This window comes from Centruroides sculpturatus, unplaced genomic scaffold (genome assembly GCF_000671375.1).
Source record: "Centruroides sculpturatus isolate CEXI.00-Female unplaced genomic scaffold, Cexi_2.0 scaffold286, whole genome shotgun sequence".
Taxonomy (NCBI): domain Eukaryota; kingdom Metazoa; phylum Arthropoda; class Arachnida; order Scorpiones; family Buthidae; genus Centruroides; species Centruroides sculpturatus.
The window spans coordinates 479,063-536,689 of NW_019384581.1; the positions used below are offsets into that span (position 1 = coordinate 479,063).

Here is a 57,627-nt window from a genome sequence, read left to right on the forward strand (position 1 = left end):
CTTATCTGTGCTTGTCGACATACACTGGCGATTGTTTGAATTTATAATAATATAACCAAATATTCAGTCTTTCACTGACGTATTTTCCATGTGTCGACATTCATAAGAGAATATCGACATTCTCTAATTTTGGTCTTTCACACAGTAACATATATATATTCAATGATAGAACATTCAACATCTGAGAGATTGGAAACAAATGTACCAGTACAGTAATTGTAAAAGTCTTACTGTCCTTTTTAATTCTAATATTATTTTTAATTGTCTACTTGGACTTAATTTATTAATAGGACATAAGCTGGTGTTTAAAGATTGACACAGCAATGAGAGTTAGTTCAGGAAAGAACAAAATTTCTTTATTATATCACCTGTAGTAATAGTTTCTGGCCGTATCGCCCGTGCCTCTCCCGTCGGCTAGCGTCCCGACTGAATCCCCCCGCCTTTCGAAAGTCGAAAGGCGGGGGGATTCAGTCGGGACGCTAGCCGACGGGAGAGGCACGGGCGATACGGCCAGAAACTATTACTACAGGTGATATAATAAAGAAATTTTGTTCTTTCCTGAACTAACTCTCATTGCTGTGTCAATCTTTAAACACCAGTATTTCAGAAACTATTACTACAGGTGATATAATAAAGAAATTTTGTTCTTTCCTGAACTAACTCTCATTGCTGTGTCAATCTTTAAACACCAGCTTATGTCCTATTAATAAATTAAGTCCAAGTAGACAATTAAAAATAATATTAGAATTAAAAAGGACAGTAAGGCTTTTACAACAACTATTTATATTCATTTTGTAAAGAGTGTTAATAAGATTAAATAGTGATAGTTTAGAATTATATAAAAGTACAATTAATAAGGATTTGTTTGTATTAAGCATGTTATATTAATAATTAGTATGCTTATATAATTAAAATAAGGACTTCTAACTAATTAATTTATGACATGAGAAATTAATATTTAGTTACAATATATTGCCATAAATTTAAATTATAAGTTATAAAAACAAATTTAAACAAAATTTATTAAAATTATCTGTAACTTTTTAGGTGGTGCATTTATATATGGTGCCCAAGATTATTCATGGAGTAAGAAGGAACACTATACTCAGTTAGCAAAAGATATTACAAACACATGCCATGAATCATATTCCAGAACAGGTAAAAGAAATGGAAAAATAAAATGTTATTAAAATTATTAACAAAATAATTAACTTTCATGTAATTGCAGCAACTAAACTTGGACCAGAATCATTTAGATTCACGGATAACACAGAAGCAAGGACACTGAAACAAAATGAAAAATATTACATTCAACGTCCAGAAGTGATAGAATCGTACTTTTATCTTTGGCGTTTTACTCATGATCCAAAATATCGAGAGTGGGGATGGGAAGCTGCACAGGTAATAGTTTTTCTCTACATTTAAACATATTATTTGTTAAGTACAGTTATTAAAAATATAAATATATTTTTTTAAGGCTATAGAAAAACACTGTCGGGTTGAAAATGGTTTCACAGGACTCAAAAATGTATACGTTTTGGACAGTCCTAAAGACGATGTTCAGCAGAGTTTCTTTTTGGCCGAGACATTAAAATATCTTTATCTTTTGTTTTCCGAAGACGATTTGATTCCATTAGACAGCTGGGTCTTCAATACAGAAGCTCATCCTTTACCAATCAAAGGAAAAAATGTTGCCTTCAAGGAATCCAGTTGATGAATGTGGCAAAATTTGAAATGTACAGTATCCATAAAAATTTGAGATTTCATATGAAAGGCAGGACCTTGTCTTTTGTACAAATCACATAAACTATTTAAAAACAAAAGTAATTATGCATATATACTACTTTAACTTTATCATATGAAGAAGTAGTATAATTGCATAAGTGGAAAAAGTTATATATATACCGGTATATATTAATTGTACACTTATGTATATAAACTGTACAATTTGTAGAAGAAATATATGTATGGGAACACACAAAAATTGAAGATATCTCAGATAAAAATGTACATTTTGCAAAACTTCATAGAATTATTTAGCAATTGTCAAAATTTTTGCCAGGATAAATAGATATGCAGATAAAGTTTTCATTATCTGCCACTAGTTTAATGAGTTACGTTTATTATAGAAAGTCTCAGATTTTATTATGATTTGGATGTTACTCATTTACTTCCAGGAGAAGGATAGGAATTGAAGATTTTTGGAAGAATTTTATGAAGTGATAATTAAGAAGTGCAACTTTATTTGCACAAATATATATATAAATAAATATATTATATATATATATATATTAAAAACATAATCTATATTCCTGTTGAGAATGGTAAGTTATTCAATTGTCTGAAAGGTACANATATATAATAGGATAATTTTTAATTACTTGTCCCTTTTTCATTTCAGTGGCATAAGCAAAAACTATGCTTGGGCATCCAGTTCTAGTTCAATTTTAGCAGAATTTGGTACTTTGCATTTAGAATTTGTTTATCTAAGTCATATAACTGGAAATCCTGTATATAAGGAAAAAGTTGACAATATTCGTAACATTTTATATAAAATGGATAAACCTCAAGGACTCTATCCTAATTATTTAAATCCCAAAACAGGAAGATGGGGACAGCGTAAGTAATAATTTCATTACACGGGATAAACCAAAAGTTATGATACAAACAAAAAGTTTAACATCAATTTTTAGTTTCACGGATGGTTGTCATAGTTCTCTGGAATGGACTTCAAGGTTTTCAGATCTTGACCACCACAGATAAAAATTTAAAAAGTTACTTGAAAGCTTCACTACACCTGAAAATATTCAAAACATGGATCACTAAAGTTAGGTGCATAACACAAGTTCAGCTTGAGTGAGGGATATTCATACATATGTATTTTAGAAAGAAATGGTCATGATGTCAGTTATATTAGTCTAAAAAGTGTTATAATTTCCTATATATCATAACTTTTGGAACACCCTGTATTTTTATGAAATATGATTGTTAAACTTATGTGAAAATATTTCTTTTAGATCACATGTCTATAGGTGCTTTAGGTGATAGTTTTTATGAATATCTGTTGAAAGCTTGGTTTCAGTCTGGAAATGAAGATTCTCAAGCTCGTGAAATGTATGATACTGCAATTGAGGTAATGATTAAGTTTTAGAAGTTTCTTGAATGTGTTTGAGTAAACAAAAGCAATTAAGATATATCCATAGAAATTTAGTATTAAAAATGATAAGCAAACTGTAAAGATGACAACAAGAAATAAGTTTTTTTAAAAAATTGATTAATTTAAGAAGTTTGTTATATAAAATGTTTTAATACTTTTATTTAACTTTATTTATTTAACTTGTTATATATAAATTAATTTCTAAATATATTTATTACAAATTATTAAATATAATTGCAGGCAATGGAAAGTAAATTACTCCAAACTTCAAAAAGTGGACTAAAATATTTTGCTGATATGAAATATGATAGATTAGAACATAAAATGGATCATTTAGCTTGCTTTGCAGGTATTTATGAATTAATGTAGAAAACTAAATATTCTCATAGATGCATTGTGCAATTTGTCAAATTTCTAGGGGGGATATTTATGCAGTTTACATATAGTAGGCTTATAATAGTATCTCATTTTGCTATTAGGTGGTGGGTGACACAAAGATTATTGTAGTAGAACTAGAAAAGAATAAGAAAAGAATTGCAAATAGCTTACATGTATTGTAACAATTTTTGAATCACTTTAAAACATGCATGAAACACCAAAAGGACACCATTAAGCAACTCACTACTGGGTTTCTAGTTCAGGAAGAGATGATTTAGGTGTGCTTATCATAAGTATCCCTAAACATTGCTGTCCAGCAGTACTGACAGTAGTAGGTAAATAAACAAAGCAAAATAAAATGGCTGATGACAATATGTATCCTTATACAAATTTTTCCAACAGATACTATGATTTAGATGTCACAAATGATGATTAGACAGCTTCACTTATAAATCAACTTTGAGTTTGTATAAAATCAAACTAGATAGTTTTATAAAATTGTAAAATTTTTTACACCTGTGAGTTTTATGGAAAAGGAATTATTCCTTTTTGGAATACTTTCATTTCTTCAGAACTGGAGATACAAAAGGTAAGTGAAAGAAATGCCTCATTCATCTCTTCAAATCATATCCTGCATAGTTGTAATGCCATATATTATTACACAAAAAATATAATAATATATTACACAAAATAAATTATTCGTATGTTATATTGAAAACTTCACAGTTAATTTGTGAAATTTTTGCATCAATATGGTAGAAATCATATTTAAGATCTTCCTGGAATTTGACTTCTGTTTTAATGAAACTTTTTATATCAGTCTTTAATTTTTAGGAATCAGAAATCAGAATTTTCTGTTAAATATTTTTGCCATGCATACTAATGTAATAGAAACTCATCATGTTTGACTTTTAAACTTGTTCATTCAAGCATGTTAGATATGACATTCACATGAAGAGAAATTACATATTCTGAAAATGGACTGAATATTCAGAAATTTGATATATGATCTTTTAAAATTTAAAGACTGGTAGAATTTTCATAGTTATATTTGAGTTTTTTTTAAATAGGAATTTTCTGTTTGAAAAATTTTTGTATGTATATTATTTTAAGAAATATAAATATTTTCTTATTCATGTATTATTCAATTATTGTATATATAGTTTATTGTAAAATTTATATTATTTATTTATAATAAATTAGTATTTATTCATATTTTTTTTAAGTTATTATTTTACATAAACAAAAAATAATTTCTTGATATTAAAGTAATTAGCTCTGGTAATTCTTAAATAAAATTATATATATTATTGTACATTTCATGATTCTTGGACTTCTGTGATATGTAGTAGCAATAATGAGACTGAAAGGGCATAGATTATAATTATGAATTTAAACAATAGTTTTCATAACTTTATTAAGAATTTGTAAAATAAATTTATGTACCTCATTATACTTCTCTTAGAATAAAATACATCCTAATATTTTGATAGTACACAATTATTTCTTAAACAAAACATAAATAAAATAGCACATACCACTAAATAAAATTAAATTTTGATTATTTAATGATTTCATTGTAGTTATAACCATAATGATAATTTATAATGTAATAATAATGATGAAATAAACAGTAAATTTGATTATTTTTAATACCATATTATATTGAAGCAAATGGGTGGAATCCAATACTTTTGGAAGTTGTACTTGAAGATAAGCAATCATATTAATCATCAAATTCCTTTGAAACGGTCTGGCATTCTATTAGGGAGGCACACTTAACAATTTGAGAACAACCTATTTAATAAGATTTGAAGTAAATGTCAGGTTGTCAGTGTGTACTTTCTTTAAATATTTTAGAACCCCATTCAGAATACACAACTCTCAGTCAAAATTCATGAAACAACCTGTATTAATATAATTTTGCCTTAGAATTAAATTGTAAACAATTATATTTATAAATTTGTAACTATTTCCCATTAAAAACTAACAAGAACTCAATATTTTCATTAGAGTTAGAGAACAACAGAGTAAAAATGCTGAATAGATTTGTATTTTTACCTCTTGTATTATTATATAAAGAATCTTTGATAGGGCTGTTTTTTTTAAACAGCCCTATCAAAGATTCTTTATATAATAATACAAGAGGTAAAAATACAAATCTATTCAGCATTTTTACTCTGTTGTTCTCTAACTCTAATGAAAATATTGAGTTCTTGTTAGTTTTTAATGGGAAATAGTTACAAATTTATAAATATAATTGTTTACAATTTAATTCTAAGGCAAAATTATATTAATACAGGTTGTTTCATGAATTTTGACTGAGAGTTGTGTATTCTGAATGGGGTTCTAAAATATTTAAAGAAAGTACACACTGACAACCTGACATTTACTTCAAATCTTATTAAATAGGTTGTTCTCAAATTGTTAAGTGTGCCTCCCTAATAGAATGCCAGACCGTTTCAAAGGAATTTGATGATTAATATGATTGCTTATCTTCAAGTACAACTTCCAAAAGTATTGGATTCCACCCATTTGCTTCAATATAATATGGTATTAAAAATAATCAAATTTACTGTTTATTTCATCATTATTATTACATTATAAATTATCATTATGGTTATAACTACAATGAAATCATTAAATAATCAAAATTTAATTTTATTTAGTGGTATGTGCTATTTTATTTATGTTTTGTTTAAGAAATAATTGTGTACTATCAAAATATTAGGATGTATTTTATTCTAAGAGAAGTATAATGAGGTACATAAATTTATTTTACAAATTCTTAATAAAGTTATGAAAACTATTGTTTAAATTCATAATTATAATCTATGCCCTTTCAGTCTCATTATTGCTACTACATATCACAGAAGTCCAAGAATCATGAAATGTACAATAATATATATAATTTTATTTAAGAATTACCAGAGCTAATTACTTTAATATCAAGAAATTATTTTTTGTTTATGTAAAATAATAACTTAAAAAAAATATGAATAAATACTAATTTATTATAAATAAATAATATAAATTTTACAATAAACTATATATACAATAATTGAATAATACATGAATAAGAAAATATTTATATTTCTTAAAATAATATACATACAAAAATTTTTCAAACAGAAAATTCCTATTTAAAAAAAACTCAAATATAACTATGAAAATTCTACCAGTCTTTAAATTTTAAAAGATCATATATCAAATTTCTGAATATTCAGTCCATTTTCAGAATATGTAATTTCTCTTCATGTGAATGTCATATCTAACATGCTTGAATGAACAAGTTTAAAAGTTAAACATGATGAGTTTCTATTACATTAGTATGCATGGCAAAAATATTTAACAGAAAATTCTGATTTCTGATTCCTAAAAATTAAAGACTGATATAAAAAGTTTCATTAAAACAGAAGTCAAATTCCAGGAAGATCTTAAATATGATTTCTACCATATTGATGCAAAAATTTCACAAATTAACTGTGAAGTTTTCAATATAACATACGAATAATTTATTTTGTGTAATATATTATTATATTTTTTGTGTAATAATATATGGCATTACAACTATGCAGGATATGATTTGAAGAGATGAATGAGGCATTTCTTTCACTTACCTTTTGTATCTCCAGTTCTGAAGAAATGAAAGTATTCCAAAAAGGAATAATTCCTTTTCCATAAAACTCACAGGTGTAAAAAATTTTACAATTTTATAAAACTATCTAGTTTGATTTTATACAAACTCAAAGTTGATTTATAAGTGAAGCTGTCTAATCATCATTTGTGACATCTAAATCATAGTATCTGTTGGAAAAATTTGTATAAGGATACATATTGTCATCAGCCATTTTATTTTGCTTTGTTTATTTACCTACTACTGTCAGTACTGCTGGACAGCAATGTTTAGGGATACTTATGATAAGCACACCTAAATCATCTCTTCCTGAACTAGAAACCCAGTAGTGAGTTGCTTAATGGTGTCCTTTTGGTGTTTCATGCATGTTTTAAAGTGATTCAAAAATTGTTACAATACATGTAAGCTATTTGCAATTCTTTTCTTATTCTTTTCTAGTTCTACTACAATAATCTTTGTGTCACCCACCACCTAATAGCAAAATGAGATACTATTATAAGCCTACTATATGTAAACTGCATAAATATCCCCCCTAGAAATTTGACAAATTGCACAATGCATCTATGAGAATATTTAGTTTTCTACATTAATTCATAAATACCTGCAAAGCAAGCTAAATGATCCATTTTATGTTATAATCTATCATATTTCATATCAGCAAAATATTTTAGTCCACTTTTTGAAGTTTGGAGTAATTTACTTTCCATTGCCTGCAATTATATTTAATAATTTGTAATAAATATATTTAGAAATTAATTTATATATAACAAGTTAAATAAATAAAGTTAAATAAAAGTATTAAAACATTTTATATAACAAACTTCTTAAATTAATCAATTTTTTAAAAAAACTTATTTCTTGTTGTCATCTTTACAGTTTGCTTATCATTTTTAATACTAAATTTCTATGGATATATCTTAATTGCTTTTGTTTACTCAAACACATTCAAGAAACTTCTAAAACTTAATCATTACCTCAATTGCAGTATCATACATTTCACGAGCTTGAGAATCTTCATTTCCAGACTGAAACCAAGCTTTCAACAGATATTCATAAAAACTATCACCTAAAGCACCTATAGACATGTGATCTAAAAGAAATATTTTCACATAAGTTTAACAATCATATTTCATAAAAATACAGGGTGTTCCAAAAGTTATGATATATAGGAAATTATAACACTTTTTAGACTAATATAACTGACATCATGACCATTTCTTTCTAAAATACATATGTATGAATATCCCTCACTCAAGCTGAACTTGTGTTATGCACCTAACTTTAGTGATCCATGTTTTGAATATTTTCAGGTGTAGTGAAGCTTTCAAGTAACTTTTTAAATTTTTATCTGTGGTGGTCAAGATCTGAAAACCTTGAAGTCCATTCCAGAGAACTATGACAACCATCTGTGAAACTAAAAATTGATGTTAAACTTTTTGTTTGTATCATAACTTTTGGTTTATCCCGTGTAATGAAATTATTACTTACGCTGTCCCCATCTTCCTGTTTTGGGATTTAAATAATTAGGATAGAGTCCTTGAGGTTTATCCATTTTATATAAAATGTTACGAATATTGTCAACTTTTTCCTTATATACAGGATTTCCAGTTATATGACTTAGATAAACAAATTCTAAATGCAAAGTACCAAATTCTGCTAAAATTGAACTAGAACTGGATGCCCAAGCATAGTTTTTGCTTATGCCACTGAAATGAAAAAGGGACAAGTAATTAAAAATTATCCTATTATATATATATATATTTAATTGCATAATTTATGAGATATTATGTTCTGCAGATTTACAATGAAAACATCACCACTAACAAGGGAACTGTCGGAGTGGCATCTAATAAATTTTAATAAAATTTAGTTAATAGTTACGTTAAAAGTATACAAACTCTATATTAAATTTGTAGTATTCACTAAAAGAGTTAATCAGAGTTATTAGCAATCAAATGTCGTACTATTTTATATGCGGATTTTTAAAAGTGAAAGGGTCGCGGAGGAAGACGGCGATATTACATTTAGAATAAATTCTGGAATTTTCGAAAATGGGAGAAGAATTAATAACATTTAGTTAATAATTATGTTAAAAGCATGCAATCTCTATATTAAATCTGTAGTACTTACTAAAAGTATTAATCAGGATTAATAACTATTAAATGTCGTACTATTTTATAGTAGTTTAATACGANTAAATGCATATTTTGCATGCAAAGAATTATATTATATATATATATATATTAAAAACATAATCTATATTCCTGTTGAGAATGGTAAGTTATTCAATTGTCTGAAAGGTACATCTTTTTAAATATACTTTTTATCTTATATAATAAAAATATAATTTATGTCAGAATGTCAAAAATTGTACAAAATTACATTTAAGATATAAGTTGATGTGATAATTTTTATAAGTATAAAATGTTATGTAAAATAATCGTTAAATAAAAATAGATCCATTGAATATTTATTATTTTAATTCTGAAAAGTTTGAATAAATGATTTGAAGCATTTTTTAATATACTCACCTTTATAATTTCATTCAGAAAATAAAATTTTACTCATCTAAAGACCTAAAAGTATAGCAGAATGCCAATTAACTGAATCTCTACACTCCAAAGAACGAGCACTTGTGTCTTCGTACATTCCCTTCGTTTGCCAAGACAGTGCAAACAACCATTATTCCTATCCATTCCGGTCTGTTCTCACGCGTCAGTGTTCTGTTTGCTTTTCAAACTCATTCATTCTCACTTTTACGAATGCTAAAATATTTACAGTATCAGGTAAATGAAAATATGTCAAACAAATAAATGGTGGTCAAAAATAAATTTTGTTGAAAATCAGAAGGGAACAGTCTTAGAAGAAAGTTGTCAAAAAAGTTTGTTATTGTAATAGCATTTTACATGGATAGGAATGTTTTTCCCTAATCCAATTATTTAAAATTTTGATTATCTGAACTGATTTTGTCTCAATTTAAATAATCAGAGTACTATATTACCAATAAAATCAAGGATTTTACTATTCTTGAGTGTTTGACTAATGCAAATGAAAATCAGTTTAGCTATTTCTGATTATTAGACAACTTTTGATCACTTTATATTGTTTTTTAATATTAACAAAAATCTAATACGTATGGCACATACTGTAAAATTCTTTTAAAATTAGTATATTATACAGTTTACCCAAAAAGTCACTTGTCAAATGGGGAAAGAAGATATTGCAAATTACAGACAAAAGACACTGTAAATGATTTTAATGATGTTTAGAATAGTGTATGGTGTGTTGTACACTGCAATACTCATCAGTGTCACATTCAAAGTACCCGTACACTCAAATATAGTGTCATACACAATACAATGTGTCATGCTGCAAGAATTGCACATAAAATGTGAAGAATGGTACCAAGTCATTACTGCACCCAAAACAATAAGAACAGCAATTACCTAACTACTTCCATTTGGCAAATGATGTTTTGACCACTGTATTTTTGTCAATATATCATCATCCCATTTTATATGCACGTGAACTCAAAAATTTCACCATGTACATTTTCTTCACTTTATATCTCAAATTTGTTATAACAGTGTGGCAACTAATAACAAAATATGGGAACAAAAAATTCCATTGGGTAACATCTTTAAAATATATGTAGACTGTACTTTTTAAAAATGTTTAAATATATTCCCAGTTTACCATTAAAAAATGTAAATTGTATTTTTAAAAAAAATAAAAATGTAGATTTTAATGATTACTCGTGAACATTTTCATTAGAGAAGCGAACATTATGAAGAATTTCTATCCATCAGTTGGTGTTTTGTTATTATAATCTTTAATGATGATCAAGTAACTCACTACTAACTTATCATTGTAGTTGAATGTTCATATATTGTAAAAAGTAGAAAAATTATAAAGTTTTGCAAACTAAAATGTCATTAAGTTTAAATAATAAATAAATTTTATATTTCTCAATTAATACTCTGCATATGTCTATAAAAAAGGGGGATGGAAGCTGATTGTTGGCCATCTTTTAAAAACTTTGTCTATCCATCAAATGAAATTACAAATGTCTCCACTATCAAATATATATACTGCATATATTTTGATGGGGAACATTTGTATTTCCAAAACTAGGAAATTTTCCTAGTTTTGTGTGTTTTAAACAATTCCAGTTTAAAACACACAACTCTAGGGAATAAAGTTTTCAGATATAATTTTTTTCTTGCATTTCTAATATAACATGGAAATACTGTCAACATGATGTGGAGATAGGGAACTTTAGAGGTGACAGCGGGGAAATTCGGGTTTGAGAGCATCCCGTCCTTGGGTTAAGGTGCAAGCCTACCGCTTTGAGGAACAGGATCGATTAAAACATTCCATGAATTTTTTTTGGGGTGGTCTGTCCTGGATGTGTTGAGTCTCATTCTCACCACTGTAGGCCCGGCCTAGTCCATAGAGTTGCCTAAGACGTTAAGAGCCAAATTGTTAAGTACCTAAATTTTATTGTGCCTTCTACTACAGAGTTAGTTAATTTTATTGAGATAATGAACACAGATTTCAGATAGGTGCTAAAATGATTTAGTAGAGGACACCAAAATCTGTGCATGATTAAAAATAGAGATGTAGAAAATACTATTGTTATCAAAATGTATCAAGAATGATTCGTTTAAATGGCGCCATCATCTTTATTTCATCATTTGGCATACCAAATGATGAAATAATGATGATGGTGCCATTTAACTTATTGACATCTAGCAGCAATCTGTATGTCGTCATCTGATTTTCTTTGCAAATAAATGCATATTTTGCATGCAAAGAATTTTGTGCCAGTGGTTTTTCAATGTTGAGTGTAATCAAGCAAAGAACGCACAGTAAGTTTTGTTTTTGCAACAGAATTATTGCTATAAAAACATAGGAAATGTCACAAAAGCTTTCGGTGATAATGGTTTATCAAAAATCAAGCATTTTTGATTGGTACAAAATGTTCAAGAAAGGCAGAGAAGATAGCCATGCCAACTAATGAACAACACATCACTCGAGTCAGATCTGGTGCTCAATGATCATTGTTTAACAATTAGGGACCTTATCAAGCATGTTCTGACATCATTTAGATCTTGTTGAGTAATTTTAAAAGATTATTTGGGTTTGTGGCAAGTTGCTTCTTGAGTTGTCCCAAAAACATTGAAGTTTTTCCAAAAATAATGTGTTCAAGTGGTCGAGAAAATGCTTTCTACAGACAAATCATTTTTAAAATGCATCATTATGGATGATGAAACACATCTATGCTTTGACACCAAAACAACTCAACAATCGAGTGAATGGCACTTGAAAGGTGAAGCGAGACCAAAAAGACCACATCAAAGTTAGACAAAAATTGAAATCATGTGGACTTTTTTCTGATTGTCATGGTGGTGTGGCCAAACTGTCATCAACAGTTTGACCACAACACCATGGAGTGTTGCATTTTTTGCTTGAAGAAATTCGTAGAAAATGACCCAATCTGTGGTGAGAGAACTCCTGGATTTTGCACTACAATAATGCACTTGCTTGCAATGCTCTTGTTTTTGATGGATTTTTGGCCAAAAATGCAACAAATATGATTCTGCAAGCACTGTATTCAACTAATATGGCATTATGTGACTTTCTTGTTTCCTCAACTGAAATTTCTGCTTTGTGGACACTGTTTTCAGTCGATTGATGCCATAAAACAAAATTTGCTGAGAGTCCTGAAAGGGTTTCACAAAATGACTTTAAAGCATTTTTCAAGAATTGCAAAAAACATTGGCATTAGTGCATTGCAGTGAGAGGGAATTACTTTGAAGGGAACTAATAAATTTTGATGAATAAATTCAAATTGTGCATTTTATTGAACCATACCCAATCCTTTTTGATCACAAGGATATACAACAAACACACCACAAATAAAGTGAAAAAGCACCGAAAACATACGAGATATGATTTGGGTGTGAAACAGATTGAATTTATGCTTTGAGCGCATTTTTCACTGCACACACAATTTGAACTTCGAAGTGAATTTTTTTCAAATTTAGCATTCAAACTCCAAAGTATGAAGTATCACTGTGTTTTTGTTGAATATCGATTTATCATAATTTTCTGTTTAGTGAGGATTCAGTCACCACAATACTGCCCTTCTTCTTTTCACACCCCACTGTTTACAAAACATTGATGCAAGTGACATTTCTATTGTAGAATACAGTAGAACCTCGATTATCCGATCCCTGATTAACCGACCGTCCTAGTCAGCAAATTTCAAATGTCCGCTAGTGATGTGGCACTACAATATTTGGCTATGTCTTGGCTACTTTAATATTATTTTTACGTGTTTTAGCTGGCAACACTCATTCGACCATGAAAGNTGATAGTACACAATTATTTCTTAAACAAAACATAAATAAAATAGCACATACCACTAAATAAAATTAAATTTTGATTATTTAATGATTTCATTGTAGTTATAACCATAATGATAATTTATAATGTAATAATAATGATGAAATAAACAGTAAATTTGATTATTTTTAATACCATATTATATTGAAGCAAATGGGTGGAATCCAATACTTTTGGAAGTTGTACTTGAAGATAAGCAATCATATTAATCATCAAATTCCTTTGAAACGGTCTGGCATTCTATTAGGGAGGCACACTTAACAATTTGAGAACAACCTATTTAATAAGATTTGAAGTAAATGTCAGGTTGTCAGTGTGTACTTTCTTTAAATATTTTAGAACCCCATTCAGAATACACAACTCTCAGTCAAAATTCATGAAACAACCTGTATTAATATAATTTTGCCTTAGAATTAAATTGTAAACAATTATATTTATAAATTTGTAACTATTTCCCATTAAAAACTAACAAGAACTCAATATTTTCATTAGAGTTAGAGAACAACAGAGTAAAAATGCTGAATAGATTTGTATTTTTACCTCTTGTATTATTATATAAAGAATCTTTGATAGGGCTGTTTTTTTTAAACAGCCCTATCAAAGATTCTTTATATAATAATACAAGAGGTATTGATACAACTTGTTGAAATAAAGAGGTCCTCTCACTTTTGACTGGAATATTGTCTGCAGTAAATACAACTGTCTGAAAATTTCATGGAAATCTGATAATTACTATCACTTTGAATAGAATAAATATTAAAATTTGAGTCAGGAAAGTTGAAAGTAATATAAACCAGTGTTGGGATCATGAAAAACTTTGACTTGGAGAAAATTTGAGTTAAGGAAATTCAAGTTGGAGATGTTAAATCCCTATGCTATTCCATTGAAACTTGTCAAATGCTTCAATATCTTAGAGTTAAAGAAATATTCAAGTTACAGACATTTGAGTTAGAGAAGTTTTATTGTATAATAAAATACTGTATGCATATATATATATGCAATAATAAAATTACAAACATGACTTTAAAAATAAATAAAAGAAAAAACAGTACAATTTACACAACAAAAAAAATAGTGTATTAATAAAACTGTAAATAAATTATATTAAAAAATACACGAATATAAAAATAAAAAAATACAAAATGATACATAAGATATACAACACTTTATAATATGATTTTGTTTTTACAAATTTGTATCTAGAAAAATCAAGGTGCAAAAAGTCTTAGAATACTTTCATGTGTTTTATGGCTCTACAATAAAAAAATCAATGCAAAACACTTAATTAGTATAGCATCTTCTGTAAAGCAAAATAGGAATGTGGAAGTGTTTATTACTGGGTGCTAATGAATTGTTATAATGTTTGTAGAATAAAAATTTGGTCAAAATATATTATCCTATCTTTCATATAGGAAGATTCAATGTAGCACTTGTTAGACTGCTTGTATATGATAAATCATGTAATTCGTTCAAATACAAGAAAATTTTGCAAGAGCTCTGGAAATTTTATATATCAAAGGAGGAGCATCCAAAGACTATATTGGAAGACAGTTATCTATGATTGATTGAAAGCTGTAAAAAAGATTGCACAGATTACTGAATGTAAAGAAAGTTTTGATAATGCTGCTACAAAAATTCCTCTTCTAATTGTAAGATTTTAAAATAAGCTTATGTATGAAATTTAAATATAAATTTACATAATTTTTTTACTATAAAGTTACTATATGTGCTGTATTGTCAAACAGCACATATAGACCATTAATAGTGATTTAATTACTATTAATGTTCAATGTTTATAGATTACCAAGTTTATTCCATATTTAGTGGATTAATTCTCTTAAGCATTTATAAAAGGCGATGAACATGTAATGTAATTTATATTCTATTATAATACTATTTATATTCAATATTATTTTTAATTGTCTACTTGGACTTAATTTATTAATAGGACATAAGCTGGTGTTTAAAGATTGACACAGCAATGAGAGTTAGTTCAGGAAAGAACAAAATTTCTTTATTATATCACCTGTAGTAATAGTTTCTGGCCGTATTGCCCGTGCCTCTCCCGTCGGCTAGCGTCCCGACTGAATCCCCCCGCCTTTCGAAAGTCGAAAGGCGGGGGGATTCAACATTACATTCTGGACGTTGATATTACATTCAACGTCCAGAAGTGATAGAATCGTACTTTTATCTTTGGCGTTTTACTCATGATCCAAAATATCGAGAGTGGGGATGGGAAGCTGCACAGGTAATAGTTTTTCTCTACATTTAAACATATTATTTGTTAAGTACAGTTATTAAAAATATAAATATATTTTTTTAAGGCTATAGAAAAACACTGTCGGGTTGAAAATGGTTTCACAGGACTCAAAAATGTATACGTTTTGGACAGTCCTAAAGACGATGTTCAGCAGAGTTTCTTTTTGGCCGAGACATTAAAATATCTTTATCTTTTGTTTTCCGAAGACGATTTGATTCCATTAGACAGCTGGGTCTTCAATACAGAAGCTCATCCTTTACCAATCAAAGGAAAAAATGTTGCCTTCAAGGAATCCAGTTGATGAATGTGGCAAAATTTGAAATGTACAGTATCCATAAAAATTTGAGATTTCATATGAAAGGCAGGACCTTGTCTTTTGTACAAATCACATAAACTATTTAAAAACAAAAGTAATTATGCATATATACTACTTTAACTTTATCATATGAAGAAGTAGTATAATTGCATAAGTGGAAAAAGTTATATATATACCGGTATATATTAATTGTACACTTATGTATATAAACTGTACAATTTGTAGAAGAAATATATGTATGGGAACACACAAAAATTGAAGATATCTCAGATAAAAATGTACATTTTGCAAAACTTCATAGAATTATTTAGCAATTGTCAAAATTTTTGCCAGGATAAATAGATATGCAGATAAAGTTTTCATTATCTGCCACTAGTTTAATGAGTTACGTTTATTATAGAAAGTCTCAGATTTTATTATGATTTGGATGTTACTCATTTACTTCCAGGAGAAGGATAGGAATTGAAGATTTTTGGAAGAATTTTATGAAGTGATAATTAAGAAGTGCAACTTTATTTGCACAAATATATATATAAATAAATATATTATATATATATATATATTAAAAACATAATCTATATTCCTGTTGAGAATGGTAAGTTATTCAATTGTCTGAAAGGTACATCTTTTTAAATATACTTTTTATCTTATATAATAAAAATATAATTTATGTCAGAATGTCAAAAATTGTACAAAATTACATTTAAGATATAAGTTGATGTGATAATTTTTATAAGTATAAAATGTTATGTAAAATAATCGTTAAATAAAAATAGATCCATTGAATATTTATTATTTTAATTCTGAAAAGTTTGAATAAATGATTTGAAGCATTTTTTAATATACTCACCTTTATAATTTCATTCAGAAAATAAAATTTTACTCATCTAAAGACCTAAAAGTATAGCAGAATGCCAATTAACTGAATCTCTACACTCCAAAGAACGAGCACTTGTGTCTTCGTACATTCCCTTCGTTTGCCAAGACAGTGCAAACAACCATTATTCCTATCCATTCCGGTCTGTTCTCACGCGTCAGTGTTCTGTTTGCTTTTCAAACTCATTCATTCTCACTTTTACGAATGCTAAAATATTTACAGTATCAGGTAAATGAAAATATGTCAAACAAATAAATGGTGGTCAAAAATAAATTTTGTTGAAAATCAGAAGGGAACAGTCTTAGAAGAAAGTTGTCAAAAAAGTTTGTTATTGTAATAGCATTTTACATGGATAGGAATGTTTTTCCCTAATCCAATTATTTAAAATTTTGATTATCTGAACTGATTTTGTCTCAATTTAAATAATCAGAGTACTATATTACCAATAAAATCAAGGATTTTACTATTCTTGAGTGTTTGACTAATGCAAATGAAAATCAGTTTAGCTATTTCTGATTATTAGACAACTTTTGATCACTTTATATTGTTTTTTAATATTAACAAAAATCTAATACGTATGGCACATACTGTAAAATTCTTTTAAAATTAGTATATTATACAGTTTACCCAAAAAGTCACTTGTCAAATGGGGAAAGAAGATATTGCAAATTACAGACAAAAGACACTGTAAATGATTTTAATGATGTTTAGAATAGTGTATGGTGTGTTGTACACTGCAATACTCATCAGTGTCACATTCAAAGTACCCGTACACTCAAATATAGTGTCATACACAATACAATGTGTCATGCTGCAAGAATTGCACATAAAATGTGAAGAATGGTACCAAGTCATTACTGCACCCAAAACAATAAGAACAGCAATTACCTAACTACTTCCATTTGGCAAATGATGTTTTGACCACTGTATTTTTGTCAATATATCATCATCCCATTTTATATGCACGTGAACTCAAAAATTTCACCATGTACATTTTCTTCACTTTATATCTCAAATTTGTTATAACAGTGTGGCAACTAATAACAAAATATGGGAACAAAAAATTCCATTGGGTAACATCTTTAAAATATATGTAGACTGTACTTTTTAAAAATGTTTAAATATATTCCCAGTTTACCATTAAAAAATGTAAATTGTATTTTTAAAAAAAATAAAAATGTAGATTTTAATGATTACTCGTGAACATTTTCATTAGAGAAGTGAACATTATGAAGAATTTCTATCCATCAGTTGGTGTTTTGTTATTATAATCTTTAATGATGATCAAGTAACTCACTACTAACTTATCATTGTAGTTGAATGTTCATATATTGTAAAAAGTAGAAAAATTATAAAGTTTTGCAAACTAAAATGTCATTAAGTTTAAATAATAAATAAATTTTATATTTCTCAATTAATACTCTGCATATGTCTATAAAAAAGGGGGATGGAAGCTGATTGTTGGCCATCTTTTAAAAACTTTGTCTATCCATCAAATGAAATTACAAATGTCTCCACTATCAAATATATATACTGCATATATTTTGATGGGGAACATTTGTATTTCCAAAACTAGGAAATTTTCCTAGTTTTGTGTGTTTTAAACAATTCCAGTTTAAAACACACAACTCTAGGGAATAAAGTTTTCAGATATAATTTTTTTCTTGCATTTCTAATATAACATGGAAATACTGTCAACATGATGTGGAGATAGGGAACTTTAGAGGTGACAGCGGGGAAATTCGGGTTTGAGAGCATCCCGTCCTTGGGTTAAGGTGCAAGCCTACCGCTTTGAGGAACAGGATCGATTAAAACATTCCATGAATTTTTTTTGGGGTGGTCTGTCCTGGATGTGTTGAGTCTCATTCTCACCACTGTAGGCCCGGCCTAGTCCATAGAGTTGCCTAAGACGTTAAGAGCCAAATTGTTAAGTACCTAAATTTTATTGTGCCTTCTACTACAGAGTTAGTTAATTTTATTGAGATAATGAACACAGATTTCAGATAGGTGCTAAAATGATTTAGTAGAGGACACCAAAATCTGTGCATGATTAAAAATAGAGATGTAGAAAATACTATTGTTATCAAAATGTATCAAGAATGATTCGTTTAAATGGCGCCATCATCTTTATTTCATCATTTGGCATACCAAATGATGAAATAATGATGATGGTGCCATTTAACTTATTGACATCTAGCAGCAATCTGTATGTCGTCATCTGATTTTCTTTGCAAATAAATGCATATTTTGCATGCAAAGAATTTTGTGCCAGTGGTTTTTCAATGTTGAGTGTAATCAAGCAAAGAACGCACAGTAAGTTTTGTTTTTGCAACAGAATTATTGCTATAAAAACATAGGAAATGTCACAAAAGCTTTCGGTGATAATGGTTTATCAAAAATCAAGCATTTTTGATTGGTACAAAATGTTCAAGAAAGGCAGAGAAGATAGCCATGCCAACTAATGAACAACACATCACTCGAGTCAGATCTGGTGCTCAATGATCATTGTTTAACAATTAGGGACCTTATCAAGCATGTTCTGACATCATTTAGATCTTGTTGAGTAATTTTAAAAGATTATTTGGGTTTGTGGCAAGTTGCTTCTTGAGTTGTCCCAAAAACATTGAAGTTTTTCCAAAAATAATGTGTTCAAGTGGTCGAGAAAATGCTTTCTACAGACAAATCATTTTTAAAATGCATCATTATGGATGATGAAACACATCTATGCTTTGACACCAAAACAACTCAACAATCGAGTGAATGGCACTTGAAAGGTGAAGCGAGACCAAAAAGACCACATCAAAGTTAGACAAAAATTGAAATCATGTGGACTTTTTTCTGATTGTCATGGTGGTGTGGCCAAACTGTCATCAACAGTTTGACCACAACACCATGGAGTGTTGCATTTTTTGCTTGAAGAAATTCGTAGAAAATGACCCAATCTGTGGTGAGAGAACTCCTGGATTTTGCACTACAATAATGCACTTGCTTGCAATGCTCTTGTTTTTGATGGATTTTTGGCCAAAAATGCAACAAATATGATTCTGCAAGCACTGTATTCAACTAATATGGCATTATGTGACTTTCTTGTTTCCTCAACTGAAATTTCTGCTTTGTGGACACTGTTTTCAGTCGATTGATGCCATAAAACAAAATTTGCTGAGAGTCCTGAAAGGGTTTCACAAAATGACTTTAAAGCATTTTTCAAGAATTGCAAAAAACATTGGCATTAGTGCATTGCAGTGAGAGGGAATTACTTTGAAGGGAACTAATAAATTTTGATGAATAAATTCAAATTGTGCATTTTATTGAACCATACCCAATCCTTTTTGATCACAAGGATATACAACAAACACACCACAAATAAAGTGAAAAAGCACCGAAAACATACGAGATATGATTTGGGTGTGAAACAGATTGAATTTATGCTTTGAGCGCATTTTTCACTGCACACACAATTTGAACTTCGAAGTGAATTTTTTTCAAATTTAGCATTCAAACTCCAAAGTATGAAGTATCACTGTGTTTTTGTTGAATATCGATTTATCATAATTTTCTGTTTAGTGAGGATTCAGTCACCACAATACTGCCCTTCTTCTTTTCACACCCCACTGTTTACAAAACATTGATGCAAGTGACATTTCTATTGTAGAATACAGTAGAACCTCGATTATCCGATCCCTGATTAACCGACCGTCCTAGTCAGCAAATTTCAAATGTCCGCTAGTGATGTGGCACTACAATATTTGGCTATGTCTTGGCTACTTTAATATTATTTTTACGTGTTTTAGCTGGCAACACTCATTCGACCATGAAAGGGAGCCAGTATTTAAACGCGGCTTAATTTTCTAATTTTTAACGATACAATAGCGACGATTATTATTTTAAAAAATTTTTGTTAGGCTTAACATCGATGAAAATTCAACACGAAGTAGGTTAATAGCGATATATTAATATACTAATTACATGGGCTATAATAATATACTACACTAATAATGAATTTTTTCATACTTTTCGGTTATCCGACCAACTCCAGTCCCCATTTGAGTTGGATAATCAAGGCTCTACTGTATTTTGAATTTTTTTTTTTTTTGTTATGGCCTGAAAAAACTGAAAATACAATATGACTAACATTGAAAATGCAGTTTCTGTTATAAATTTAATAAAAAGTTTTCAAATTATATTTTCATTTAAAATTTTTAAATTTAATAAATAAATATGCACCACTGATCAAAAAGCTACACTCGTAAGACAAGAAAACCGAAAGAATTATTATTTCTGTTTTGATCTATAGAACAATATGGTTATTATTATGACACCTTTTTAATACAAAAATGCAATTTTTTTTAATTCTATGAAATAACAATGTATAGGAATATTAGCTAATTTATAATTTATAGATATAACAACATTGTTAAAACAAAACTGATGTAACTTAATTATAAAATTCATTTATCACTTTTAAAAACATTAAAAAAGGCCTGATACATTTTAATTTGTTAATATTTAAAGAGGCACCAAAAAAATCTCTAAGTAAGTTTAAGTTGTGTATAATGATAATTCAAAAGGAAGAATGTTTAATGGAAGATACTTTTCAGTAAATATCATTATTCTGTACATTTTTTATAGTTCATTATTAATACAAAACAAGGGATTATTTCAGAAAATGAAATATGATTATAATAGTAATTTATACTTTATAACAATCAATTTTGCAGTAAATTTCCTCCAATTTTTGACCATTGCATAATTAGCAGACTTCTAAGGAGTAAAATAGAATTTCTATGAAGTTATTGAAATTGACTGATTCTGTTGAATACAATAAAATCAATCAACTAATTGATTAATTACAATTGTATGCAAAACACAGCATTCCCACACATAGTTTGAGGGATTAACTTTTAACAGCATGTATCACATCTGTGCAGTAACTAGGACAAAGGAGGCCCTAAAATGGGATATCAAAAAATGATTGGTGTATTACTAAAATTTTAAATTTTGCTGTTTTGGGGGCTGATTCCGTAAGGTTTTTGGTTAAAAATAAAAAACTAACTGACCATTTCTATCACATTATCACATGTTTTTTAAAAAAACAATGCAATATAAACACCTTACACACTTTTCCAGCACTAGTTTAAAGGTGGAGGTGTAAATGTTCATCTTTGGAATGACTCATTTCCATCCCTGTAAGTAACAGAGATGAAACATGGAGTGAATTAACCACTCAACAGTGAGGGACAGATATATCTGTCCAGGGCGATCATGTGGCAGTGGTGAGGGAAGGATATATCCGTTAAATTTTTTTGGGGTATCACCAAAAACTACTGCGAAAAAAATTCACATAAAAATGAATTATGTAATAATAAAAAAAGACTTTTCTTTACTAGACATTACTGTTTCGGAAAAAGATTTTGTAAACAGTTATGAGAAAAAATGCGTGGAAAAATACTTTAAAAATTTCCCACGTTTAATCTGCACAACTTTTGGGTAGCACCATATCTGACTATCTCACTGTTGAAAAGTTAACTTGTTTCAATTTTTCAATAAAATTATTAAGTATTTGAAACATTTAAATATAAACATTTAATATGTTCTTTATATAATACAGGATTTTTAATTTACAGATCTGTTTATTTACAACATATTTTTTGATACAAAATAAGTTCTTTTTATTACGAACTCATTTTGCATAGTATGAAACAAACAGTATCACAGCATATGGATATTTTACAACGTCTATAAGTGCATTTAGTTTGATTTGATGATAATTTTCAATTTTCATTCATTACAAATTGTATCTATGACATCATCACAATGGTAAAATGCAAATGTGAAGAAAATTATCTGGATAACTTAGATGCTCACTCATCCATTGCAAAGGAGTGTCTAACGATGGTTCTATGCCATGTGTTACTACCTTATATTTCAGTTCTCCTTCTAAAAATAATGACAACACAAGATTAATGTTTGAGTAAGAATATTTTCATTTTAAATTCAGAATTAATGTAAAATTTTACCCTGGTTCATAATATCTGGAATGATCATTATTAACAAGTGTTTAAGTGTTTGTTTTTCTCCCATATCATTTAAAGGACGAATCAATCTCTGAATGAATGGCTGATCTAGCTATATATGTAATTCATGTTTAGAATTTGTTTTTAATTATAACTTTAAAATTATTCAGATAATTTTACCTGATATATTCTAAAAGGAATATGTTTAAATGGTTCATCATTTGTATGCTCCATAAGTTTTCTGTTAACTGCCCAAAATTGGTCAAATTTATCTAAATATAAAAACAAATTATGTGACATTAGAAAAAATTTAACATTTATTGTAAAAAAAATTCATTACCATTTTGTAAACCCTGCCATAATTGAATATGATCCTTTTTCTGCATGCTAGTGATAACTTGTCCTCTATGTTTTAGTGCATCTGCTTCCTTTATTGTGGCCATAAAGTATGATTCGACAGCCAACCTTCCTTGACAGTGCATTAATTCGTCTTTAGGAAAATCCTGTCAACATTAGTCATTATAAATAAACATGTACAGTACGTAAATGATTATTATATAAATTGTAAAATTAAAAAAAATCTAGCAATGGGTTATGTAACTTTCCTGGCTATTATGAGATTATTTTATTTCTAAAATAAAATGAAAAATGTGTGTATAAAATGCTGATAAAATGTCTATTCAGCTATTTTATCATAAAGACAATTCAGAAAAATTTTGTTTTATTTCAACCTGACAAGAAATTCCAACAATTAAATACTGTTTAAAACAATTTTGAAATAGAGATTTAAAAAAGTCAAAGAGGAAAATCTTTTGTTTTGTTTTTAATCAAAGTGAAATTCTTGACAAGAGATTAGACATTTTTTAACGTCTAATCTCTTGTCAAGAATTTCACTTTGATTAAAACTTGATTAAAACTTAAAAAATTTCACTTAGACATTAGACATTTTTTAATGTCTAATCTCTAAATAAAAAATGTCTAATCTCTAAAATATATTCCATATTGTGTGTGTTGATGAGCCAGATAGTCTGGTGTTCTTTTCTTTTGCCAAAGGAAGCCTAATTGGCAATGTACACAATGTACGTACATAAGAATATTAAAAACTTAAAAATCAGCAAAACGAGCTACTATACAAGATGTATTTAGCTATCTCTATGTAAGAAATTTTGGATATTGGTGTGTTTGGTGTTTGTTTTAATTAATGTATGTATCATGAAGATGGTGTAGTGCCATTCTTGTTTTAAGGTTAGTTCACAAGTCTACAATGTTCTATTTCACTCACGATCTTTGATGGTGTTTCATTCTGTTACAATGTTCAAAGTCACATTCTACTAAGTGCTGATGGCTTGACCTTGTGACTTCACAGCTAAGAGTCAATTGGATAGGTGAGCTAGAACCACGTATTTTGTAATTGATGCATATGCTCAACTGGTACAAGTATATGATTGAGTGTGCTTAGATTAATGATGATGAACTGTTAATAAATATGGCAAAAAGTTATCCAATTTTATGTAAAGTTGGATTAAAAGAATAAATACATCAAAATTTAGAGTTCATATCAAGAAAAACTTGCAAATGAATTGTTTCAGGAATAACAGGTAGGTCTATTTTACATAATTAAAAAAATTCTTAGTCAAAAATTAAATACTGTAAGCTTATGACAATTATAAGTTCATTATATTATAATTTAAAATAGTAGAAACATTTAAAGAATTCTTTTATTAACTTAAAACAATTATTTATGTTAGGGCTTACAATACAATAATAAAGGTTATGATATTTTTGAGAAATTTAATAAGTGTTGGATGTATTTTGAATATATTATATGCATTACACTCATGAAATATGAGATACTGTAAAATGCTTTCCAGTAATTCTATTTTGTTTGTATTCTTATAGAATAACTGAATCTAAGAGTAGCTGTTCTTTACATTTAATATAGTTTTTACAACAACCTTTTTGTTGTTCAACATGTTATATTTTGTTTGTGATGCATGAAATGAGTATTTTGTAGTGTATTGGAAGGGACATGATTAGTCTGTATTGTGTAGGATGTTTAATGTTGTCATTTTTAGGTCACATTAATGTGATATAAGAAATTTTGGTATGTCATGTGGATTACTATAGTCTATTTATTGTAAGTTGGCACCTACTGTAAACAAACTAAGACACACCCCCCTTTGTTTATTAGTTTAAACCTACGTCCATCAATTAGAACCACGTTGCATTTCATTTGTCCATGGAAAATAGTTCTTCGTTATTTATAAAATCATTAATGAAATACTAGTCACTTAGCAATGATTATAAATGTAGCTATTTCATATTTGTTAACTTGTTATTTTTAATGAATATTTGCACATTCTGAATCATTAAAAATAAACTTTTCTGGTCATGGTTTATTTTTAATGATTCAGAATGTGCAAATATTCATTAAAAATAACAAGTTAACAAATATGAAATAGCTACATTTATAATCATTGCTAAGTGACTAGTATTTCATTAATGATTTTATAAATAACGAAGAACTATTTTCCATGGACAAATGAAATGCAACGTGGTTCTAATTGATGGACGTAGGTTTAAACTAATAAACAAAGGGGGGTGTGTCTTAGTTTGTTTACAGTAGGTGCCAACTTACAATAAATAGACTATAGTAATCCACATGACATACCAAAATTTCTTATATCACATTAATGNCATTTTAATGTTAATTTCACAAATATTCATTAAAAATAACAAGTTAACAAATATGAAATAGCTACATTTATAATCATTGCTAAGTGACTAGTATTTCATTAATGATTTTATAAATAACGAAGAACTATTTTCCATGGACAAATGAAGTGCAATGCGGTTCTAATTGATGGACGTAGGTTTAAATCAATAAACAAAGAGGGGTGTGTCTTAGTTTGTTTACAGTAGGTGCCAACTTATGATAAATACAGTATAATTGTGTTATAAAATGTTTGGCTAGTTTCTGGTGCAGGGATGTGATTGTTGTGTCTTCAATTATGTTCTTTGTACTAAATTTTGAGCATTGTGCATGTTTATTTCAACCCATAATATAATCAGTGTCTCATGTATTTTCTTTTTCCTCTTTGATTTGTCATTCTTCATCTTTGGATGTACTGAATTGAGCCAAATTACAGACCAATAATCTGCAAGTTCTTTTTCTGTAGGTGTGTCACTGTGCTGTAAATGTGTAGTGGGTTTAGTATGCAAATAATTATTAATGTAACTTACATGTTTTGGGATTGATCATTTTGATATTACATAATTACAACAGACAGCTACTTATTAGGCCTACATAACTGATACTTATATATTTTAAAATTTTAATCAGATAAATTTTGATGCTCAAAATGATTTATTTAACTTCACTATTATTAATTTACTTTAAACAAAAACATTTTTATTTCAATTCAATTATATCTTACTTGAAAATGAATAGTAAGATCCCATGGAAGAGTGGCATCGTTTGCATATAAATCAAATAACAATCCTATGGGATAATGCCTATAAAAATTAATTTATTTTAAATCAAGAATATCAAGTAATTTAAACATTTTAAATTAAATATTACCATTTAAGAGGTTGTCCACCATAATCAAGCCATGTTTCTGCATTCTGATGCTCTTCTGCTAAATGCTGAGCAAAGTGTTTTTGTACTTTATCCAAAACCAATGGAAAATAACTAAGACGAGGAACCATTAACTAAAAATTTAAACATATGTTATAAAAAAGCACAAATGTTATAAAATCATCTCTAACAATTAAAACATTTTAATGTTAATTTCACAAATATTCATTAAATATAACAAAGAATATGAATATAATATCAAAATTAATTTTTATTGTTAGAAATTACCGTGTGTATTTTTGAAATTGTTAAATTTTATTTATTCTGTTTAATAAGAGAGATTCAAGGAACATTCAATAGAAAACTGGAAAAGTGCCATTAAAGCTGGGAGGATAAGCAATAGTATAGTAATTTTGAAACTTACACAAAACTTCAGAGTCAGATGCAACAGTAGCTGTGACAGACAACACTGCTCATGTGTGAAAATGTAAGACAAAAACAGACCTATAAAATAACAGTGCTTCTACATCAACGCACAAAGCAAACCCAGTGTAATGTCTGATTTCTGACAAAAACCAATTGACTATAAGGAGCATGCAAATAATGATTAATGATGAGGGGAAGAGAGAGAAAATATGGCAGATGAATCAGTATTTTCCAGTTACAGTGAAATATTTTATTGAATGTTCTATAGATCATTTAAATACATACAACCTTGACTAAAATTTACTTTTTTTTCTATTCATCAAATACTGCACATTTTTCAGTAATTTCCAATACAAATTCTGTAAATAATATCTGTTAATTGTGATTGATTATTTCATTTTCTTGAAGGTAATTCATAATAATGCTGAGTTTTCGTGAGGTTGCAAAAGCTTTTTATGTTTTATAAACATACATTTTTGTATATACAGGTTTTCGACATTGTTGAAAATAGCTCTTTACATTTTACTCATTAGCATTTTTGCTGAATATTATTTTAGAAATCTTTTTTACTTGTGTCATGAAATAGTTTAAAAGTTTTTATTTTTCATATGCCCAAATAATGAAGTACACTTGCAAATTTTAGCATTTGAAGTTGATGTAAATACAATAAATTTTCAATTCATCACTACTACCAAATAATAACATGTTAACATGATATTATTTGACAACATGACACCAACATATAGACAGTTAAATAAAATTTATTTTAAGTATTGTTTATTAAACACTCCAAATATTCTATTAAGTCATGTACATATATTATTAGGATAAAATATTACAAATTTATTTAATGTTTAAATTTTAATTTATAATAAACATTGAAAGAATATTTAAAATAATTTTTAATGAAATAATTAATTTTAAGTTGTCAAAATATCATCTGAATTCACTTTGAACAAATATGTGATATTTTCCATTAAACGAACAATTGAAATTTTCTGTTTTGACCATGCTATTTACAATTACACTTATTCTATTGAACTTTAATTAAAGTAGTTTAAGAAATGAAGTTATTGTTCCAACAATTCTTAAACCTGTTTGCAAAATTGTGTGTGTGTTAAGCATACAAACAAATATTTTTAAACTGATATTAATTTACTGTGATACAACTTGCCTCATGTCAAAAAATTCAGTAAATTTTGGTTGAATAGCAAATGTAATAACCAGGGTTGTGGAGACAGAGTCAAAGCAATGATCAAGTTACTAGAGTCAGAGTTGAAGTCAGTAAAAATGGACTGAATCTTATTTAAAATATCTATACAATTCAACGTAATGGATACTGCACACATCACAAGAATGCAAGGTGAGATCAAAAAAGTTTTGATCGATATAAACTATTTCAAGATACATCTAAAAGAAAAACGACCATTAAAGACACTCTCCCTTCCCAAATCTATAACCACAGTTATTCCAGCAAGAGATAGGAATTATTTTAACCTCAAGATACTAAGATCGGCAATAAATTATAAATACATTAAACTTAAATGGTTAAAACGTAATTTACAGAAAATTAAAATTGATAAAATTGAATATAATCAATATGGGAAAAATGAACAAATTAAAACTTTAAACATTTATAAAGCCAACAAGTTTAAAAAATTAGCTAAGAAATTTCAATATCCGACTAATAATGAAATAGAAGAATGGAAAGACTCTTTAGTTAAAAACAGAACTAAAATCCAAATTCCTGAAGATATCCTTGAAACTTTGCAAAAAGGACTGGATTTCAGTGGCCCCAAAAAAATGGGAAGTTCTGACATCAATTAAATAAAGATGGAAAAGAAGCCATGTATTTGATTGATAACATGATCTTGTGTTTAATGCTTAGATAATAATGTGATTAAGATCTTTTCAGATTATTATTGATGATGATTATTAAAAACAGCCAAAAACATTCATTTACTCAATAAATAATTATTCCTTGGTGTTTTTGTGGTTGATTTTAATAAACATTGTTTTTTTTTGTGTGTGTGTGTGTGTGACATTTAATTCAATTCTAATTGCATTGGCATGTCTTTAAAAATCTATACTTACATACAGAAAAGAAAAAGTTTTCAATTGTTTTTACTAGGGTTTCTCCAATGGGATCCCAGCTATTTTTTAACCTGGGAAATATCCTGGAAAATCCTGCAAATTTCTTAAAAATTCACTTTTTTTTTATTTTGTGTTACGGTTGAGGAAATTTTGCAAATAGAAAGTATAATTAACCCATAAACTGTCAGAATACATTTGTATTTATTAATTTTAAGCCTGCTTATTAGTTTTTTAAATTTTTACTTATGACATGTCACAGATTGTCAATAATCAACATGTAGCCTATTTGTGAGAAGACTGAAAATTCTTTGCTTGTCAGAACCTGTAATATCTGGAATAATTGTGCTTATGCTGTCTTAATTTTTAACCATGCCCAGTAACTCCAATAACTGCATTATACCAGATTGTGCAAATTGGGTAAGGATACAAATGAGTATGAAGTATGCAAGTATGAAGTTTATCTTCATAAACTTGATTATTAAAGCCAAACAAATTGCTGAATTATCAGGCTGTAAACGCGATGCCACTATTAAAGTGGCCGAGGTACAAATCAAGAATACTAGACCATAAAAGAAATACTGTAATGCATCTTGAAAATGAACTAGAAATCTTCCAGGCTACAGGTGAAAAAACATATAACATCTGTCTTCTCTTAAATGCATTAAAGATATTTCACCCACATCAATAGAATTGAAAAGGGCATTTTTGGTAGCAGGACGTATTAAGTTACTTAAAAATGAAAAATAATTATATCATTTGATTTTAAGATTTACTTTATTTTAGATTTAAGATATAAAATAAATCTTAAAAAGACAAGCAAAAGATCGGGAAATGAGAAACCCTAGTTTTTACATATTTGTTGAGTGAACTTAATTTACAATACGTCAAAAATGAAGTATGATCTTAGATTTCCTGAAAGACAAGCAAGAGAAATGAGAGTATTCATAGTGCCACTTCACGAATTTTTACTTCTAAGATTAACTTAAATGTAGATTAAAAGCATCTGATATGATTCCAGAGCCAGACAGGAAAGCAAGCATTAAGAAAATTTATTGAAGCATGAATATTCATATCTTGAATAGAAATCAAACTAATCTAAGTATTTCAGCTCTCCTGCTATTTACCACTCTGGAAGATTACCCCAAAATTAATTTTGGGGTAATCTTCCAGAGTGGTAAAATATTTAATAATTGATATTTGGCAGAAAAACATTTTTCAATAACTTAAATGCCTGTTTTTTTTTTTTTTTTTTTTTTAAGATAGCTGATATATTCTTTAATAAATGATTAATTTAATCTTTATAATATGACTGAAAAATAAAAGAAACAAAATGGTTTTAATAAATATATTTGGAAATAATTATTTAAAAAAAAAGCAAAAAAAAATTCAAAATTCTTCTTTCAAATAACATAAATTTATGTAAGACTTACATAATATGGTTCAGGATGTTGAATAGTATAAACTCCATCAACACTTAATTTAAAGCAAACTGGAATATGTCCATCCCATACTTCCCGCAATATTTCTCTATCTTCGGCCATAATAAAACTTCATCAACATATAAAAAAAAATTATAAAATTAACATTTTATATATAAATACATAGTACAAACATAAGAATAAAATAAAGGGATAATTCAATTGAGAATTTTCAGTTTTAATATATAAAGAATACAGAATACCTCATCTAGTACAACTTCATTTAGTACAGTATTCACTATAGTGTATTTTATATGTGCCTAAGAATTCAATTAATGTAAATACACTAAAGAAAAAATATTGCACTACACATAGCTAGTAGCAATGTTGCCAATTTAGACTGAAAAGATTGGCAAATGGCTTTACTCTAGCTGCTCACCCCTCACTCTCTACTTGCTACCTTTTGATACTGCACAATTCAGATATTTTTTGTTCTTATTTTTAAAAATCTTGCAAAATAATTTTGAATAACAATTCAAATGAAGAACACAGTGTTTATATAAGAGAGAAAATGTGATTTGGTGCTTCTAGGAGCTTCATCTAGAGGAGAAGAAGGGAAGGTTAATCAGCAAAATAGGATAATTTATTTTCATTTCAGTCTCCTTTAGTTTTTTTTAATGGATTTTATGACCTATTATTAAGGCAATTCTATTTATCTTTTAAATGAAAAAAAATCCTCTTCAAACATCATTTTCCTATTAAATATATTCCCCAATTGTGATTCAATTAATGTGTTTCCGAAAATGACTCCACTAACTTCACTAATTGGAGTATTCTTGTACTATTTTGTTACATGTCTAATTAAAAACATAGATGTATTTAATATAATTCATAATTAAATATTATGGGTAAAAATTAAGTTTAATTTCATGTAATAAGAACCAACATCAATCAAAGAAATCAGATAAAATATCTAGATTCTAATTCTTTAAATAAAAGATATTTATATTTAAATGCATATTAAACCAATTAGTTTGAGAAAAACATAGCTCTATTGATAACGAAACAAGATTAAAACTACAGAATCAGATTGATAAAAGAAGTAGAGATTTGAATAGTTTTCCAAATAAAATAAGAGCAGACATAATACAAATGATGTAAAGTAATTAATTCTAAAACAACTAAAAATTCCAGAAAAGAATGACAACAACAGACAGACATAGCTAAATTGGATAAGAAGTTTGTTAAAAATTGTATATGTATATATGAATCAGGTAACCAAGAAGTTCATACAGCTTTTCAACTTTATCATTTCAATAGAAGCTAAGAACTTGCAGAAATGTTTTAATGTAAGTCTAAATGACAAAACCATTTGTTTGCATTTACATTGCCTAGGAAACATCTGAAAGTGAGTAAATGGGTTTCCATATATATACTACTGACCTTTCCTTTATACATATATTGAAACAACAGACTCCAGAAGCTTACAATCTGTTCATCACTTTTCATACCATAAAAATGAGCCACTACTGTAACAATTAAACAAGAAAAGACAATATGTCACATAATATTAAACAAGTTATTATACAATTTTTATATGAATTTTGTCAAATACTCAAAAAATTCACAATATTTAATTGTTTACTATTATCTAAATACAACTGTGAATTATAAAGATTGAAGTCTTCATATTCAAAAGAAAGGTCTATTTGAGTAAGGACTATTTTGTCATTTTAGAAACTTTTCATCAATATGTAAACGTTATTTTTAGTTATACGATTTATTATACAATTTCTTAGGAAAGGACATACTAAATACAAGTTTTAAAATTACATTCTTAAAACAAGTGATTAATAGGAACACGATAAGTAACTGAAATGAAACAAACAAAAGTACTAATTATAATAAAAAAATGTTTTCCATTTGAAAGTAGCAAAAATGGTCATAACTAACTAAATTTTAATTAACAATAAAGTGGATAACACAAAAGTAAATCAAAGGATTTGAGAATTAGTAATTGAAAATATGAGAATCATTCAAATATAAGAGATTTCATTTTGTACTAACAACACACCTGAATACAATTACACTGACAAATAGAAATATGTTTAAATACACAACAAGCAGAAGTCTCTCATTATTTATTTCCTATCAACCGAAATCAACCTTTGAAATAAAAGTGTTTTTCCTCATCCACCATTCAATCCCAAACTAGGATTTTCATTTATTTTAATTACCAAATGAATCTTTAGAAAGTGAAACCTTTTGAAATAATATCACATAAATCATGTATCATTCTATAAATACTCAATCATTACTGCTTAGAAGGTGGAATGAAGAAGCTTTGCAACTGACGGGAATTATATTGAAAAATAAGATAAATACTATACGATAAATACTATAAATACTATAAGATAAATACTATAAACAAAGTTTTATGTTTAGTCGAATACTCATTTATATTTGAACAGCTTGAGATTTTCTAGTAAAGATACACTTGTTCAGTTTGATAATCATCCTAAAGATAAGTTTATATTGGAATGTGACCTGCTACAAAGAAATGAAACAAAGATAGAAAAGAAACAAAACTGAAGGCAACATAAATTATGCTGGAGAGAACAAATTACACAAGGAACACACCAGTAATTCCAACTCTACTTCATTACTTAACTATTCCAACTTAATAATGTTGGAATAGTTAAATAATAAAGTAAGGAGTTAGAATAGTCAATTATTAAATAGTTAGTTTGGAAATCAGTGAAAAATTAAATATTAATTAATTAAGATAGCTTTAAAATTATTACATCTTTTTTAATCTTATTTGATCTTGAGAACAGAATAATTATTATTATCTAGATTTAACTTCAGTTGTTATTGCTTCATATAAATTGTTTATTATTATTATAGTATTTTCATAAACATGCTTATGAAATTGAATAATCATGGGTTATATTTATAACATTAATTTTATTAATTCTATATTCTGATCGACCATTTTACATTGCCATTTCTTATTATTAAAGCGAATCAGGATTTGTAACATACTTATCAAAATTGAACAAGGTTATTATGAAGATCATAGTTAATAAATAAACAGAAGCCATTTATAATTATCATCAGATAAGCTTTAATCTAATGTACATCTAATTGAATGCCTTTTTTCATCATACAAACCCATCTTTAATTTTTTAAAGGACAAAGAACAAATTTTTTTGTAAAAAAAATTCCAAAATTACTCCAGAATAGAATAAAAAACAAAAAAAACATACAAATGCTCATTATCATTCCTGGTTGAAGTAACTTCCTTGCTTTAACTTGCAGAAAATAACTAATCAAACAGGATGTAACATAACATCAAATTTGTATTGTGGTTAATGTAATATTATTTCCTTTTTGATGTTACTCATTATTATTATTTATAAAAATGAAATAAATTTAATATTTTGATAGAAGTTACTTTTAGGACATAAATCTATACATGTAAAAAAAGTGGTAAAATTGCAATTCTGAATAAGGGATTTGGATCCCCTAGACAAATTTTACCCATTTTTCTGTGTTCAAAATCCCAGATACGCTGATAGGTTATACAGTAATACCTTGGGTTTTCATTGATTAATTTTGCAAAAAATTTGTCTTGGTTTTTGTCAGCATGCCCACTTGACCTTGCTGCTAATTTTATGAAAACAAATGGCAACCCACACATTTTCCTGCTCAGTGTGGTGTCATGTCTTGTTTTGTGAGCATTACACCTTGTGTGTCTAGCCAAACAATTCCATTGCTTTCCTTTCCTTTTAGCTCCATCATGGGACCAAAGAAAGTTTCCAGAGCCAGCAGCCCTTCAAATGCCATATTATACGTTCATTTATTCTTTACATTAATCTTTTATATTCATTTTATATTAACCACTCTACAGTAATTGATGGATATATCCGTCAAGGGCGATCATGTGGAACTGGTGAAGGATGGCTATATCAGCAAAAGAATTTTGCAGATATCGCCAAAAACTACCACAAAAAAAAATTCACTTAAAAAAGGAATTATGTGACAATAAAAAAGATTTATCTTTACTAGACATAACTTTAAAAATTTTTTTCTGAAACAGTAACGAGAAAAATGCTTAAGAAAATACTTAAAAAATTTCTAGGGCTGTGGAGTCGCGTAAAAATCTACCAACTCCGACTCCGACTTTTCCTTACCAATCCGACTCTGGCTAAAACACCAAAACTCCACGACTCCGACTCCACAGCCCTGAAAATTTCCCACATTTATTCTCCACTACATCATGAAGCATCATAGCTGACTAACCCACTGTACAAAGGTTAATTTCTTATTGTTTTTAGTATTAAACACAAATATAGTGTTTCTCTATAAAATGTGTTTTTGGTATGTGTTTTGAAGTGTCTAGAACAAATTAATTGGATTTACATTGATTCGTATGGAAATAATTGTCTCGGTTTTGTTGGTTTTGGGTTCTGACAATTGTTTTCGGACAGATTATTGACAAAAAGCGAGGTATCACTGTATCTTGCAAAGGTAAACATAGACCATTTGTTCCTTTGACATTTTTGCTTGTATGGGCATGGTCTACAGCTCTGTTAAGGTCCCATCCATCTGCCTCATTCAGAGCTGCATTTGTATCTAAAAATTATGGTTTTGGGAGTTATATATTGCAAGGGGTCAAATGTAAACCATCTGTTCCTTTGACTTATATTGGCAAGGTCTACATTTGACTCATTCAGTGCTGCATTTGTACACCTAAGTTACTCCCTATCGTTATTTCTTATTAATCCTAGGCAATCTAAGAAATAATTTAAGAATAGATCATCATTTTGCATTATTTTACGCCATTATTTGAATTCTTACCTTATTTAATTACAAAAATGTTAAGTTCCTTACTATATAAACGTCGTGAATGTATTAGAACATGTACATTCGCACAGCTGACATAGACGACTCCACTATAAAGTGTTGCCAGATAAACATAAAAATAATTTAATCAAATAAATTATAATAAACATAAATTATTTATTAAATATTTAAAATATTATTTATTTGTTTTAAATTAAATTTTTAAATATTTATAAACTTAATTTATATTTTTGGAAGTTTCGTACTCTTTACGATTTCCTGGCAAACTTGGAGTGTCGTTATATTTCGCGGGAATAACGAACAGTTTGTAAACAATCCATGCTTTACTGTTGATTAAACGATGCTAATTTAAAATGACAGAATTAATTGGACACGTAGGAGTACCTTCACAGCTTAATTACGGCAGTAAATTGCGTGTGAAAATTCGAAGCATTTCGAGAAACTGTTATTGTTTATATTATAATAATGTAGCATATTTAATACAGTTTGAAAATCGTGCTTTCGCTGTAAAGGTAAAGAATCTCGTTTCGTTTTTTTTCCCTTAATTGAATTAAAATACAATTTGTTTTTAAGCACAGCGTGATTTTTATATTAGTGTATTTAACTTCTAAATATAATATATTTCTATAGGCGACGTATACGTTTCCTTCTTATGTAACACACATTGCTTTAGTTGAATCAGAAATGTATGCTGTAACGTCAGAAGGAATTATGACAGAATCGGTAAACAGAACGTAAGTAGAGGCATTATCTCTATTTTTCTTCATATTGTGAGGTTCCAAAAACGGGTCGAAATTTAAATTTATAGTTACCAAATTTATTATAAAATTTATTAAGTCGAGAAAATTTTCATTGTTAAATCAGACCAAAGGTCGTGTAAGTTGTGCAGGATATATGAGACAGAGACGAAAGAAAAAAACTATTAATGTCAAACAAATGCAATGTGAAGACGAATGATGTAATAGATCATAAGGGAATGTCGACCAAAAGAAGTAGAACTTTAACAGAATGCTCGTATACCAATGGTCAGAATTTAGAAAATCAGGAAATCAGGTTGACAGTCAAAGGGACATCACATCAGGCTGTTGAAATTCTAAAACGTCAGAGGAAAGACAATAATGAAGTAAAATATGAGTGCAGGTTTCAAAGTTTCATGAACACTTCCTGGTCAGAGTCGACGGATAGTGTCAGGTAGATTCTTTGAAGTGAACCTTTCTTGCGGTCCAGGTGGGTCTTGTCTTTCACCTGGAGACAGGAGAGGGACCAATCAAAAAAGAGAAAAGGGACACAGAGCCAATTAAGAAGGTAGATGAAGAGGGAGAAACACATAAAAACTCTGAATTCCAAGGTCAAGATGCAGTTTTCTATAATGCCCAACCTGTAACCCATGTCACTTCAGACTTAGACTGTGTCACTGATGCCAACCGACGGAGTCTCTCCACCTGCCTTATGAACTGATCAACGCCACTGCCCTGGATCACCTTTGATCAATGATTGAGAAAACAACATTGACGCCCAGGACGTCTGAACAACTGATTGTTTTAAAGCAAACTATTTTGCTCATAGTGTAAGTTATTTTATTGTGAGATAGCCGTGGGTACAACTCCGTTTAGGATTGTTCGTACCACTTAATCGGCACAGATTATCCGAAATCTGTCTCCAAAGTTTCGGATCGAGAGATCCGATCCTATGTCAAGACTTGTTTGACCGGGAGGGCAGTAATATTAGGTCTAAAGAGGATTGAAGACGGTAAAGTCTCTATCCGAATTTGTCAGGTTCCCGACACCAGTTTATCAGTTATTTTACATGCGGATAAACACGCGTGGGGCAATCTTATTTAGATAATAATTGAGAGACATTTCTTTATAAAATAAACAAGAGTAAATTTAATTAAACGTAAACAAATAATGGGAATACAAATACATGATAAGGAGACTACCACTACTAATTATAGTCTATAAGTCGTGCGAGATAGGGACTTATATCTAACCGATACACGATTGAGAGAGAGAGCTCATAAAATCATTTACAAACATACAACCTGATCGTTGTCTTTACTCTTCGGCTCTGTATATGAAGTATTTGTTCACTCCTCGAATTCTCTGTCTTCTTTCCTCTGGAGAGATCAATTTAACTGGGTGTATTTCTAGACTCAATCCTTCGTATATTGTATGGCTCATAGTATAGGCGTTGGCCTTTAAGAGCAAATATGTATGGAGTCCTGACTCTTCTATGTCTGTCGATGAACTCCCCGAATTCTGATAAATTCCCGCTATATCTGACGATCGGTGACCAATCATCATGCAAGATTCTTCCGTGGGAACGGATGAAAAGGGGAATATGTGAGGGGTAAACATTTCCCATCAAAACGAGGTTTTTCGCAGATAAGGGAAAAACAGAGGATGTACTAACTTCCCTCGAAGGAAGTAACATCTGTTATCTATTTTTCCCACGTTTGAAAACGTTAATTTCTCACCAAAATGAAATAATATTTTATGACAGTATTAAACATTATTAATAAAATTACTGTTTTAGATCCAGGGGCCTTTCAGATCTCACATTATGTTAAAATAAATGGTTTTTGTTAGACACTTGTCATCTTTGTCTCCTCTGCCACCACCATATACGAAAGGACCCTAGACCATTACTGATGTGCCTAAAACTGGTTGCCCCTAAAAGTCGGCTTCTTACAATATTTGCTACTTGCTTTATATTATTTACTTAAAAATTAATTTATAAATCCAAACATTAAAACTTGATATTTAGCATTTTATATATCCTATATGTCTTTTTTCTTGGTATGAGTGAAGAATTGAATATTCACCCTCCTTTGGCCCACTCCTGTTGTCTGTGCCAAATATGGATGTTGTTGCAGGGGATGACCTATCCATTCGCAAGTTATAGGGAAAAGAAGTTGTGACACATTTTATGGTTGGAGAATTATGTAAATTGAAATTTTAATCCTCTCCTTTTGGCTTGCCTCTTCAGTTGATCATGCTACGTATAGAAAACAATGTTGCAAGGAGATTGAATCACTCTTCTTCAGTTTTGGGAAAAATATCTCCAACATTGTTTTCTATATGTAGCATGATCAACTGAAGGGGTGAGTGAAAGGGGATATAAGTTTCAATGTACAGACTTCTCCAACCCTAAAATGTATTGCAACTTCTTTATAAGTCAAGAATTAGTTCCTCTTGCAACATTGTTTTCTATATCTGGCATGAATGATAGAAAGGGCTGAAAGAGGGAGTTAGAATTCACTTTACAGAATTTTCTATTTGTACAAAGAATTTGGTTTTTTTGATGTTGCTTAGTATGCATTTCTGTGATGAAGAATACAATTTCATGATTCACGTAAGTTGTAGTTTACTTTTAACATGATGTTATGGAATCTCACAAAATTTTTTATTTCTGGAGTCAACTCTTCAGAAGTTAGAAAGCCTATATACAGTACCAAATTTATCAATTTTATTAAAATTCTTGTTTCTCATAATTAAAAAAATAAGTTTTTATTATGTTATTTTATTATTATTATTATTTCATATTTTTATATGTTTTATGCTTTTTTTATAACAATTAATTTTACATTTTTTTTTTATTTTAAAAGTTCTGAGCTTATGGAAGACACCGTTGAAGATATTTTTGCAAAATTGAATAATTTTGAAAAAGAATCACATAAGTTACTCACAGATTTTACTTATAAACAAGATTCTATAGAATCACTGATTTTAGTTTCAGAGAAGATAGTGATATGTTTTAAAGATAAATTACTTAATGCATGGACAGTAAAGATTCTATATAAAGAACAGTTTGGACACGAAAAAATATGTTTCACTGTTGACTGGGATAATTATCCTTCTAATGAAAATATTGAAGATCTACTGCTTCTTGATCCTTTTGAAAAGAAATGTAAATAATCTTTTTTACTGAAATTAAAATTGTAATTGCAATTCTAATTCTGAATAACGTAATAATTTATATATTTTGATTAATATTCAATAAGTAAAAGTAAATTATACTACTTATGTTAATTGAAATTTTTATTTAATAGCTTTTCCACTTCATCATAGACCAATACTTCTCAGTATTGTACATAGTGAAGATATTTCCACTAGTGAAACAACTTGTAGTTTGCAGAAACATCTATTTATTTCTTTATTTGGTAGTTCAACATTTTTGGCTTCTCAGGATGTTATTCTTTTGGGCTTACCTGATGGAAGAGTCGTGTGGAAAAACATTTGTTCAGTTTCAAATGAAGCTAAAGCACATCTTTTATGTAAATTAAATCAACCAATAATTGGATTATTTTGTACAAAGTTGCATTTACAAAAAGGTAGTGTAAAAATTATTTTCCTTTCTTTCTTAAACAAATCACAGTTTGTCTTCAGTTATTAAAATTAAGAGAAAGTGATTAAACCTTATGATTAATTTTTTTTGCTAAAAATACATATCATAACTTCAAATATGCTTATTAATTTAAAATAATTGGGCTGCAATTTGAAAAATTGTGGACATAAATTCCCACTGTCGTCTGCCTGTCCTTCCTTAATCTTGAGAACAGTGTTAGATAGATGAAAGTCAAGATCAGATATGGAAAGCTTAGAGGCAAGAGGCCCTGATTAACTATATACAAACTTCTGGTCTAGACTGGACAAGTCATGGGATTTTAATTCAAAAATTTTCCCCTGAATGGAGTTACATAGATGACCAGCACAATGCTGTTGTTATCAGGAAAAGTGTGATTTACAGGGGCAAGACATTACTATTTTGTGATTGAGACAATGGCGTAGCGAACATAACTGGTGCCTGGGGCATAACACTATATTGGCGCCCCCTCCCCTTCCAGAAACAAATCTTGTTTGTCTTGGAGATCATTTGGCACCCCTCTGCAAGTGGTGCCTAGGTCATAATAGGCCCCCTTGCTCCCCTCGCTACACTAGTGGGTCTTCTTTCCTTATTCCTTGATATCTCTTGTTTTCTTCCCAGCTTTTCTCCTTGAATGATGATTTTTCCCCCTTTCCTCTTGTGCCAGTCCCCTTTGACCAATCCGGTGTCACCCCCTATTCTCTAGTGACCCATTGGACCATTGGATCAACCAATTATGGTGAGGTCAACAGAACAAAGGCCGAATGTGAAATTTATGAAGGAAAAAATGGTGGAAGAAAGAGAAATAGAGAGAAAAAAAAAAACAAGGCTCAACAAACCACACACTGACAATTAGATAACAAATCAAGTAGCTTCAATAACTTCACTCACTCGGGAGTATTTAAATCAGAATCATACATCACATGTAAACAAAATAAACAACTGCGCGAGAAGTGTTAAATTTGAATGAGCTAGTGCACCGCCTCGTGCACCACTCATTCCCTCTTGCTCATTCCCGAAGCGCGTGAGTTGTGGACGAGATTGTTTGATATGAATTGGTTTATTTTGATTTTTAAATTTAATAGTTGGCAATTTTGCGTGCTCTCCTTCAAAGGTGCCCTGGGCATGTGCCCTACTTGCCCCACCCTAGCTACACCTCTGGATTGAGAGCATATATTTTAAATTAAGTAAATTAAGAATATGATTAAAAATTGCAGCCTGGCATTGTGATGATGTCACAATAATTTTTGCTCATTTTACTTCAAAATATGTTTGTTTAGATTAGATTCCAAAATTATTTAGATGATAATGTTTTGTTTAGATTCAACTTTTTGATTCTAGGTATCAGTTTTTATTAACTTTGTCTTCGAAAAAAAAATTTTAGCAACAGAAAAAATATTTTAAACAAATTTTACAAAATAATAATCAAACTATTTATCATTTATGATTATAATTGATTTTTGAATTTTGGCTTGCACCTTTAATATCAAACACCTTTCGTATATTACTGAACTAAATGTACACAATAAATGTACAAATGGGTCATGAATAATTATTTTTATAATGTGATTAGTTTATTACATATTAAATAATTTATTCATATTGAATAGTGTGGGAAATTGCTGAAAATCACTATTTGCATTGTTTAGTTATTAACTAGTTATATATGAATATTATAATTTCAAGCTAAATTTCAAAGAATAAAAAATTTCAAATAAATTTTAGATGCATTGTTAACTTTAAACTAAAATTTAGTTGTAAAGATTACAGCATATTGAACTTAAAATTATATATAAAAACAAAATTAGTAATTTTTATATTAAAATTTACAACATTCACCACCATAAAAAACTAGTTGTTTAGAATAAAACTGCACACAAAATACTGCACAAATCAGTAAAAGGAATAAAAATTATTTACTTATACAAATGTTTTCATTTGTTTTTAACAATCATCATCAGGTAGTCTATAAGGAAAACAGAACAAACTGTCAAATATATTTAAATCCAAATATTTCAGGTTTTGCAAGTCCATTCTGTCCAGAATTATCCAATTATTTTGATATTTAATGTGTTTATTTTCAAACTTTCATGGAGATCATGAAATTTTCCATTTCAGAGCTACAGATTGAATTGAAACCTTGTCGCCAACTTCAAAGTTGCTCTTCAATCCTTCCATCTTGGCTTTTGTTAGAATTTCCACTTTTCTACCAGACCCAGATAGAAAAATTCACCTTATTGACTTCCAGCAGTGGGTTGAATACAATAAAAACATTTCTGACTTATTCATAAATCTTCCTCAATTAGAGCCTAACAAATTAACAAATCTAAATGTAAATGCAACAAACTAACAAATAGAATACAAAACTAACATTTTAAAATTGTTTTAACTTTGGTAACAGCAAAATCATTTGTGAAAATTAATTTTGTTTGTATTATGTTTAATATCTGATTTTAACATTTTAAATGCTTTATGCATTATAACATAATCACTATATTAAAGTAAAACCCTTCTGCCTTAATGAAAGATTTTTATAATTTTTCTTTTTAGCTGTCTCAGAATGAAACTCCCTGTATAACATTCTATTGTATTGTTCAACTTTTGGATGTTAAACTTTTGTATAAGTTTTTAAGAACACACATATCCAAAAGTCAGGGATTGCCTATAATGCTAAAAATTAACAAAGAACTTAATCATTGACAAGATGTATTGAGATTTATAGATTAAAACAAATAAATGTACTCAACTTCAAATCTCAATACATTTATTTCATTGATCATATTACATAAAATATCATTTTATTTATTTTTAAAAATAAAAATATTATTTTCATGTCCTTTCTAGAATAAAATTAAATTTTAAAATATTTAAATTTATGGAGTAAAAATACTAAAAGTAAACTATTTAAAATGAAAATAATAAAAATTCTAATTATTATGATTAATAACATTTTTATTTATTGTGTGTTATTTAATTTTAAATTAAATCACTAATGCTTTTTTTTTTTTTTTACTTAAAGGTGAAACAATATCACAAGCTCAAGACTCCTTAATAGTTCTAGGATCAGAAGGGAAATTTATTGTATTCACTATGAGTGAAAAATCTGATCACGAAAATAAACATCTTTTATTATTCAGTTATTTAGAAACATCACTTTATTCATACTTGGTATGGAAAAATTACATTATATATATAACAACTTCTGGCGAACTCTTCCGTGCCGAACTTCAATTGAACGAAGATTCTCTCAATGTAAATACATATACATTACCAGTGAATAGAGTAACTGCATTTAGTTTTATTGAAGAAGGTAAGTTTTGATGATGTTTTCTTAAAAAATTTTTCATAAAACTGAAATATTTAAATATTTAATTTTTCAGAAAATAGTATAAAATTACTGTGTGTAACATATACTGGGGATCTATATATTGTTCCATTTAATGATGGTACNGATCATATTACATAAAATATCATTTTATTTATTTTTAAAAATAAAAATATTATTTTCATGTCCTTTCTAGAATAAAATTAAATTTTAAAATATTTAAATATTTAATTTTTCAGAAAATAGTATAAAATTACTGTGTGTAACATATACTGGGGATCTATATATTGTTCCATTTAATGATGGTACCAAAGAATATTCTAACCCAAATGAGGTGCAAAATATTTTGAAATCGGTTAATAACTGTTCAAATGAAATTTTACAACAACAACTGATTCTTAAAGAACAACAACAAGCTTTATCACAATTAGCAATAGCTGCTAATTTGTTGTTTTGTAGTAAGTATTATATATTGAATTTTAATTTTTTATAAGTATTCTTACTAAAAGATGATTTTATTTTATAAAAATTCAATTTTGTTGTAAATTAATTTTTCATATTTTTTCTTCACAGAACAAGTTTTGGATGATATTAAATATACTTTAGAAACAATAAAGGAATCTGAATATGTATTACAAGTTGATTTTTCACCTGTGAAGAAACTTGATGTAATTCTTGGTTATTGGTACTTTGCTATCTTTATTCACATTAATAATAAATCAATTTGCAAGTTCATTCCTATTGACAAGTGTAAGACATTTTTTATTTTATTATTATTATTATTTCATATTTTTATATGTTTTATGCTTTTTTTATAACAATTAATTTTACAGTTTTTTTTTATTTTAAAAGTTCTGAGCTTATGGAAGACACCGTTGAAGATATTTTTGCAAAATTGAATAATTTTGAAAAAGAATCACATAAGTTACTCACAGATTTTACTTATAAACAAGATTCTATAGAATCATTGATTTTAGTTTCAGAGAAGATAGTGATATGTTTTAAAGATAAATTACTTAATGCATGGACAGTAAAGATTCTATATAAAGAACAGTTTGGACACGAAAAAATATGTTTCACTGTTGACTGGGATAATTATCCTTCTAATGAAAATATTGAAGATCTACTGCTTCTTGATCCTTTTGAAAAGAAATGTAAATAATCTTTTTTACTGAAATTAAAATTGTAATTGCAATTCTAATTCTGAATAACGTAATAATTTATATATTTTGATTAATATTCAATAAGTAAAAGTAAATTATACTACTTATGTTAATTGAAATTTTTATTTAATAGCTTTTCCACTTCATCATAGACCAATACTTCTCAGTATTGTACATAGTGAAGATATTTCCACTAGTGAAACAACTTGTAGTTTGCAGAAACATCTATTTATTTCTTTATTTGGTAGTTCAACATTTTTGGCTTCTCAGGATGTTATTCTTTTGGGCTTACCTGATGGAAGAGTCGTGTGGAAAAACATTTGTTCAGTTTCAAATGAAGCTAAAGCACATCTTTTATGTAAATTAAATCAACCAATAATTGGATTATTTTGTACAAAGTTGCATTTACAAAAAGGTAGTGTAAAAATTATTTTCCTTTCTTTCTTAAACAAATCACAGTTTGTCTTCAGTTATTAAAATTAAGAGAAAGTGATTAAACCTTATGATTAATTTTTTTTGCTAAAAATACATATCATAACTTCAAATATGCTTATTAATTTAAAATAATTGGGCTGCAATTTGAAAAATTGTGGACATAAATTCCCACTGTCGTCTGCCTGTCCTTCCTTAATCTTGAGAACAGTGTTAGATAGATGAAAGTCAAGATCAGATATGGAAAGCTTAGAGGCAAGAGGCCCTGATTAACTATATACAAACTTCTGGTCTAGACTGGACAAGTCATGGGATTTTAATTCAAAAATTTTCCCCTGAATGGAGTTACATAGATGACCAGCACAATGCTGTTGTTATCAGGAAAAGTGTGATTTACAGGGGCAAGACATTACTATTTTGTGATTGAGACAATGGCGTAGCGAACATAACTGGTGCCTGGGGCATAACACTATATTGGCGCCCCCTCCCCTTCCAGAAACAAATCTTGTTTGTCTTGGAGATCATTTGGCACCCCTCTGCAAGTGGTGCCTAGGTCATAATAGGCCCCCTTGCTCCCCTCGCTACACTAGTGGGTCTTCTTTCCTTATTCCTTGATATCTCTTGTTTTCTTCCCAGCTTTTCTCCTTGAATGATGATTTTTCCCCCTTTCCTCTTGTGCCAGTCCCCTTTGACCAATCCGGTGTCACCCCCTATTCTCTAGTGACCCATTGGACCATTGGATCAACCAATTATGGTGAGGTCAACAGAACAAAGGCCGAATGTGAAATTTATGAAGGAAAAAATGGTGGAAGAAAGAGAAATAGAGAGAAAAAAAAAACAAGGCTCAACAAACCACACACTGACAATTAGATAACAAATCAAGTAGCTTCAATAACTTCACTCACTCGGGAGTATTTAAATCAGAATCATACATCACATGTAAACAAAATAAACAACTGCGCGAGAAGTGTTAAATTTGAATGAGCTAGTGCACCGCCTCGTGCACCACTCATTCCCTCTCGCTCATTCCCGAAGCGCGTGAGTTGTGGACGAGATTGTTTGATATGAATTGGTTTATTTTGATTTTTAAATTTAATAGTTGGCAATTTTGCGTGCTCTCCTTCAAAGGTGCCCTGGGCATGTGCCCTACTTGCCCCACCCTAGCTACACCTCTGGATTGAGAGCATATATTTTAAATTAAGTAAATTAAGAATATGATTAAAAATTGCAGCCTGGCATTGTGATGATGTCACAATAATTTTTGCTCATTTTACTTCAAAATATGTTTGTTTAGATTAGATTCCAAAATTATTTAGATGATAATGTTTTGTTTAGATTCAACTTTTTGATTCTAGGTATCAGTTTTTATTAACTTTGTCTTCGAAAAAAAATTTTAGCAACAGAAAAAATATTTTAAACAAATTTTACAAAATAATAATCAAACTATTTATCATTTATGATTATAATTGATTTTTGAATTTTGGCTTGCACCTTTAATATCAAACACCTTTCGTATATTACTGAACTAAATGTACACAATAAATGTACAAATGGGTCATGAATAATTATTTTTATAATGTGATTAGTTTATTACATATTAAATAATTTATTCATATTGAATAGTGTGGGAAATTGCTGAAAATCACTATTTGCATTGTTTAGTTATTAACTAGTTATATATGAATATTATAATTTCAAGCTAAATTTCAAAGAATAAAAAATTTCAAATAAATTTTAGATGCATTGTTAACTTTAAACTAAAATTTAGTTGTAAAGATTACAGCATATTGAACTTAAAATTATATATAAAAACAAAATTAGTAATTTTTATATTAAAATTTACAACATTCACCACCATAAAAAACTAGTTGTTTAGAATAAAACTGCACACAAAATACTGCACAAATCAGTAAAAGGAATAAAAATTATTTACTTATACAAATGTTTTCATTTGTTTTTAACAATCATCATCAGGTAGTCTATAAGGAAAACAGAACAAACTGTCAAATATATTTAAATCCAAATATTTCAGGTTTTGCAAGTCCATTCTGTCCAGAATTATCCAATTATTTTGATATTTAATGTGTTTATTTTCAAACTTTCATGGAGATCATGAAATTTTCCATTTCAGAGCTACAGATTGAATTGAAACCTTGTCGCCAACTTCAAAGTTGCTCTTCAATCCTTCCATCTTGGCTTTTGTTAGAATTTCCACTTTTCTACCAGACCCAGATAGAAAAATTCACCTTATTGACTTCCAGCAGTGGGTTGAATACAATAAAAACATTTCTGACTTATTCATAAATCTTCCTCAATTAGAGCCTAACAAATTAACAAATCTAAATGTAAATGCAACAAACTAACAAATAGAATACAAAACTAACATTTTAAAATTGTTTTAACTTTGGTAACAGCAAAATCATTTGTGAAAATTAATTTTGTTTGTATTATGTTTAATATCTGATTTTAACATTTTAAATGCTTTATGCATTATAACATAATCACTATATTAAAGTAAAACCCTTCTGCCTTAATGAAAGATTTTTATAATTTTTCTTTTTAGCTGTCTCAGAATGAAACTCCCTGTATAACATTCTATTGTATTGTTCAACTTTTGGATGTTAAACTTTTGTATAAGTTTTTAAGAACACACATATCCAAAAGTCAGGGATTGCCTATAATGCTAAAAATTAACAAAGAACTTAATCATTGACAAGATGTATTGAGATTTATAGATTAAAACAAATAAATGTACTCAACTTCAAATCTCAATACATTTATTTCATTGATCATATTACATAAAATATCATTTTATTTATTTTTAAAAATAAAAATATTATTTTCATGTCCTTTCTAGAATAAAATTAAATTTTAAAATATTTAAATTTATGGAGTAAAAATACTAAAAGTAAACTATTTAAAATGAAAATAATAAAAATTCTAATTATTATGATTAATAACATTTTTATTTATTGTGTGTTATTTAATTTTAAATTAAATCACTAATGCTTTTTTTTTTTTTTTACTTAAAGGTGAAACAATATCACAAGCTCAAGACTCCTTAATAGTTCTAGGATCAGAAGGGAAATTTATTGTATTCACTATGAGTGAAAAATCTGATCACGAAAATAAACATCTTTTATTATTCAGTTATTTAGAAACATCACTTTATTCATACTTGGTATGGAAAAATTACATTATATATATAACAACTTCTGGCGAACTCTTCCATGCCGAACTTCAATTGAACGAAGATTCTCTCAATGTAAATACATATACATTACCAGTGAATAGAGTAACTGCATTTAGTTTTATTGAAGAAGGTAAGTTTTGATGATGTTTTCTTAAAAAATTTTTCATAAAACTGAAATATTTAAATATTTAATTTTTCAGAAAATAGTATAAAATTACTGTGTGTAACATATACTGGGGATCTATATATTGTTCCATTTAATGATGGTACCAAAGAATATTCTAACCCAAATGAGGTGCAAAATATTTTGAAATCGGTTAATAACTGTTCAAATGAAATTTTACAACAACAACTGATTCTTAAAGAACAACAACAAGCTTTATCACAATTAGCAATAGCTGCTAATTTGTTGTTTTGTAGTAAGTATTATATATTGAATTTTAATTTTTTATAAGTATTCTTACTAAAAGATGATTTTATTTTATAAAAATTCAATTTTGTTGTAAATTAATTTTTCATATTTTTTCTTCACAGAACAAGTTTTGGATGATATTAAATATACTTTAGAAACAATAAAGGAATCTGAATATGTATTACAAGTTGATTTTTCACCTGTGAAGAAACTTGATGTAATTCTTGGTTATTGGTACTTTGCTATCTTTATTCACATTAATAATAAATCAATTTGCAAGTTCATTCCTATTGACAAGTGTAAGACATTTTTTATTTTATTATTAACAATTAAACAATGCTATTGTACTCACATTTATTATCTCTTAATTTAATTTTTTTAAAATATCAGAATATTATTTTTAGTATAAAATCTTTAAAAATGAAATATTTATTCCTAAAAATAATTTTCTAATTGGGGAGTTCTATAGAATAATACTTAAGTGTACTTGGATAACTTTTTAGTTGTTTTATTATGCATATTGAATTTATATATTTGAATATATATCTGAATAGTGTTTTACAGGTATGGACATTCTCCTTGCTATAATAAGCACTTTACTGACATATATTTAACATTTACGCTTTCCTCACTTCATAACAAACCTCATGCAAAAAGAATTCCTGAAAACATGAATATTTAACTTAGGTACCTTTTTCTACAGAACTCCTCAATTATAATCACTTTTTAATATTCTGTTGCATATTTCAGTTAAGTAACTTTTCAGTAAATCCACTGTTTTTATTGCTTATAAATTAGTAAAATTATTGAATAGAATTTATGATAAACCTCTTATTTAACTTTTGATTTGTAAAAATTACATATAAATAAAAAAATAACAGAAATATTTGTAATATTGAATCTGAAATGTAAATGATGTAGAAAAATTTTTACTATAATGATAAATGCACCTTGCTTACTTTTTCAGCAGACAGTTGTATGCATTATAAATGTTTTTGGTTTCTTTTGGAGGTTCTGTAAGATTATAATTCGTAGCTGTTTAGATACATAAATACATATAGCTTACAAGAGAAATATCACAAAGATTTGCATTTCTTGTATTATGTTTTTATTTCGTGTTTTTATTTCTTTTCAAATAAGGGGTTAAAATCTGAAAACCATCCATGTGCAGAACCTTGTTACAGATTACAAATTAATCTGAAGCCTGCTTCAGATTGTTCTGTTGTATGAACATTATTGTAGTTTCAAATTATGCAATCTTCAGGCTTCTCAAAAAGGTTGAAAATGTTTGTAATGCATACAACTGTCTGCTGAAAAAGTAAGCAAAGTGTGTTTATCATTATAGTTTAATTTTTCCAGTTTGGACAACTCAGTTTTAACAATTTTTACAAATTAACTTTTTGCTGAATTTGAACTTTAAAATTTCTAAATGTTTAAAATAATTTCAAGAACGTAAATGTAAAAAATATATATTTAGATAGATTTTAAATGTAATAATAAATTTTTAAATGCAGTACCAGACCAATTATCTGGAAATCTCAGGATTGACAGAGGTCCATATTTCTGGATTTTCAATTTTCTGGACACAGGCTAAATATATACTTAAAATATAAAATAAACAATGGAAAGTCAAGAACAAAATTATTTAACAGATACAAATGAATAAACTTTTAAAGCAGAGTCTGATCAGGATATTAATCCTCTTAAATTATAGAATATCATGAATTGTGTAATATTAGATTGAAAATGAAATGAAAAGAAGTAAAAAACATAATGGAATTGTTGTTGTGCGATGTGTATGCCATGGGAACCAAAACAATACAGTTGTGCATCAAACTATAGCTGTACTATATCCTGCCAAATTGAAAAATAGCCAATTTTCTGGTAATTCTGGATTTCTGGAAGCTGGTTAATTGGTCTGTTTCTATATCAACAAATTAGTTAAATACTGATTTAAAATTTTTAAACACTTAAAAGTTCTCTAAAATAAATTAATGAAATTTTTTCTTTATAATCTAAATACAATTGTTTTTGAACAATTGCATACAGATTATAAGGAAAAATTTTCTGTCATTAATGAACAAGAAACTTATTTCTAAATTGAGTGGGAGAGCAAAGTTTTACTTTCCCAGCTGCTATAGAAGAGAAAAAGTATTGTAATTGGTTGAACCTTGACCCTCCATTTTTTGCATTTTTTGACATTATAAAAATTTTCATAAAATTTTAATAATTTGCAATATTTGTTTTTTATATAAAAAGTTAATCTTTACAAAATAATCCTTAGTTGATTGGAACAAGTCAATAACTTTTAAGATAATTTTTTATTGTATTAATATAATAATACATATATAAAATAGTATTTTGGTTTGTCTGTTCTCTATACACTTCTAAAACTTTGACCAACCTGGACTAGTTTTTCAGAGTTACTTTTTAGGATCATGTGGAAAGTATAAGCTGCCATGAAACTTTGATACCCCATTCTTTCCCCTAATTTATGTCATAAGCATAACAATGGTGGGCTAAAATAACATGATTTTCTTTTTAATGTTTGTCATTCTTACTTTTTGCCTAGACATGTTTGTTAGTATATCATATATAATTTAATACAACCTAGAATTATCGTGTATTATTGAATATTATATAATTAATAAATATTCATATGTTATTTTAGGTTTCCATTCTCAGTTTAAACTGAATATTGAAAGAGCTTCAACATTTTCACATCCAATTAAAGTGGAGTGCATATTACAGCTTGATCTCTCATCAGTAAAAAATTTACCTTTGTCTATAAAGAAATTATCTCCTGTTTATATATCTGTCAAAGAAGAGTACTTAGATTTATGGGATTTTTTATTAGATGAAAAAAATGAAGATTTATTTAATTGTCATTCAGTAGAAAATAAACATGATAAAGAAAAACAATTATGTGAAGGATTAGAATTTAAATCATTTCTTTCAGAGAATAATATGAATTTTGCTAAAGTTAGACCACTAACCACAGCTATTTTAATATCTACATACAGAATTGGAAGTAAATATATTAAAAATAATGATGGTAAGTATCTCAAATTATATAAACTATGTAATTATTATTACTTTTCATATAATGACTTTAAAACTCATTAATATAGAAATGAATCCAAATTGTTTTGAATTTTAATTATTCATCTTCAGAAATTGCTTTTTTTAAAATAGATTTTAATCAGCTTTCAACTTATGTAAAAAATCTGAATATGATACAAACTTTATATAAATATTATTATTACTATTGATACACTTAACATTTTATCAATATACTTAATAGATTAAATAATATTATATGTAATTATAATAATATTTATTATAAATCTATGTATATATAAATTTAACATTTTCACACGCCATATATTTTCATAATTCATATTTTTTTATTTTTGTAGATTATAGAATTCTATTTATGAAACTATTTTTATTGAATTTTTAATATTAAAATATTCACTTTTTATTTTTTTAAATCAAATTATCTCGTTTTATATTTTAATAAAAGCTGTTTTAAAATGCTAAATATTAATCACATTGCAATTCATATAATCTATATCAGTGATTCCCAAACTTTTTTGAGTCACTGCCCCCTTGCTTCCATAAACTTATATTCAATGCCCCTAACCCATTTTCCCTTATGTGAGAAAGGCTTGGAAATATTCTTAGAAGACTTTTATACAAATCTCACACTTTGTGTCCTTACCATACATTGTTTTCCACATCTGGAAACCATTAAACACAATATTTATTCTTACCCATTTTAATAGAGGAAAGGAAAAGGTTGCTAGTTGCCTAAGGTCATTGTTCTGTCAGGACCTTGCCTCCAGTGACCCCTGCCACTCCTTGCTTCTTTTTATCCTCTAGATTTACACACTGCCTACCAGGAAGTATTGATAGTACTGCCACTTTGGGAACCACTCTCTGGGGGAATGTTAATATAAATAGTTTATTCAGTGTAAACACTGTTCAACAGCCAACTGTAATTAATCCTGTAAGATGCATCTCATATGCAGTATGATACTGTCGATACTGTCTTTTAGTTTGAGGGCATGTTGTGTGGCAATGTGTTCTTAATAAACCACACTTTTTAAATTCCCCACAAGTAAAACATTTTAACCTCCTGTTCAAACAACTCCATAATAGCACATACACACAAAGAAATAAATGCTGCACTAATTAATGCTATGCTCTACTCAAAAACATTTCATCTTTAATAAAAGTGGACTTTTTCCCTTTTTTCTATAATTACACTAGCATTAACAACAAACATGTAACCATTAACTATGCAGTAAATATTTACTAATCAAACATTTTCTGTCTTCTTCATAGACCTTCTTCAGGAAGTATATGCTTTTTATACTTTTAAAAAGAATAACATTTGATTAGTGAATATTTACTGCATAGTTAACAGTTATGTATTTGTTGTTATAATGGTGGACTCCTTCATTAAAATAGTTTTTAAGCAAATAAAACTGTTTTTTGTTGTTTGCATCATCAAAAGTGGTAAATTTTGGTACTAATTTTTATAGAAATGTCTTCTCTATGTCACAAAATGTCACCACACCAAATTTACTTACATTTAGATTGCTAAATATCTCTCTAAACAGCATTAAATAGATAAATAAACTGTGTTAGTTATGATCATATGATATATGAAATAGATAATTTCAATTTATTACTATTTCTTATAATGTAGAAATTTAGAATTTGACTGATTTTTTATTTGCAGTTTCAATTCTAAATTTAGCATTTATATTTAATATATCATTAAAAAATAATACTTTGATTATAAAAGAAAAGAAAGTAATTACAAAATGTGTTTCTTTATTTTTCAGATGAAATTAATATGAATGAAATATTGAAATACTTTTCAGAAAAAAATGTAAATCAAAACTTGAAAACAAATAATAATTGTTTGCAATGTTACTGCTTTGGTTTTAAAATATTTATAAGATTTTTCCAAAAACAAGAATTTTTACAGGCTTGTGTTGACACTCATCATATGTGGCATCTGTGTAAATTAAGAAGAATTATTATTCAGAAATTAAGGGTAAGAGTTTAAATTTATTTTATTTCTGTTATTTTTAATTTATTATGCATTTTAAGCTATTTTAATATAAATCTATGAATTAAATTTGAGTTTTCAGTTATCTGAAGTAGCATTATTGGTTTAGCATTACCTCAGATAATCAGGGTTATACAGTTATATAATATCCTCTTAAAAATATAATTGTTTTTTAACTTAAAATAATTTAAATTATCAAATATTTCCAATAAAAAAAATTCAAATGCTGCTTATAGTTTTAATAAATTCAATCAATAATTATTTAGAGTTTAAATTCAAAAAGTTTAAATTTATCTTAATATCAAGCATTATATTATTTTGATAGATTACTCTTAAATAAAAATATTGTATTTATTCAAATAATCTGTGCCCTCAAGTAATCCATACACCCCAGTTTTTAAGTTAATAGTTTAAAAATCTTGACTAATTTAATTTATTACATATAAAACAAATTTTATTAATTTATGGTAGTGAGACAACATCAACCTTCACTCTGTCGGTTCTATAGCATTCAATATGGCAGCACTCAGCTTACAAGCCATGTGATATTAAAAGATGAAAATACCAAGAAAAAATAATTTATTTATATACTTTGAAAAACATGCATTACTATAATTTGCAAATAATGTCTTTTATAATAAATTAATTTACTAAGTACAACTTCTTTATATGTTTTAATTTGAATTGAAAGTGTCAATTCAAATTAAAACATACTACTAATTGACCAATATCTTAATCTAAATGGTAATATAGGTATAAAGATTATTTAGTATCTGTCTCAGTCATATATTTAACTTGCTTTATTTATCCTGGTTTTTGTGAAATTAATCACACAAAAATGTTTAATTTTGCTTGTAACTATTGACTACAGTCAACCATTTTATTAAGAAAAGTCATCTAGTTGATAAGCAAAGTTAGCACTAGCAAAGTAAGTGAAATGCTTAATAATTGGAAATATTCTAGGGTTATATGCTCTCCACCTCAAATTAGTACTGTAGTGTCTTGCTCCTGTATATCATACTTTTCTTTTAACAATAGAGTTGTGCCAGTCATTTATCTAACACCTTTCATAGGAAAATTTTTGAATTAAAATAATGTGATTTCCAGTTTGCATCAGAAGTTCATGTATTGTTAATCGGGGCCACCTACCCCTAAGATTTCCATATCTGGTCTTGTCTTTCATCTATCTATTTTCTGAAGATTAAGAAAAGACAAATAGACTGATAGACAGACGACAATGGGAATTTACAGGTCTACAATTTTTTCAAATTGCAGCCCAATAATAAACATTTAAGATAATTGGTTCATCAGATGCTCTGCTGTTATTAGCATGACATTAAGGAAAAAAATGATCAACTACATCTTTGATTATAAATGGGTGATCATAATATTAAATTACACCTATTCTACACTGTCTAGAAGTATTTCATTGTTCTAGAGAAGTATTTAACAGTTCAGATGCAACCAAATCCGGTATGATATTTCAGGACATTTGGAAGACTTTTCCATAAAAAAAAATTAGTAACAAAACTTGGCATTTTTGGCACTGAAAATGCCCAAAAAGTGTAGTTTATCAAGGACATGTTACAAATTTGGCAGCCTTTAAAGACAGTATTACACTGCATGCAAGAAGCATCACAGAGGATGAATTATGGTTGTCTGTTGAACACATTTCATTGTTTTCAAGTTTTACATCTTTAGAATGGGGACCACATTGAGCAATATCCTCTGCAACACTAAGATTTCTGTATAGTGTGAGTGTTTTTTATGAATAAAATGTTTGTTTTTTGCAGAGCCAAAAGTGCTATAGTAGATTTTACAGATTATTTTGCATTCCTGAAATGTCACCATACCAGATTTGGTTGCATTTTGACTGCTAAATATCTCTCTAGATGGAATTGAATAGGAGTACTTTAATTATGATCAGTTGCTATTTATGCGATTTATCTTGTGTGATAAAATCATTATATTATTTCCCATAGATTACTTAGTTACATATTAAATTATTTTTGATAATTTATTATTATAAAAATTGCTATTATACATTATATTTTAAGTATTATGTCTTCAAATAAATGTTTATACGAATAATATACAAAAAATAATTTACATAATAAATTTTCTAGTAATTGCATAACTATTTATAATTTTTTATGTTATGTAGTAATGTTTTAAATGTTAAATTGCAAAATGCATCAATTATTATTAATTTTTGGTAAAAATAATTGCCATAGTTACAAATTGTTTTTACATCAACTTAGTTTAAACGTTTGATCTTTCAGAAATAAATATTTGAAGTGTATTCTTATTAGTTTAAACAAAATTAGTATTTTTAGTTTTTGTGATTATAAATGATTTAAATCTTGCAGGGTCTACTGAATATGCAAAAACCAATATCAGAAAAAACCATTACCTTATCTAAAACATGTTTTGTTGAAACAAAGGTAATTTAATTTAATATTTATAATTTAAGTAAAGTAACAGTCATAAGTAACTTACTCTTGTTAGCAAATATCACATGCTAACAATATTATCAAGCAGTGATTTCCAAAGTGATTGATGCTACCACCACTCTCTAGAGGATGGTGGAAGACTCAAGGGAGGTGCTGGAAGACAAGGGGGACAAAAATTCATTGTAAAGCAAACAAAAAAAATATAAGAAATATATGCACTATATCTGCACTAGAAAGCAGAAAACAGTTAACTGTGTAATAACAATATAGAGGACTATATTCAAGATTTATAAATTTAAGTGTAAGCTGCTTTTTATAAAAACTTATATTTGGCAGTATTCTTTTTTCTTCTTCTCAAGTGTTGAGTATCTAGTAGATAAAACTACTGACAAACCTTTACTAAAAGATTTTATTAATCTGGCAAATGCATTTTGGATGATTACTCCTTTCAGTGCCATAAAAAACAAAAAATATATATTAAAACCAAAATATCTAATTACATAATTATAGGAAGAATCCCATGGTTTAATTGTAATTGTCCTTCTGCATGATGATAATAGTTTAAAGATTCAGTTAAAATTATATGATTCTTCTACTGATAATTTAAATAGTTTTTTAATTTTTATAAAATAGAAGAGAATAATTTTTGCTTAAATTTAAAAATCTTCTTACGTGAATACTGGAAAGCATATAAATTAACACTCCTAAACCTTAAAAGTCCTAAATATGCCACTGAACCCAGCATAAAAGCTGACCTACATGAGGCCAAACTGATCAAACTTTTTCACCATGTGGAACACCTACGAAACCTGGAGGCACTTGAAATTTACAAAGCCAAGTTACGTACCAATTGCATTAACTCTAATGATGCCATCAACGTGTCACACCCGTGGAAGTACTGCTATGAAGGAACGGGCAACGACCACACCAGCAGTTGGAAATCACATTCCCATTTGGTGTATTTATATGTATTTATATAAGTGTATGTATTACATATACCATTCCATCGCCATGGCAATGCACATGCATAACTGTTTATTTTTTTAAAATCCGTTTGTGCTGTTCCAGTTTTTGAAAATAATTTCATAATTTTTGTTCTATGCATGCACTTGTTCGAATCTCACTAGTTTTTTAAACCTGAAGAAGACCGAAAGTACAGTTGAAGACGTTTGTTTGCTATTCAGGCCTGGGAGTGCCATTTCCCCTTTGAAAAAGTGAGAAAAGTGAGTTGAAATACAGAATAAGTGAGTAAAAAGTGAGTGCAATACAAGTAGCCCTCGGTTTATGCTGGCTCAATTTATGCCGATTCACAATAACTCCGCTGCGCAATTCACCATTTCGCAGTGTAATTCCCCAATTTTCCCTATACTAGACTGATTTTCATTTCAGTGTCGACGTATTTACCGAGCCGCGACATTGTATGTTAGTTACAAAAGATTTTCTGTTTAATATTATTGGGTATGCATACATTTGCATTAAATTAATATTAAAATACTAAACATTTAGGTACCCACGAGTCAAGTTATTAAACTTAATAGTCCAACAAATGGTGTCTGAATCAATAGTGCCAATGAATGTATCCCGTATCAGATCGTTCAGGAAAACACTTTACGACGCAGTAGCACTTCCAGCGATCACAAATCATCATTAGTGAGACAAATCTACTTTTCATTGGCCAGACGATATCTATCTCTTCTTAGCCACCTTCAATTTTCCTGCTCAAACTGACCTTATATATGGGCTACGGCAACCAGTGGTCGA

The 57,627-nt window shown here is 28.2% G+C and overlaps 5 protein-coding genes across 6 annotated transcripts in view; 3 read left to right on the top strand and 2 right to left on the bottom strand.

Moving 5' to 3' along the window:
- The window catches only part of LOC111624473 (mannosyl-oligosaccharide alpha-1,2-mannosidase IA-like), a 52,436-nt gene extending 48,247 nt beyond the window's left edge, over positions 1 to 4,189 (top strand). Inside the window, exons 5-7 of the mRNA XM_023367317.1 lie at positions 2,402 to 2,619; positions 3,018 to 3,133; positions 3,398 to 4,189. Coding sequence (XP_023223085.1) covers positions 2,402 to 2,619; positions 3,018 to 3,133; positions 3,398 to 3,526 — 463 coding nt within the window. The 3' untranslated portion in view covers positions 3,527 to 4,189. The remainder of the gene's footprint in view (positions 1 to 2,401; positions 2,620 to 3,017; positions 3,134 to 3,397) is intronic.
- A 3,590-nt stretch (positions 4,190 to 7,779) lies between these two features.
- Positions 7,780 to 8,895, bottom strand: LOC111624474 (mannosyl-oligosaccharide alpha-1,2-mannosidase IA-like). The gene is made up of 3 exons (XM_023367318.1): positions 8,661 to 8,895; positions 8,147 to 8,262; positions 7,780 to 7,882 (listed from the first exon to the last, which is right to left on the bottom strand). The coding sequence occupies exons 1-3, from the start codon at positions 8,722 to 8,724 to the stop codon at positions 7,805 to 7,807; spliced, it is 258 nt and encodes an 85-aa protein (XP_023223086.1). The 5' UTR covers positions 8,725 to 8,895; the 3' UTR covers positions 7,780 to 7,804.
- Positions 8,896 to 12,434: 3,539 nt separating this feature from the next.
- LOC111624460 (mannosyl-oligosaccharide alpha-1,2-mannosidase IA-like) lies at positions 12,435 to 16,144 on the top strand. The gene is made up of 3 exons (XM_023367295.1): positions 12,435 to 12,534; positions 15,752 to 15,831; positions 15,908 to 16,144. The coding sequence occupies exons 1-3, from the start codon at positions 12,435 to 12,437 to the stop codon at positions 16,142 to 16,144; spliced, it is 417 nt and encodes a 138-aa protein (XP_023223063.1).
- A 6,461-nt stretch (positions 16,145 to 22,605) lies between these two features.
- Positions 22,606 to 35,539, bottom strand: LOC111624477 (autophagy protein 5-like). 2 transcript variants are annotated; one of them, XM_023367319.1, is made up of 8 exons: positions 35,432 to 35,539; positions 30,581 to 30,698; positions 26,634 to 26,764; positions 26,488 to 26,566; positions 23,391 to 23,553; positions 23,231 to 23,322; positions 23,054 to 23,162; positions 22,606 to 22,973 (listed from the first exon to the last, which is right to left on the bottom strand). In XM_023367319.1, exons 2-8 carry the CDS (start codon positions 30,689 to 30,691, stop codon positions 22,846 to 22,848), a joined length of 813 nt encoding a protein of 270 aa, XP_023223087.1. In that variant the 5' UTR covers positions 30,692 to 30,698; positions 35,432 to 35,539; the 3' UTR covers positions 22,606 to 22,845. The 2 variants fall into 2 exon arrangements, with proteins under 2 accessions (XP_023223087.1, XP_023223088.1); XM_023367320.1 differs by having other exon boundaries at positions 35,465 to 35,485.
- Positions 35,540 to 35,710: 171 nt separating this feature from the next.
- LOC111624461 lies at positions 35,711 to 51,753 on the top strand. The gene is made up of 14 exons (XM_023367296.1): positions 35,711 to 35,949; positions 36,068 to 36,171; positions 39,045 to 39,346; positions 39,489 to 39,770; positions 42,822 to 43,112; positions 43,367 to 43,585; positions 43,701 to 43,877; positions 43,961 to 44,281; positions 44,424 to 44,705; positions 47,755 to 48,045; positions 48,116 to 48,334; positions 48,450 to 48,626; positions 50,999 to 51,155; positions 51,747 to 51,753. The coding sequence occupies exons 1-14, from the start codon at positions 35,791 to 35,793 to the stop codon at positions 51,751 to 51,753; spliced, it is 2,988 nt and encodes a 995-aa protein (XP_023223064.1). The 5' UTR covers positions 35,711 to 35,790.
- Positions 51,754 to 57,627: the final 5,874 nt, after the last annotated feature.

Excerpts from the sequence above, each read along its gene's own strand:
- LOC111624474 (XM_023367318.1), bottom strand. The coding sequence starts at position 8,724 with ATGGATAAACCTCAAGGACTCTATCCTAATTATTTAAATCCCAAAACA. Across the intron at positions 8,263-8,660 it reads AACAGGAAGATGGGGACAGC|ATCACATGTCTATAGGTGCT; the intron begins GTAAGTAATAAT and ends TATTTCTTTTAG. Across the intron at positions 7,883-8,146 it reads TGTATGATACTGCAATTGAG|GCAATGGAAAGTAAATTACT; the intron begins GTAATGATTAAG and ends ATATAATTGCAG.
- LOC111624460 (XM_023367295.1), top strand. The coding sequence starts at position 12,435 with ATGGATGATGAAACACATCTATGCTTTGACACCAAAACAACTCAACAA. Across the intron at positions 12,535-15,751 it reads ACCAAAAAGACCACATCAAA|AAGTGATAGAATCGTACTTT; the intron begins GTTAGACAAAAA and ends TTCAACGTCCAG. Across the intron at positions 15,832-15,907 it reads GGGGATGGGAAGCTGCACAG|GCTATAGAAAAACACTGTCG; the intron begins GTAATAGTTTTT and ends TATTTTTTTAAG.
- LOC111624477 (XM_023367319.1), bottom strand. The coding sequence starts at position 30,691 with ATGGCCGAAGATAGAGAAATATTGCGGGAAGTATGGGATGGACATATT. Across the intron at positions 23,554-26,487 it reads ATCTTACTATTCATTTTCAA|GATTTTCCTAAAGACGAATT; the intron begins GTAAGATATAAT and ends TAATGTTGACAG. Across the intron at positions 22,974-23,053 it reads TCCAGATATTATGAACCAGG|AAGGAGAACTGAAATATAAG; the intron begins GTAAAATTTTAC and ends CATTATTTTTAG.
- LOC111624461 (XM_023367296.1), top strand. The coding sequence starts at position 35,791 with ATGACAGAATTAATTGGACACGTAGGAGTACCTTCACAGCTTAATTAC. Across the intron at positions 39,771-42,821 it reads AAAGTTGCATTTACAAAAAG|GTGAAACAATATCACAAGCT; the intron begins GTAGTGTAAAAA and ends TTTTACTTAAAG. Across the intron at positions 48,335-48,449 it reads TGCTAATTTGTTGTTTTGTA|AACAAGTTTTGGATGATATT; the intron begins GTAAGTATTATA and ends TTTTCTTCACAG.